At 36.7% G+C, this 72,089-nt stretch overlaps 2 pseudogenes; both read left to right on the top strand.

Annotated features, from left to right (window-relative positions):
* The first annotated feature begins 44,274 nt into the window (after positions 1 to 44,274).
* LOC149145800 (uncharacterized) lies at positions 44,275 to 44,839 on the top strand (annotated as a pseudogene).
* Positions 44,840 to 45,238: 399 nt separating this feature from the next.
* On the top strand, positions 45,239 to 45,817 carry LOC149145799 (uncharacterized; annotated as a pseudogene).
* The last annotated feature ends 26,272 nt before the right edge of the window (positions 45,818 to 72,089 follow it).

Raw genomic sequence — 72,089 nt, 5'->3', positions numbered from 1 at the left:
TGCTAAGGAAACGAACTGCACTAATACCAAAACTAGGATAAGTATCTTAATTATCTTATTATCTTTGCGTAAACAAATGTTCTTACTTGCATTCACTTAACCAATGCAGTTATACACATTCGCACATCATATAATATTTGGAAGTAAAATTCATACCCAATATAACATATGCATGAACAAGAAATGAAGATGCATAAATGATAGAAACTTCTCTTTATTAATACTTCCAGACGATTAGAGACTCAACTCGCCCTGCAGACTCAGTTGTATGGGTCTGCAAACTCAATTACATGCTACTAGTCCTATGCGCACTCAGTTGCAGAGCCTCTACCTATGTTATGATCCAAAACTTAGACTTACACTTCAAAACTACCTCGCATACATATGCAATATTTGATCTTAGATTCCTTTGACTACTTATAGCTTCACTCTATTTATACAATTCCATGGTCTGCGGACCATGGGTAGATCTTCTACATCCTACATTACATTTTCAAAATAGGGGCAGACAACCTTTTGAGTCTTTAACAACTACGTGCTCCATGCCCACAAAATACAGAGTCTTTACATTGGAATTACAACATTGGACCAAAATTTGGGCTCTAAGCCCCAAAACTGCCCTTAGGGGATCCCGCGACGAACATATTCATCTACTGATGCATCAATCAAGGCATATACCTTGTTGTTCTTTTTTTCCCATATGATGAGCCCTTTATCTGATGTGCGCCTTTCGGGAGGATTGTCAGCTTCTCCTTCAAATGCTCCTTTCACATTAAATTGGAAATGAGGGTATGATTTATATTTCTATACCATTCATGGTAGTTTTGCTTTCTTGTGAGAACTACTCCCAACTGTGGAGATGAGTAAATTTATTGTGAAATTCTGAATTGTCCTCTCAATAGTAAAAAATGTAGTATATGTTTCTTAAAAACAACAGACCACCACACAAATTTGTGTCCAAAAATAATTAAAATAAATAACAATATGCCAAAATCAATGATGGAATTAGGCTTCAACGCATAGCAATACATAAATGAAAAAGGAAGCTTCAATAAAATTTCAATGTTCAATACAACATAACTCACATATCTGGTTGGAAATAATATTTTAATCAACGCACCAAATATATATGAATGGCCAACATATATATGAATGGGTTAATCATATATCAATACAATATGATAACACCAACATATGAATATGAATCAATGCATATACTAGGATTTTAACGCATATTTCATACTTTGTTCAACACACACACCAGATATTCAAGGATCCTAATAAATGGAATGACCAACACAAACCATTATACCATCACATATGACCCACTACTTATACTAGTGCATATACAAATTTTGGATACACTATAAGGGATCAACAAGCTTCAAAGAGCATGTCATATGCATGAAGCTCAAAATGGAACATTAAATCCACAATGTAATTAACAAACCAACATGCTCTCCAACAAACACATTAACCATCATACAAACTTCAAAAAAATAAATTCTCATACATGTTCAATCTACACAGAGAGAGCTTGGGAGACTATGCAAATTTCTCAAACTTCCATTTCACAAGTCGGCTTTCTCAACACCTTTTATCTGGCATTGATTGTTTGAACTTGTATACTCCTTTGACCTTTAAATCAATGAACCAACATTTCCAGTAATGACCAACATAGAGATTCAACAACTTCAATATAGAGCATCCAATGCAACACACCATAATTGTATCCATGTGAACGTAGACAACAGTAACGAACCCTTTGATGCATAGTCTGAATTCTTAACACAATGAAGATATTGACATGCACAATGATGCTAGAGATTATTCAACTCAGAAATTGGATAATCAAGAATACTCTAACACACTAATATTCACAGAGGGAGAGAGGATAGAGCAGAGAGAGCTTTGATTGGGATCAGGAAACTAATAGGAGTTAATGAGCACAGAAATGTTAAAATGCGACATGGGCTTTGATACCATCTGACGGTAGGCTTTGGTAACTCCACAAATAATAATTTTCCATAAGGAAGAGTTATTAATATATAGATTGGTGAGGGATAATATTGGAATTCATATTCCAATGTCTCTTCACCTTCTCATTTTTGTAGGTTTTAACCCCGTACAGAAATTACCTGCATACGAATTCTAAAACTCAGAAAATAAACTATACAAGATCATAACACATAAAACACATATACAAAAATATTTTCCCCCGGATCCCAAAACAAGGACTACTAGCTTGATTTTTCATTATGTTCCTTTCAATGTTACAATACATATTTATACATGCTGAAGCATCCAATACCATGGAACAAAAACTATCACATCCAATACCATGGACCGAAAACCATCGCGTCCAATAACATGGACCGAAAAACCATAGTGTCCAAAAAACATCTGCGAAAATCATGCACAAAACCATAGGTGGGTCCGCCCAACCTAACATAGGGTCCAAAACCAAAATTTTCTAAGGTGTTTCCCCAGACCCTATAAAGTGGGGTTATGGGTGCCCTTCAAACCCCCTGTTAACTACGTGGAAAGAATATAACATAGCCCAACATTCTCCCACTTGTTGTTTTCTTTCCACAGGGGGCCACAAGAGAGGTTAGTCATTTTACCAGCCCTAAAATGCCCATTGTCTCTCTACACCACGAGAAATTCTCAGAGCTCACAAATTTTGTCAATGCATCTGCAGTATTCTTCAAAGTGTCCACCTTTACTAGGAACACATTTTTGGCTTCTATCATATCCCTCACAAAGTGATACTGAACATCAATGTGCTTTGTCTTTGAATGATATGCAGGGTTCTTTGCCAACAAAATGGCACTTTGGCTGTCACAGTCTATCCTTATAGCTTCCTATACTAACCCCATACTTGAACACAGTCTCTGCAACAAACTGCTTCCTTTCATGCATGAGAAGCTGACATGTATTCTGCCTCTATAGTTGATAGTGCCACTACAAATTGTTTCTTACTCATCCAACTGACTGCACTTCCAAATAGGTTAAACACATACCCACTTGTAGATCTTCTCTGATCCAGATCTCCAACCCAGTCTACATCAACAAAGTCATGAATATCCAACACTCTGTCCAATTATAGTCTTCCTTGGTAGCACAGACCATAATCACTAGTGCCACGCAAATACATGAAAATCCACTTCGCTACTATCCAATTATCCTTTCCTGGTTTTGACATAAACTTGCTCAATACTCCCACTGCATGTGTCGTGTCTGGTCTAGTACAGACCATTGCATACATGAGGTTACCGACTGTGGTTGCATATGGAACATGAGACATGTCCTCTACCTCTTCTAGTGTCTTGGGACATTGTTCAGCAGATAACCTCACACCTACAAGAATAGGAACCTTCACTTGTTTACTATCCTACATATTAAACCTCTGTAGTATTGTCTTGACATACTTCTTCCAGTTTAACCAGAGCTTCCTCTTTGCCCGATCTCTTTTAATTTCCATGCCCAAAATATAGTTTGTAGCACCAATATCTTTCATGTCGAATTTGGAGGACAATTGGGTCTGCAAATCCTGGATAATTTCTTTGTCATTTCCAACCAGTAACATATCATGCACATACAAGACTAGATAAATAACATGGTCACCAATTAATTTAAAATACACACAGTGATCTGCTTTGCTTCTGGTGAAGCCAAGTCCCCGTATAAATGTATCAAATTTCTGATACCACATCCTTGGTGACTATTTTAACCCATACAAAGACTTCTTTAACTTGCATACTAGTTCTTTATTACCCTTCGGTGCAAAGCCTTCAGGTTGCTTCATGTAGATTTCCTCTTCCAGATCCCCGTGAAGAAATGTTGTCTTCACATCCATTTGTTCTACCTCAAAATAAAAAGCAGCAGCATTAGATAAATGTAATCTAATAGAAGTTACCATGGCAAAAAGAGAAAAAATATCACCAAAATCAATTCCCGACACCTGGGAATAACCTTTTCCTACCAACCGAGCTTTATATTTCTCCACTTTTCCTTTTGCATTTGTCTTCTTTTTGAACACCCATTTGCTTTAATGGTTTCCTTCCAGCCGGAAACTCCACCAAATCCCAAGCCTCATTTTTGTGCAAAAATGACATTTCATCAACCATGGCCTCTTTCCAAAGTTTTCGATCCTCTGAATCTACTGCTTCTTTCACAGTTCTCGGATCATCTTCAGTAATAGATAAAGAAAAATTTGAACAGAAAGCAAATGGACTATACCTTTCAGGCTCCCTTCGTGCTTCAACTAATCTTCTCACAGCGAAAGTTTGTGGCTCTTCATCTTCTGATTCCTCCTCTGCTATAGAGTCTGATTCTTCCTCCTTTAGCTCAAACTCTATCTTCTCAGGTTCCTTTCATTGGATTTTATGTTTAATAACATCTTTCACTTCTCTGAACACCACATCTCGGCTATACACAACCTTTTGTGTGACTGGGTTCCGAAGCTTATAACCCTTTAAACCATCTTTACACCCAATAAAGATGCACTTTTCAGATTTACTATCAAACTTGATTCATTTCTCCTTTGGAACATGTACATATGAATCACATCGAAATACCCTTATATGTGAAAAAGAGGTTTTCTTACGAGTCCATACCTCCTGTGGAGTCTTATCGTCCAACGCTGATGAAGGTGACCTGTTGACCAGGTAACATACAGTATCCACCGCCTCTGCCCCGAATTCCTATCCTAACCCGGCACCACTGAGCATGTTCTTTCCCTTTCTATTAACATCTTATTCATTCTTTTCACAACTCCATTTTGTTGAGGTGTATATGGAGTAGTCTTCTGCCATGCTATACCACACTTCTTACAAAATTCTTCAAACTCTTTACTACAAAACTCTCCATCGTTATCTGTCCTCAACACCTTTATCTTCTTCTCTGTTTGGTTTTCCACCAAAGCCTTAAATTCTTTAAACCTGTCAAAGACTTCATATTTCTTCTTAAGGAAATATATCCATGTATTCCTTGAGAAGTCATATATAAATGATACATAGTACACAGACTTACCCAGTGATGGAATCTTCATGGGTCCAAACACGTCACTATTCACAAGTTACAATATCTGTTTCGCCTTTTTACTACCAGAGGGGAAACTCACCCGATTCTACTTCCCATATACACAATTTTCACAGAAATAAAAATCCAGAGAGCTATCACTCATACCTCCTATCATACCTTTACCATGAAGTATCCAAAGGCCCTTTTCTCTAATATGTCCAAGCCTTTGATGCCACAGCATGGTCTTCTCTCCAGAGACCAGTAGATTTTCTACTCCACTTTCAAGAACCACAGAACTACTGCACCCATCAATAACAATGCTACCTTGCAGCTTCTACAAAGTTCTAATCTGAACTCCCTACATCAATACCAGTGCTCCCCGAACCATCTTGTAGGTATCCTTCTTGAACACTATGTTTACACCTGCATTATCCAACTTGCTAACAGAAATCAGATTTTTGGCTAATGCAGGAATATGTAGAACACCTAGAAGTGTTCCAGCCCTTCCACCTTGCAACTTCAGCTTTACTTTTCCACGACCAACGATTCTAGCCTTCCTGTCATCCCCCAAGATACATCACCACCATCATATTTCTCACACTCGAAGAACCACTCTCTATGGGGATTGAAGTGAAAGGATGCACCTGATTCAATCAAACATGCCTCATGATCTACATGTGTACATGAAGAAGCCAAGTACACATCCCCACCTTCATCTAAGGTTGTTTTCGCCTCTGTAGAAGGAGCCTCATCAGATCCCTTTCCTTTGTCAGGAGCTTTAGATTTATAGTCCCTTTTGTAGTGCCCTTCCTTTCCACATTTCCAGAACACCAGCATTACAGGTTTTCCTGGAGATTTAGATTTCCCTTTAGATTTAGATCTCCGACTCAATGACTTATTTTTGTTTCTATTCTGGGTCCGCCCTCGCACAAACAAGGCATCACCATTTTGGCTCTCCATATTTTTCCGTCTCATCTCCTCTGTCATCAACGATGAGACTATTTCATCAAAATACAAGGCAGTTGTATTGCTACCTATTGCAATAACCAGACTATCCCACGAATCTGGTAGAGAACACAACAAACTGATGCACTTATTTTCCTCTGAAATTTTAATATCAACAGATGCTAACTGACTTACCACAGTATTAAATGCATTCAGATTCTCTGTCACCAAGTCTCCATCTTTCATCCTCGGGTTATACAACTTTTTCCATAGGAACAGTTTATTCGCAAGAGAATTAGATTGTTACAAAGTCCTTAAGTTGTCCCACAAAGCCTTCACCGTAGCTTCCCCTGATACATTTATCAATACTGAATCTAAGACACACAATCGTATTCTGCTCTTTCCCTTCTGATCCAACTTCTTCCATTCTTCATCGGACACTCCCATTGGTTTAGTACTCGGATCTACCGCGATGCACTGGTCTTTATCGACCAACAAATCCTCCATCTTGAGTTTCCACAACTCAAAACTCTGACCATTAAATTTCTCAATCTCTTTCTTTCCACTGTTCGCCATCTTCTTTCACCACCAAAAACGATCTCATGGATCTCCCACTAAACAGGATCTACCACAGGCCCGAGCGAAACACCTCAGCAAGAAAGGTGTCCCCTTGAAGCCAAAATAGCTCCAATAACAAATGTAGGTTTTAACCCCATACAGAAATTACCTGCATATGAATCGTAAAACACAAAAAATAAACAATGCGAGATCATAACACATAAAACACATATATACAAAGATTTTCCCCTAGATCCCAAAACGGGGACTACCAGCTTGATTTTTCATTATGTTCCTCTGAATGTTACAATACATATTTATACATGCCAAAGCATCCAATACCACAGATCGAAAACCATCACGTCCAATACAATGGACCAAAAACCATCGCGTCCAAAAAACATGTGTGAAAATCATGCACAAAACCATAGGTTGGTCTGCCCAACCTAACATATGGTCCAAAACCAAAATTTCTGTGGCACTACCCCAGACCCCATAAAGTGGGGTTACGGGTGCCCTTCAAACCCCCTGTTAACTATGTGGAAATAATATAACACAACCCAACAATTTTCATATTTTCAATATTTACAATATTTTCCTAAACCCTAAACATTAGGTGCCAACAATATAAAAATAATATACATACCATGAGCGTTGGGTTCGAACCCTGGGGGGTTTGTACATTTTTAATATTCGAAATGATTAAACCCTAAGATTCACACTACCCATTGATAGAACTATTAGCATAGTGTTTTGTGTTTTAGATAACCTCCTTGAAGACCTGCAATCATTCGATAACTTCTTGCATAGCAAGATGTTCAAAAAGAAAAAAGAAAATTTATTGTCAAAATCCTAAAAAGAGATGTTATTTTTTTTATAAAAAAAATCATACTTTAAACATGACTAAGTTCAGCACTTGTGATTTCACTCAATTAACCCATAGACCTAAACTAGTTTTTTTCTTTACATTATTTTTGAAAAGAATTTTTCAAAGAATACCTATAGAAAGGGGGGAATTTCTTTTAAGAAATATTTCTCATTAAAATATTTGTGGCACCTGGAAAACCATACGTATATTGTTGAATGACAACACCTGTTATGATATTCAAATAAAGGGGTTGTTAGAATAAGAAAATAAGTAATATGCCTTCAAAATCCCAGAGGAATGGTTAGTTTACGAACTTCCCTAAAACTGATAAAAATATGCAACCTAACAACACATAGACTAGGAGTAATAAGTGACATGCCACAAAAACCAAAGGCATAGTTACTGTGCTTAAGAGATTTCATCCTCCATTTCTATAGAACACTTGCACTTAATATAGAAACAATAAGTTTGCAGAGAAAGAACCTTAGTGGAAATATTGGTTGCATGGCTAAAAACTAAGTGAAATGGCAAGACAAGTAGGGTAGTTATTCTAGCTAGATTGTCCTACAAGCCATCACAACCATAACAAAGAGCATCAAGGTCTTCAATCCATGATATCATCACCTTAACTAAGAGATGTAGAGGGTTGCATGTTAAACACATTGATAAGATACCCTACCATATAAACTTCATGTGTGGCTAAATGTTGTAAGGGAGGGATAGGGCTGAAATGACAAAATAAATATTTGAAATAACATAAGTGTGGTATGGTGGAAAGACAATTATATCATATTTAATATGAACACTAATATCAAGGTTAAAAAAAAAAATGTAAATGTGATATTGTTTTCAATTAATCATATCGTAGTTATTCTTGTTGAGAAGTGTAGCAGGAAAGTCTCAATTGACTTTTCCTTGGTCAAATCGAGAAAATTCGAATTTACACATCAGTAGATAACTTGGAGGTATTTAAATAAGGTGACATGGCTCTTGTCACTCGCTTAGCTTAGTAAATTCAATTTAGAGGGATTGCACTTCTGTTATGCTCTCGTTTTTGCTAATTTGTAGAAATAGAGTTCAGTTATTTCTAGTTGTATTCAGTTAAAATACTTCTAATTATTGATATAACTAGTTGGAGGTCAGTTGTGCAATGGGACAAAAGTTTAATTCAATAATCATCTAGATAATTGATAAATCAACCAAAAATAGCTAGTGCATGTATAGAAATTGAGTTCCCTAGATGTGGTGGATATTCCAAGGGAGTCTAACATCATTCCTAGACTAGTATTGAGTGTATAGGTGTTACATGTAGTTAGAGATCCAACCTTAGAAGTTCTACAATAAATTGGAGGAAAAATCCTAAAAAATGTTGACACCTAATCCTTTTGATTGGGTAAATATATGTAAATAAATAAATGAGAAATATGAACAGTCATCGGGAGATGAACTGTACAGTCTCTCACTCATGTATATAATAGACCTACCTAATGGAATAAAATACACGAATCAATTTCTACTTTATGGGGTTACTGCCTAGCCTGACATGGTATCAGAGCCAGCTCCTTTTTTAGCTCTCATGCTCCTTGTAACTCCTCTTTCTGTCTGCCATATTCCATTACCTGCGCTCTCTGTCTGCAAGAAGACATTTGTCCATAAACGTTTTTTGTTCTACCATATTCCATTTATAAGACCTGCACCTGACATTCACCTGACATGGGAACGTTTGCTATTCTTCCATATTCCATTTATAAGACCTGTGCTTGTGCCTGACATTCATCTGAATACGTTGATTGAATCCATAAACATTTCATAATTTTTTAGCATTGCGTTGATAGAGCTCGAGTTACCTTTAACAAGTTCTAGTTCCAGTTCCAAATTTTTTTCCGTGCTCAGCTACATTGATAGAGCAAGAGTTACCTGTGCATAGTTATAACTCGATGGGTCTAAGGCAGAGAGCATGAAGAAATCAGAGTTCCCTTGCTTTTGATAAACATGTAATGGAGCAATTGTTCTCTTATCTGCATGGATAATAGATCTATAGAATGTGATTTGAAGTGATTCTGTGCATAGAGAAATGCAATATACCTATAGCAGAGTGTCAATCGGTATACACATTGTGTATGAACGGTTTAGTGCATACTTATAGCAGAGAAATGACAGAGCGTACGGAGAGAGATAATTGACTTGCATATGGATCAAAGGAGGACAGAGACATAACTGTATTTATTCGCTAACAAGTGTCCTGCAGGGGGTGCTATTGATTGTATTGTCTCAATAGCATATCAATACCATATGCTTGTAGCTTATATTATTTTAGTTTTGTTGTATGGACAGCATCTTGCAGATACCCATTGATGGCATATGCCATGTAATATTGAGGTGTTGGGTTATTTGAATTTCCACTTAACCTACTTTCTGTCTATTTCTGATAGCAAGAATAGAAGCATCTACGTTGAAGCGCGCAGAAGTGGAGAGAGCGCATGGCACACACAATGCTATATGTGGTGAAGTTTTTTATGACAGTGGTAGCATAGTTATGGTCAATGGTATATGAATGGCGTAGCGGAATTCTATTCCTACTCCAGTTTTGGATGGTTTTAATACATTGTTGCTTTCATACATACGCTGGTATATAATGTTTGATGTGACTAATATTTTCATATAGACTATATCCCATATATACCACACTTTTGGGCTACCATAATATTATTTTCATAAAGCCATTTTAAAAGTGGCTAACATAGTTAACGCTCCTGCATTTGACTGCGTTTAATATATTGTTTGGGGCCAGAATACATTTTGATATCAGAATCAATTTTCTTTTAGTAGCAGAAGTTTTTTCTCCATAAAAGCACATTTTTTTCCAACATAAGTATTTTTACAGCTCTCATATTTTACAATGCATTCAATCATATCTATGGTGGGAATAGTTCTCGTTGGCAAGGAGAACTATCCTGAATGGTCCTGATGATAAAACACACCCTCATTTTCAATGAGTTGTGGAAAGGAGTGTGTGTCAGAGAAGGAGACAATGACCCAGTACAACCTAACTCAGACAAAGAGCTCGTCATTTGGGAAAACAAGAACAACAAAGCTTATGCATTAACCGCAGCATCTGTAAATGAAGAGGTGAGTCACCATATTCATCATATTCAACAGCCTTTGAAGCCTTACAAAAGCTAAAAGAACTCTATGACTAAGACTGTGCACATGAAGTTGTCCAACTCATGATTAAACTCTTCACTCTTGAACTGCAAAGTAATGATCCTCTTGCTCTTACATCTGAAGTAATGTCTATAATTCATGATATCAAAACCATTAAAGTTGAATTGGATACTCCTCTTATTGCTTTTCTCAAGGAACTTTACCCTACTTACTCCAATTATCTTGAGTCATTGCAAGCAAATGGAAATCTCAAAGATATAACCTTTGACTCTCTTGTGAAAAAGTTTGCTAAAAGAGAGAAAGATTTTGGAAAAAAGATAACCCTTGAATCTTCTCAAGAGGCTATGTGCCTTGCTCATAAAGAAAAGCATCCTACTCAAGATTCTACAAGAGGAAGAGGTGGACGAACAGGAAGAGGAAGATATTTCAGAGGAAGGGGGAGCAGACATTCTCAATGAGAAAAGGCAGATTTGCACTGCATATGTTGCAAAAGAAATGGATCACATGATGCATCTACATGCAAGCTACCATGGGACAAAATTGAGCAGAAAAGAAACCAACAGAAAGGTAAAACTGATGATACAGACAAAGTTAAAGCACCTAAATCCGCTCACTATGTTGTGGCACAATGTAACATTGGAGTAAATGAAGATTTATTTAATGCTTCACTTGCTTCTTGGAAAAATGATTGGTTTCTTGATTCATGAGCAACCTGGCACATGACTCATAGAAAAGATTTTTTTGAAGATTTCACTAACAATGTTGATGGAGTAGTATACTTTGTAGATCAATCAAAAATCAAGCCATCGGGGCTTGGCACAATCAGGCTTAAACTGCCTGGTCTTCTAGACTTTCTTCTGCATCATGTTCTATATCTCCCACAGCTCAAGAGAAACTTGTTGTCCTTGGTCCACATCTGCCAGCAAGGTCACTCCATTTATATGTTTGATGGCAAGCTTGAGGTAAGAAAAGTATATGATCACTCACTTGTCATGAGGGGAATAGAAGAAGAAAAGCTTATCAAGCTGCAAGGAACCTCTGCTCATGCACAACATTTCTCATACAGTTCTCATCATGAAGAAGTTACACTTCCATCAAGTTTATTATGGCATGCTAGATTTCGATATTTGAACTATGACAGTCTCCGCTTGTTGAAGAAAAATGGTGTTGCTGGTTTGCCTACAATTCCAAGGAAACTTAAGCAATGTGATGCTTGCATTCTAGGAAAGCATAGCAAAGAGTCTTTTCATGATTCACATGCAAGAGCACATAGGAAACCTGAACTCATTCATTCAGATTTATGTGGTCCACTCCCTATTCCTTTTGCAAATGGAAATAAATATATCATGACATTTATTGATGACTACACTAGAATGTGTTGGGTTTATTTTTTGAAGAACAAATCTGATGCTTTTCAAACATTCAAGAATTTTCATAAATGGGTTGAAAATGATGCACAATCTCATATTGGGTCTATTCACACTAATAATGGAAAAGAACACACATCAAATGAACTTGAAAACTATCTTTGCCAACATGGGATCAAACATCAAGCAACTGTGCCTTATAATCCCCAACAGAATGGTGTAGCTGAAAGAATGAATAGGACAATCTTAAATATGGTACAATCCATGCTATTTTTCAAGAATGTAAAGATAATGTTTTCGGCTGATGTTGCTCTATGTGCTGCATATATAAAGAATAGATTTCCATCTAATGCTATTAGAAACAAGACTCCATATGAAATGTGGTATGTACATGTTCCTTCGGTAAATAATCTCAAGGTCTTTGGTTCCACCTGTTATGCCTTGACACCAAAGGTACATAAAAACAAACTTGGTGCTACAAGTCATAAGTGTATCTTTCTGGGATATTCAAACACCTCCAAAGCATAATGCCTCTATGATGAATTAAATAAGAAATTTGTTGTATCTAGAGATGTAATTTTCCTTGAATCATCCAAAACTAACAAGTTTGTTGAGCAGAAACTTGATCGCTTGGATAGATTCAAAAAAGAAAAATAATTTCAAGAATTTGATAATCAGATTCCACATCTTGAAGGGGGGATTCCTATACTAGATCAACATGTGGAATCTTCTTCTGAAGAACAATCTCCCCCACATGAAACTCCAACAACGGATGATTCTTTAAGTGATGTAATTGATAGAATTGGGACATTCAATCTTGATTCAGTCCCAAATCAATCAACGGAGAAGCCTGTACCATCTAAAAAAGGTCCCCCAAAGTGGGTGACAAAGACACTTGAAAGTGTTCATCCTGATGAAATTGGAAAGATAGGAACCAGAAATTCAAACTGGCAAAATGGAGGTGATGTAGATGACTCTAATTTACCTGTTGATATGGATGTTTCTTATGATTGTGAATTGAACTTGTCTACAAATTTTGAACCAACTTCCTTCAAAGAGGCTGCTTCTCATGATGAATGGAAAGAAGCGATGCAAAAGGAGTATGATGCCTCCATAAAGAACGACACTTGGAAGATGGTTGATCCTCCATTAGGAACCAAACTAATTGGCTGCAAGTGGGTCTACCAGAACAAGTATAAAGCTAATGGATCACTTGACAAGCATAAAGTTAGGCTTGTGGCAAAATATTTTTCACAGAAGGAAGGGGTCGATTATGAGGATACTTTTGGCCCCATAGCAAAATGGGCTACCATCCGAACACTCTTTGCACTAGTAGCTCAGAACGGTTGGAAAGTACATCAAATGGATGTAAAAACTTCTTTCTTGAATGGAGATCTAAAAGAGAATGTTTTTATGTCCCGGCCTGAACGATTTTCTATGAAAGGACATGAACATAAAGTATGCAAACTTGTGAAGTCCTTGTATGGCCTCAAACAAGCACCGTGAGCCTGGTATGAAAAACTAATTGAGCATCTTCTGAAACTAAATTTCAAACATTTTGATCTTGATGATGCAACTTTATTTGTCAAGAAAGTTGGCAAAAAAGTTGTATATCTTGTGGTATATGTAGATGATATTTTGATGTCAGGGAACAATGAAAGTTACATTGCATCCATAAAGAAGGAATTGGGCAAAACTGTTGGGATATGTTCATTACTATCTTGGCATTGAAGTAACCCAACATCCAAAGTCCATATTTATTTCTCAAAAGACATACATTGGAGATATGTTGAATAGGTTTGGCATGACTGAGTGCAATCCTCTTACTACTCCAATGGAACAAAACTTAAAGCTCACATCTATTGAAGGAAAAGAATTTGAGGATGCAACAAAGTATAGAAAGCTTGTAGGAAGTCTCAACTACCTAACTACTACCAGACCAGACATTCTGTTTGTTGTTGGAATCCTCTCCGGGTTTATGCAAAAGCCTTGTGAGGGACATTGGTCTGCTGCAAAAAAAGTTTTAAGGTACTTGAAGGGAACTCAAGACTTTGGAATCATGTACACACAGGTCGACGACTTTAGCTTCATTGGATACTCTGATTTAGACTTCAATGGAGACAAATAAACTGGGGTATCAACTTCAGGATATGCTATGAGTCTTGGATCAAGAGTTGTCTCCTGGAGATCACGTAAACTATCAGTTCTAGAAGATTCCACAACAGAAGCAGAATACGTGGCAGCAACTGAAGCAACAAAATAAATTGTGTGGCTCATGAAAATTCTTGAAGATTTGCAGGTAAAACAAGTACAATCAACTCCACTCATGTTTGACAATACCTCTGCAAAAGAGTTGGCCAAGAACCCAAGTTTCCATGATCGAACGAAGCACATCAATACTAAATATCATCTAATTCGACATCATGTTGAGGCCAAAACAATCCATCTCCGTCATTGTTCCACAAATGAGCAAATTGCAGACATCTTCACCAAAGCGCTTGGAAGAGAAAAGCTTGAACGATTCAAAATGATGCTTGGACTCACCAACATCCTTTCATATTAAGGGGGGGAATGTTGACACCTAATCCTTGTGATTCGGTAAATATATGTAAATAAATAAATGAGAAATATGAACAGTCATCAGGAGATGAACTGAATAGTCTCTCCCTCGTGTATATAATAGGCCTACCTAATGGAATAAAATACATGAATCAATTTCTGCTTTATGGAGTTACTGCATGGCCTGACAAAAAATAGGGGCCTAATTCCTCAATATTTTCACAAGGAAATAGGGACTCAATAAAAGGCAGAAATTGGCTAAATTTGACTTAGATCTTCCCATTAATAAGAGAGTAAGGTTATCCACTTACAAGTTGAGCTCAGAGCAAGAAATACATTGTAATACATTCTCTATTCATCTGATTAATGCAAGTAGGCGTAAGGGGTTTTTACCAGTTGTTTTCCCATAGATAAATTTGCGTACTTGTGTATTTGATTGATTCATTTGTTGTGAATGTTGTTCAAAATTTTGAATTAATTTCCGCAAATGTTGTTCTAAATTATGCATCATGACTCCTTAAAAATTATGCAGTAAATAAGAACTTTCCTTCCTAAAGGATAACTTGAACAATAAGATGTCTGTAAGGGTTATACCTTTAGGAGTATATGACATCAACATTTCATTATCGAGACAACAAAGCACATCTAATCTTTGAGACATTCCACTCTAATTTTTGTGGACCCTTCTCGACAACCTCCACTCCTAGATATAAGTAATATGTTATTTTTATTGATAATTTCTCAAGGAAGTGTTGGATCTTCTTCATGGGGAAGAAGGATGAGGCATTCTCAATGTTTGTAGAATTCAAGGAACTATTTGAGAAAGAGACCCGCAAGAACATGAAGGATATTAGTAGAAATAATGTAGGTAAGTATATCTTGAATGACTTCAAGAATTTATATGCGAAATGAGGGACTCGAAGAAATCTCACAACACCCCACAAGCCATAGTAGAATGGTGTGGCTAAGAGGAATAACCGAACCATTATGGGATTTGTCAGAGCTATGCTACATAACCAAGGCCTACCACTACATATGTGGGGAAAGACATTTAACACAATAGTATACTTGAAAAACTAGAGTCTTCCTCGTGTTAGCACCTATATTTGTCTTAGGCTGAAAAGACAAGGTTCTAAGTCCACATCAAACCATGCTCAGCCTCATAGATATCCCTACAAGGACAGGAGAGGGCTCTCTCCAGGTCAATCTTGGTAAAAGGTAATCGATGAGGCTCGATATGACTAAATTTTCAATTGATCTTAGGCTAGGTATGGAGTACAAGGAGTTTGAGGTTGATTTTTTAAGGTTTTTGTTGAATCAAAGGAAAAGGCAATTTTGGGTGTGGGGATGAGACACACTTTTTGCAGAGGTCTACTTGGGGAAAGGTAGGCGATTGTCTTGATGCTTTTAAAGAGAATGAATGGCTAGATCTTACTGATGAGAAGTTAAGGAGAGCAAGAAGCTTTCAAGTATTCTCCTTAAACAGACGAAAACATGGAAAATCAAACAAACTTATAGGCAGAGCATAACAATCTATGGATTCTACCTTAACACTTCATTTTTTCAATTGCAGAAGATGAGAGAAGGAAAATGATACACATAAAAACTTACAATTACTAAAAGAAGCACACCATCAACACATAAATCCACAAGGATCCTAAACAGTGCTGTAAAACCCTGGTCTTTCCTTTGCCAAAAATGCAGAAGTGAATGTACAATAGAGGGTCAAGCTTTTCCCAAGAGTCCAACCCTGAAAATGACTTAGAAATTACGTAATATAGGCAATCCAACCTCTTCCCTTGCCTCTATGTGTGTAGCTCATCATTCTAGGAGCTGTTTCAACCAATTCTAAACAAAGCACTACAATCTAGGCAGTCAAAACAAGTTGCCTCTATAAGGTAGGAAACTGATTCATTCATTAAATTTTCACTCTTTGGTGAATGAATCTTATGGAACAAGTAAATAAGTGTCAAAACTACATCATGTTGAATTAATTACATCAAGAGAAGTCAAAAATTACTTAACAAATCAAAACTAGTCAAACTGGCCAAATTTCTGAGCTGAAAGATGAAAAATTGGGCAAAACATCTATATGCACCGCGCTGATTTCTATATGAGCCGCACTACTTTGCTGCTGATTTTGAGGTACCTATAGGAGTCCAAATTGAGCTCAGGTTTCCTTGTTGGAAAGTCCTGCCTATCTACTTTCCAACCCAAGTGGAATTTTCCAAATTGGTGTCCATTTGCCCCTCCAAAAATGCATTCTCCTAAGGTTTCTTCCTGTGTGTCAAAATAGGGGCAGGGAGGTCATTTTTTGCATGTTTTTTCACCTTTTGGGGACCCATAACTCAACAAAATTTCTTGTCCAAGTACCAAAATTCATGATTTATCATGATAAATCCAAAACTGCAAGCGATTTGTAATTTGCAGCTCCCAATCCTATGCATTGCGCAAGGTGCACACGCATATAGGGAAAAAGCCTGTTTTTTAACACAAAAATTCCAAAATGACCAAAAATGCCCCAAATCTCTTGAAATTTGGGCTGTAGTTTCCTTATGAAGTGTGATGATGAGCTAAAGAGGCCCCAGATAAAATCTGAAGAAGATTGAGCTCCCTTTGCTTCTTTTGCTTGCTGATTGCCTTCTTCAATTTCGCCTTTAGATTTCTAATCTGAGCCTTGCAAACTTAGTTCTGTGCCCTGTAGTGAATAGCCTTGTGTCTCAACAATGCATTATCTCTATTGGCCTTGTTCAGCCGCTTCTCCAAGTAAATGTTGACCCTCTCGAGATTAGATTCTTGATCCTGATTTACCTGTCGCTCTAGAGAAGTGAACTCAATCCTCTTATGTCGGGCAGCTTGCCGATTTTCACGGATGGTCTGTAGCTCCATGATCGCGTGCTGGTCTTCAAGCTATTTATTTCTCTGCTCCAGATACCTAGTGTTCCATTTTGCCATCTCCAACTGGATTTCCAAGGCTTGAATGTTTGTTTCTTGCTCCTCAAAAATCATTCTATATTTGGCCTTCTCTGAATCTGTAGCTGTCTCATCATCATGAACGAAAATGAAACCTGATGGCTCACCTAAAGGCCCCTTCTTATGCTTGGCTTCTTGCCCTCGTCCTGTACCTGTGGTGCTGATGTCGGAAGTGAGGCCCCTTCTACGCTGGGTGGAGATAACACTCGATTTTCTGCTGCAAATAAAGGTCTTGTGCCTTTCGGATAGCCTCTATGATATGTAATGAAAATAGGCCTGGTCTCATGACGCTCATACTGTTGAGAAGGTTCACCCTCATGTTTCACCTCTGATACTCTTTGTGAAGCTCTAAAGAAATCACGTGAGATGAAGTCATCCCAAGTGATGCCCTGCAAACCAAGCTCACGAACCACCAAAATCATTATAAGAGCAAAATGATAGACACTGTTGATTTGTTGCTGAGGGGTTTTATGTTGTATAAAGGTAGTCATCCTCTCAATATTCCGGTAGATGAAATATGGAATTTTCATCAACCGCACCCTGGTGAAATGCATGAGTAACTTGATGTGATAAGCATAAAGACGAGATAATCGTCCCTCAGAGCTGAAATATTTCATGATCAATCTCATGAGTGGAGCATATTCATCTTTCAGGTACCTGAACGGGAACACTTTTTTGAGCTGCCTCAAGAAATTGGGTTTGATGTATGGCTCATAATGTTGCCTATCAATCTTTTGTTTTTTGTGCCATAGTTCACCAATATTTGGTATACCTGTTGCCAGCGAAACAGTTTCCGGTGTAAGTGTAAAGGTGACCCCCGCCAAGGTAGCTTGATCTCCGTAAAAAAATGCAAGACAAAGAGATGAGCCAACTCATAATGAAACTAGACCTCAACCACCTTTTGACAAAACCCATAGTATGACTGATGCTCGAAACACTGCATAGCAAGAGGACATGCATGCAATTCTCTAAGGTTGATTGGTTCTTCCCTAACATGTTTGCGACTTTTACGAGGCCTCCGGGGTTCCTATTCACCCAAGGGAGAATCACTTTGGTTTTCTGCCTCATATTCAGATGAGTGACCAGATGACATCACTGCTGATATACAAACTGCCTTGAATGAATGCTGATATGTGAAACTGCTATGTGCAACTGAATATGGACTGTTCTTTTGATCTAAACAATGATGTGACCAAGAGGAAACAAATGTACAAGGGAACGTTAGGAAGGGGAAATATCAGGGAATTAGGGAATTTTGAAATAAAATGTAATTAGGGAAGGGAGAGGAAATGTATATATGGGAATAGGGTTTTAGGGTTTGGGATATTGAATAGGGTTAAGGAGTTTTTTATAGGGTTGAGGGATTAGGATTTTAGGGATTCTAGTGTAGGATTAATGAGAAAGTTTGATGAGTGGATTTGGGAATGAGGAACAAAGGGAAATGGGGAAAAGAAAAAACCTTGGTGACAAAATTGTTTTCAAAACCTACAACGATTTCTCTTGTTGGCAAAGGGAGGCTTTCAAAGTCTTGTTTTGACAGGAATTATCTATGAACCCAGTGCATTCACCATAAAAAATAAAGCAAAAGCAATGGAGGTGAGCCTACCTCGCAAATTGATGTGAATATTAGGCGATTTGATGAGTTTTCAAACCATTTTCGGGCTCCAAACTGCAAGCGCTGCACTCATTGCCCTGTGCGCCACGCAAGGTATATGCGTTGCGTTGGTTCAACTTTGCACTGGCTAGAAATGTTGTGTGCGCCGTGCAAGTTATATGAGCCGCGCTGCCTATTATATGCGTCGCGTAGGTGAAATGGGGACCAATCTTCTCCAAAACGCACAAACTCAACTTGGAATGACTTTCTCCACCTTTGGCATGCAAAATGACTTGAAACTTCATTGAAAAACCTTTATAGAGACACCAATTTGATTTTTTCCTCTTCCATAACCCACTTTGTTATGTTTTGCAATTGACACTTTTTCAGGATTAATACAATTTTGACCTTTTTGTTTCCTCCTTAAATTTGGTTGAAATAATGATTTTCTTTGACAATTTTTTGCAGGGATAACTGTGATATGATCTGGCAAAGGAGACCAGGGCTGTGCCTGGACAATTCAAGAACTGAAATTTTTCAAAGTTTATTACAAAAACGAAATGTCGACTTATCTTCAAAACAGAGTTTTGAAGAGAAGTCATAATATATCATTATAACGATAAAAATATTTGAGATAACAACATATCAAGTTCCTCCCTCTGGCCTGCTTGTTTTATTAAATTTGCAAAAACCAAATTGACTTAACCCTAGACCTAATGACCGAAAACACTGTTATGACCTAGAAACTAAAACAGGACTGCAAATGACTTTTCAAGACTTGATTTTTATGAATAGACCTGAGCCAACAGTGCCAAGCACGAGGGGACTGAGTGACACAAACCTTTCCATCAGATTTATGGCATGCTCCTAACGAAATGCAACTGATCGAAACTGATGGCACACCTAAACATGAAATGCAAAAAAGAGCTTTGATCTCTGACGGAGGGATAACCAGACCGACTCTAACATTGGCTCCAATGGGGATGGTATCTCCTCGGAGGTGCCAAGAATAGTAGATCTCTATAAGAGATATACAGTGCCTTCATCCATTAGGCTATGGAGTCAATATTTCGACAGAAAATTCAAGATGTGAACAAAATTTATTTGACTGAAAATTAACTTGAAAACGACTCAATAATATGACTAACAAACTAACTCGACAAACTGAACTCAAACTGAAATCTTTCTTCAGAATTATAGCCTACACTTTGGGCCCCAGACTGAAGAAAAGATCACATCACACACTTGCAGCGAAACTGAAATGAAATGGTATTTACAATGTTAATAAAACATCAGAAAAACTCAAAAAACATACCGCTTGAGCAGCCGACCATTGACCGACCCTCCTGGGTAATCATCACCGTTCATCTCCTTAAGAAGAAAGGCATTCTGACCCCGAAATGTTGCAATATTAAAAGGACCTTTCCATAGATTTTCAAACTTGTCGTGCTTACCCTTTTCTTCATTTCTTGCATCCCACTTTAACATCACATCATCCAACTGAAATGTATTCGCCTTTGATTTTCTGTCAAAACCCCTTTTAATTCGCTCCTGCAACTTAAATGTGTTCCGAAGAACATCTTCCCGTGTATGCTGCAAGTGGATCATTAGATTTAGCCTTCGCTACATTGGATCCTCTTCACTACCAGCCTCTTGATTTAATTTGACTACCAGAGCTGCAAGAGAGGTGGGGAACACTGTATCAACTTCGTAAACTAGCTCAAAGGGGGACATGCCAATGGATTTCTTTTGACACACTTGATCTACCCAAAGTGCATGGACTAGCTTCTTATGCCAACCTTTCTTGTTCATTTCCAGCATTTTCTTAATGATATTAACCAAAGATTTATTGGAAGACTCCGCCAATCCATTGGCTTGTGGATAATAGGCATTTAAGTGTCCCATAGTAATATGATATTTAATACAAAACTCAATCATCCTTTTTGACTTGAAAGGTGCTGCATTATCAGTGATTAACTTATTCGGGCAACCAAAATGATACAAAATATTATTCTCAAGAAATGAAACTATTGCCGCATCCGTAGCTTACCTGGTGGGAATTGCTTCGATCCATTTTATGAAGTAATCCGTTCCCATGAGGATCCATCTATGCTGACCTGTAGAAGAAGGATGCATTTCACCAATAAAATCCAACCCCCACTGCTGAAAAGGGGCACTCACCTCAATGGGCTTAAGCGGAAAAGGTTGTAATCTTTGTTTCCCTTCAAAAATATGGCAATTATGACAGCTCTTGATAGCCTTAAACACATAAGCAAACAATGTCGACCAGTAGTATCCAGCCCTCAAAATTTTATTTGCCGTTGTTTTTCAAAAAAGGTGACCACCACAATCACCTTTATGGAAATCTTCTATGGCCTGTTTCGCTTCTTCTTCCACCAAAAAATTTAACAAAATGCCACCGACATCTTTCCAATAAAGTGCAGAATTGAAAACACAAAACTTAGCAGCCTTCATCTTAAGAGTTCTTGCTTGGTTTCTAGCCATACCAGGTGGTGCAGACAAATTTTGAAGAACATATATGATATCCGAATACCATGGAGAAAGAACAAACATTTCTGATACCTGAAACGAAGAGCTTTCATCATTTTCATCGAACAAGGCAACGATCAAATTGATGTCTAGGACACGCAGATTTGATTCAGCCATCAATTTCGCCAATCCATGACCTTTAAAAAGCTTTGTAGGCCTTATCTCCACATCATACTCCAGCAAGGCCGCAATCCATTTTCCACGTCTTCCTTCCGGGTTGGTCTGAACCAAAACATCTTTGACATCAACATTAGGAACATAAGCTAAAATATGAGAATGCAGAATGTACACACGGAAATCTTTCAGTGCTTTTACAAGTGCAAGGGATTGTTTCTCGATAATGTTGTATTTCAAAGCAGCATCACTTATGGTCCGGCTAAAGAAAGCAATGGGTCTTTCATATTTTCTTTTTTCTACATTAAAACAGCTGCCATAGTATGCTCCGAAGCAAAAGAAAACAATATAAAATCCTGAGTATAATCTGGGCTGATTAGAACCGGAGCTGAAGAAAGAATCAATTTAACTAAATTGAAAGATTTCACAACCTCTTCCATCCATGACACTTGGCTGTCATTCTTAAGCATGTTTGTAATCTCTCTAAGGTGCTCAGCAAGATTAGGAACAAAACGGCGCAAAAAAATCATCTTACCATTGAACAATTGAATCTCCTTCTTATTCCTGGGCAAGTCAATTTTTTGAATTGCTTCCACACGTGCTGGATTAGTACTAATGTGATACTTTGAGATAATGTGCCCAAGTAGTTTACCTTCATCCATGGCAAATAAACTCTTCTTAGGATTCAATGACACACCATATTTTCTGCATTTTTCAAAGACAATTTTCAAATGATGCAAGTGTTCATCATCTGATTTGGAAAACATGGTCATATCATCAAGGTACACCACCAAGAAGACATCCTTCTCAATTGTGAAAGCCAAGTCCATTGACCGCTGAAAATTAGCACCTGCATTCGTCAAACCAAAAGCCATTTTCGCATAATGAAAGGTTCACCATGGAGTGGTGAATGTTGTTTTGTCTCGGTCATCTTCATGGACCAAAATTTGGTTATGTTATAGACATTTTTGTGCCTTACAGAATAGAGCATGAAATGTCAATAATCTAACGGATCCAAAGTCCCTAAACATATTGTTCTTACCCTTAGAGGAACAAGGTCAGCAAACCACGGCACTACAAATCAGTTCTCCACTGAAAAACACTCAAAAACAGGTCAATTTTGGATCAAATCAGCTGCTCCAAAGGCTACCTGCGTTGCATAGCAGGTGCAACAAAGGATACCTGCGTTGCATAGCAGGTACAACAAAGGCTACCTGTGCTGGGCGTACCTTGACATGTGGAGGAATCTTTCTCTCAATGTGCCAGTGCCCAGGAAGCTTCCAGAAAGACACTTGATCATAAGATTCGCCTAATGATGAGTTAAGAGCTTCTAAAACTCCAAGTGGAAGACAGAAACTCCGAGTGAAGAACTGAAGAACAACTGGAGTTGAAGAGGACAACAGGTCACACATCAAGCTGGCTTATCTTCACTCCAAAACTCTATATAAGGATCTCATCCCATGGGATCTGGAGGGTGGAATTCAGTGCAAAGAATCGCTGTTGGTTTGCAGTTGAGAGTATTGGGTGATTGCTTGAGGGAGGTGAAGAAGAGATTTCTCTCCGTCAGGAAGGTGATGCTGGATTGGACCTCGCATGGTTGTATCACCGCCTGAACCTTACTTCCATATATTAATAAAGCATTTGAGGTTCTTCTATTCGCATGTGTTTCAATGATGTATTGTCTTACTTGCATCTTTGATTTATGCTAATCCTTGAATCATTTATGAATGCATGCTTCTTGTAGTTTCCTTTTCTTGTCTTATTTGCAGGATCTCGTGTAGCTGGGCCCATGAAAAGACTTGGAACTGGGAGCAAGTGGCAAACAAAAGAGATTGGATCGACCATTTGCGCAAGACATCGTAAGTGGATCTCTCCCTTTTATCTCTTGCATGTCATAAAGAAGAAACTTTAGATAGCTTTGCTTTCAGCTGTTGCTAAGGAACTGTCACCCTTAGAGTGGGTTAGGGTCATTCCGAGTTGGATAATTTCCCCCACAATAGACTGGCGACTCCGCTGGGGAACGTGTCTTGTTGGTAGCTTCTGTTTCTTGCTATTCATTTCTTGAACAAAAAGAGTACCGAATCAAACTGCATTCGAGTCCTTCGAATGCAAAGTAGAGGGAAGCTACTCTAGCCCAGTGCTGGGCATGTTTATGATTTGAAGAGCTGATCCACAAGGACTCTTTTTAGCTCTTTGTGATAGTGTTCATCTTCCTTTAATCACCCTCTAGTGTATGCTTGACTGACAGCCTCTGATTTGGCCAAAAGCCGTTCATTTTTGAGCAAACTGTGAGCCGGAATCTGAGAGAGATGAGAGTTGTCTCATCAGTGCAGCTGCAACAAAGGCTACATGCACTGACAACGCAGGTCCCGAAGGGGCTACCTGCGCTGCATCTCAGATTGACAGTGCAGCACCTGCGCTGATCTAGTCTTGCCTTGTGCAGCTGGGATTACCCACTGTCTGTTGCCCAGTTTTCAGTACTGTTTTTGCAGCCTGTTGTCAACCTGTATACGCAGCTGAAACCACTTCTCTTTGCCTTCATTCCCCCTCGGTTGTATGAAGAAACCATGATTGTTCTTATTTTATTTCTTGCTGTCATTCACAGTTTCCCATAGCGAAAGCGAACTAGTCTTGCTATGACCTCTTGGATCTAGACCTATGAGAAAGTGTCATTCTGATTCTAAGAGCTAGTTTATTGTTGTTCATAGCTGCTTGACCATTTTCTTTCGTTATATGGTTCGAATTTCATTATTTCTTGTGTTGAAACGAGTGAATCTTAAGGTGTTCTTTTGATTATTGGACAAAACTTGTTTGCTTATGCTTGAAATCGAATTCGAAATTGTACAATAACTTTCTTTTTGTCATTCACCAACATTAAGAAAGAAGAAAAGAAATACTTGCATTGTGCATGTGCATTTTGACAGTTTGCATGTTGGTTTAGGAAAAGTGCATCAGTGTGTGCTCTATGATCTGTTTGAAAAGATGATGTCTTTCTTTTCCTCCAGTAGTTAAGGTTTTCATAAGTTGAAAGAATTGAAAAACCTTGGTTATCATTCTTAGACTGCATTTAGGAGTTGTCTCATACATCACGTGGTGATCCATAAAGGCAAACTGCTAAGCAAGATCAACCTAAAAAGAACTGAATTTATCTAACAATGCTTTGAAACATAACGAAACACAGTAGAGGTCTAGGTAGAGACGTGAACCGGCGTCGTTAAACATAGTGACTGTCGATCTCTACGAAGGTGGGTGATTCCTCCTGAGGGACGATAGCACTAATACGGACTTGTGCCCCCGCGTACCGTCGCGTATATTGGGGGACCCCTATAGGAACAAAGCCTTTATCCATAGGAAGCCATGTCGGCCGCCCTACTGATCGCGATGCAGTGAACACAACATTCACGAAGATCGACCACTCGTACTGTAAAACGTATTCTGTGGTTTCGCGAAAGGTTTGGCACACCCTTGCCTAGAACTCTAGAGTAGTTTCTTTTGGCCTTTTTCAAACTATGTAACTGAAAAAGTCCATCCGAGCATTTGTCACTTCGGGCTCGTTAATACATCGAAGGAGACTAGAGTCATCTTTAGCTTTTTCTCGACTCTTAAAAAGTGAAAAAGCAAGTTGTGTCTAAAGCGTCTAAAATTAATTCAATTCGTTTTACATATAAAATTCATCTTAAACAGAACATAATTACCCTTGATTCCTACGTTGATCTTAAATTTGAGAACATGGAACCCACCAACAAAGGGATTCCACATGATGGGACCCCTAGCCCTTTCTCCTCTTGGGGAGAAGTTGGTGCGCCCCACATGGCCTGCCAGGGCTGACAATTGGCCTGCCAGTTTGGCTATTCTCAACCGCTGTAGGTCAGACCACCACGGTTCCTGAACAGTCGAGTCAACAGTTAGACCAGTCTAGAGCTACCCCCCAGCCTTCCAATTCTTATGAGCCTTCCTCCGATCCTTCTTCTTCGAAAGGTCAAGCCGCCAAAAGCGCGGCTCCCATAGAAAAGAAAAAGGAAAAGAAGAAGAAAGAAAAGAAGCAGAAGGAGCCAAAGGCGCCTGGGGGCAAGCAAAAGGTATCTAACGAAAACCCACACACAGCACGGACTGGGCCCAAATCGCCATGTGTCATATGTAAAGGGAACCACCTCCACCGTGATTGTCCCAGTATTCCCCGGATACTAAGGGGCTGGTCCCCTCGTTTGCACAATTCGGAAGCGTCAACCTCTGACAACCAGGTTGAATGCTTACCGTCGACCAGCGAAAGTGAAGGTTCTAGACGACGAAGGGGAATGAGATTCCCCTGCGAACTGTGTGAAGGAAATCACACCCTTCGCCGTTGTCCCTTTTTAGATGAAGAAAAGAGAGTTTTGGAAGATCAACCGGTTGCACCGTTGCTACTTCCTCCTGGATACCAAAAACTCGCGCCAAGTCCTTCGTTTGTCGAAAATACAGCTGCCCCGCTCATAGGGCCAGCTGAAGTGTCAGTCGCTGAAAGTGAACCTACTAAATCTGGACCAGACGAAAGTCCAAAGGTCGAAACGGTAGTTGACCCGGTTCTCCCTTCAGAAGTTTCATCTTCACACACCACAGTCACTGAGGAATCATCTTCAGTTGACACCCTCACCAAAGAGAGTAAGGATGACACCGTCCAGGTTCTCTTCATCAACACCGATTCTGATGAACATCAGGGCAATGTGCCCACTCCTTTATCGCAGGAAGGAGCGTCGTCAGGATCATATCCGGCCGTATATTCGGTCCCACCACCAAGCAACCTAGTTGTGTCCTTTGATTGGAACCAACTAGGCAGACCCCGGTTGCCAACCAGTATACCATTTAGAATTATAGTCCAAATATACAAAATGGTGATGGCTGGAACTATCATTGATGAAGGGGCATCTGTGAGTATCCTATCCTCTATTGCTTGGAAAGCACTGGGTTGCCCGACGCTTTTGCCCGAGACAAGGCATCTCTCAGGTTTTGACAAAGGAACCAGCCGACCATTAGGGATTCTACCTAATGTGCCTATTACACTGAAAGGGAAGGCTGTCAAGATGAATTTGATGGTCGTCCGAGGACCCTTGGATTATAACCTACTCCTTGGACGAGACTACATATATTGCATGGAAGCAATAGTCTCCTCACTCTTTCGAATAATGTGTTTTCCATACGAAGGAAGGATGGTCAAGCTCGTAGACCAACTTTCACTTCCGGGATCACGCATCGCAAGTAGTCACATACCTATCCTCAATGGTCTATTTGATCAAGAAAGGTCTCTACCTCCGGTTCTTCTTCCTGATGAGTGCGAGTAATTTGGGAAAGGAAGGCCGGAACCCAGGGGGCATGCATCCTGGTCTGCTCTGGAGGCAGAAAAAACCTTGGGTGTAAAGTAGAATTTCCGCGGGAGAATATGACTAGTCCGTACCCCGTCCCCTCCTTCTTCTTCGTAAAAAAGAAGAGTCGAGAAGAGCTCTCATGCGAAAGAAGGGGCTGTTAGGAGTGGGGTTGTTCTGGAAAAAGATTCTTTTGTTAAAGTTATGTGGGAGGACGGGGGCCCGTTACTCACCTTGGTCTAAATAAGTAGGCTCTACCAAAGAAGGGGATCCGTTTGCGGCAGCAAGTAGTAACCATCTTTGGATAAGAGGCAAGCCCCACCCATTAAAACAAATGTTTTAAAGGATAAGTAGGGGCAGCCTCCAAAGAAAGGGATTCAATTGCTGCAACAAATTGTAACCATCTTTGTGTAACCTAATGATAGACATCGCCGAAGAAAGTTTTTGTTTGAAAGAATTAGCAGAACGATCTTTGGGTAACCTGAAAGAGGTAAGCCTCACCTGTCGAAAACAAAGGTTTTTGACGGAAAAGTAGGGGCAGCCTTGAAATTAGACTTACACCTGGGGGCATGCAAACCTCTTGAAATGCAAGCTCGGGCGGCTTTTTAGTTTTAGGTAGGACTAACCCCGCTAACCCGTAGGATGGGCCGATACCCAGCTTTCATAAACAGAAGATATGGAGCAAAGCGTAGGGAGATGAAGCTCCTTAAAAAATAGGGATCTTCCATGAGACCTTACTACTTTATGACTGGTAAAAACGAGCAGTTTTGGCAAAGTTCATGCTGGTTAAAAAATAAACGCAAGATCCGAGCAGTTTTAACGCGGAAATTCATGCTCGTTAAAAAATAAATGTAAGCTTGTGAGCAGGCTTCCCCCAGTGTTCAAGCTCATTCAGAAAAAATGAACCGGTAAATAACCATTTGAGACCGTAAATTCATCAGCCATAAAAGCCTTGGTCGTGTTTGTGCACCGTCACCTCCACTTTTCATTTGGCCGATCGTTCGCATCCACTTGATTGTTTACCTATTTTGAGGAACAGCTGCGAAGAGTGATCCCACCTAGCCATCCTTGTAATACTGTCGTGATTAGAAAATTCCAACCTGTACCTAGAATCTGCTGCTATCCCTGTTTATCACTCGTTCCTCAAAATACGAGTCTTCTTTGAGCTCTTTTCACTGACTCGTAAAAAATGAAAAGTTTGCCGAGTTTTGGCCTTCCAGCTCGTTAAAAGGACCGGAAGAGCTATCCCTCCTCTAGATTTTAATCTTTTTGGACCTGAGGGATTATTGCACAAAAAGATCGAGCGCTTATCTAGTTCGGCTCAATAAAGATATCGAACATTCATCCCTTCTGTATTGTTTTATACTTTTTCGGACTTAAGGGATTAGATGACGAAAAAGGACCCCTGGAGTCTACTTTATGTACACTTTTCAGACTCTCTAAAAATGAAAAGGACCGAGTTGTCTTTGTCACTGGGCTCGTTAAAAATATTAGATAGCGACAAACTTGTCTTTAGACAAGAACGAGTTTCCCTATCGCTAGGCTCGTTAAAACATAGCGATGGGCTTGCCCGAAGGGCAGGTTATAGATCAAGCATATGTTATCCTCCTCAAGCTTGACAAAAATAAAGAGGTACTGGTCAGAAATGACTGGGGAAAAATTGGGAAGAACCTCAAAGCTTAATGGTAGCAAGTCGCTCTTGAACATGACACTTTTGCCTCCGTAAATATCGGGTTGGGTTATTATCATTCACCGGTCCCTTCACCATGGTCTCGCCATACCATCCATACATGGGGTAATGCTACCGATCCATCTCATCAGTGTCGTTATATGTTCAAGAGATGTCATTCAGAAAGTGTCAACCGGGTCCCACCCACTACCGTACATCATCTTTCATCCTTCCATGACCGCCACCCTGAATCATATTTCACAGATCGTTTTCACCAATCATCACTAGCTCCGTTCCGTGTCACTGATGTGGGATTCATTAAGGCCCTCCTTTGACGGATCACTTCTTGTCGACATCAGCTCATTATCCAAGAAGTTGATCTAGGAACACCCCCTCAGTACTTTGAAGCTTGCATGCCTCAATGGCAAGTTTCTCACTTCCGGCGATAGGTACACATTAATGACCTTCGACCGGGAGACTTTGCGTGGTGTTCGACGTCAGATCCTATATTCACACCATGTGAATTGTGCTGCAGTACCTTGAGGGTCATCATCATTATCGGTGATTCCTCTCGCGCTTGTTAACAGTTTACATTATTGACTGGTAATCAAGCGATGTCTTTCCGTGTTCAACTTCAGGAAATTCTCACATGGATCGACTTGTACTAATGTGATGATCAGACAAGTTTGAAGACCCCGGATCTAGTTTCATCCATCCGGGCTGCGATATATATTCAGGAGATAAAAACATAGACATGTGCAGCAGATGATTATCCTACTAAAAGGATGATAATTAAAAGCAGAGAATTATCCGTCTCTTATCAGACGATCATCTGTTTATGTACGGCAAATGTATTTATAAAGCTGATCATGGGAAATGCCCGCATCAGCTAGATCATGAAAAGAAAGTATGAAAAGATAATGTATTGTATTGTATTTTGTTACAGGTCACCTCCCGACGATTTGAATGAACTTCGGATCCTCCTAATAAAGCATTTCACCCGATGAACGACCTCATACTTTAGGGGGCAACTGTTATAGACATTTTTGTGCCTTACAGCATAGAGCATGAAATGTCAATAATCTAAGGGATCCAAAGTCCCTAAACATGTTGTTCTTACCCTTAGAGGAACAAGGTCAGCAAACCACGGCACTACAAATCAGTTCTCCACTGAAAAACACTCAAAAACAGGTCAATTTTGGATCAAAGCAGCTACTCCAAAGGCTAACTACGTTGCATATCAGGTGCAACAAAGGCTACCTGCGTTGCATAGCAGGTACAACAAAGGCTACCTGCGCTGGGCGTACCTTGACATGTGGAGGAATCTTTCTCTCAATGTGCCAGTGCCCAGGAAGCTTCCAGAAAGACACTTGATCATAAGATTCGCCTAATGATGAGTTAAGAGCTTCTAAAACTCCATGTGGAAGACAGAAACTCCGAGTGAAGAACTGAAGAACAACTGGAGTTGAAGAGGACAACAAGTCACACATCAAGCTGGCTTATCTTCACTCCAAAACTCTATATAAGGATCTCATCCCATGGGATCTGGAGGGTGGAATTCAGTGCAAAGAATCGCTGTTGGTTTGCAGTTGAGAGTATTGGGTGATTGCTTGAGGGAGGTGAAGAAGAGATTTCTCTCCGTCAGGAAGGTGATGCTGGATTGGACCTCGCATGGTTGTATCACCGCCTGAACCTTACTTCCATATATTAATAAAGCATTTGAGGTTCTTCTATTCGCATGTGTTTCAATGATGTATTGTCTTACTTGCGTCTTTGATTTATGTTAATCCTTGAATCATTTATGAATGCATGCTTCTTGTAGTTTCCTTTTCTTGTCTTATTTGCAGGATCTCGTGTAGCTGGGCCCGTGAAAAGACTTGGAACTGGGAGCAAGCGGCAAACAAAAGAGATTGGATCGACCATTTGCGCAAGACATCGGTAAGTGGATCTCTCCCTTTTATCTCTTGCATGTCATAAAGAAGAAACTTTAGATAGCTTTGCTTTCAGCTGTTGCTAAGGAACTGTCACCCTTAGAGTGGGTTAGGGTCATTCCGAGTTGGATACTTTCCCCCACAACAGGTTATATCTGGAATAACCATTGAGTAGTGACATGCGGGATGCTCCAACTACTCGTTGTAGTATGTGATCCATTTTGGGCAACGGATAATTATCCTTCAATGAAACTTTGTTGAGATTTCGGAAATCAATGCAAAAAAAATCTCACCGGTTTTCTTTTGCACAAGCACCAAATTAGATATCCAATCAGAAGATCGGATGGGAACAATGATTCCTGATTTGTACAACCTATTTATCTCTTTCTCAATTGATGGCATCAATTTTGAATTAAGCCTTCTTAATTTCTATCTGAAAGGTTTTTGATTAGGCTTAATAGGAATGGTATGCTGAATTATATTTGTATCATATGTCTTCAAATCGGAATAGTCCCAAGCAAACACATTGGCAAAAGATGAAAACAAATTGATATATTTGGCTTTTACCTCTGGTGGCAATGTTTTGGAGATCTTTACCATCTTCGAATGCTCAGCTGTTCCAAGATTCACGCCTTCAACTCCCTTTTCTGTTGGCTGCAATGTTGGTTTGCGGGCTACATCATCATGATCAAAGAGCTCCTCTAAAGGTATCAACCCTTTTGGAATCATATTATCCTTAAGCTGCAACACTTCCATTCGATTTATGTGCACATCATCGCTACCATCATCATGTTCTACATCCATTGAAGTATACTTGAACTTACCTTTTCTTTGCAGAAAATCATTAATCTCCTCATCATCTTGGAAAACTTGCCAATGTCTCTGATTGTCTGGATCAGTCGGACGATGCTTCACATGGATTTCAAACTTATTGCTTGAGTTCATAGGAATTTTCAAATTGCTGGCTGCCTTAGCAAGTGTATCTGCAATGCTATTTTGAATACGAGGCACACACATCAATGTATAATCTGAAAACACTTTCAAGATATCTAAAACAACATTCTGGTATGCCTGCATCCGAGGCTGTTCCGTTTGATATTCGCCTTTAACTTGCTTGATCACCAATTCAGAGTCACCATATATTACAATCCTCTTAGCGTTTAGCTTTCTTAGAATTTGCAGGCCAATGATCAAAGCTTCGTATTCGGCTTCATTGTTCGAACAATCAAAAGCAAGCTTATAAGAACATACCCACACATTACTAGGCACTTTTTCTGAAGTAGAAAAAGGACTACGTACCCAAATACCAATCCCAGCACATCATTGCCCACTGCTCCATCAAAATCCATGGTCCACAAACCATCTTCCTCTTCTACCAAGTGATGAAAAGTTGTTTGCTGTGATTTTTCTGCTTGCTGTCCATTACCTCGAGCTGATTGCTCAATGATGTTTTCCTATTCTTGTCGTTCTTTCTTCAAAACTTCTCTGAAATTCTCTACTATCTCTGGAATATCATCTACTACAACTAACTATCTATCAATATCATTGAAACTATCTGAATACAAAACAAAAGACTCTAGATCTGTATGTACATAACTGATCGGATGATTAATTGGTTTCTCCTTGCTGGTGATCATGTATTTCATTTTCTGTTCCTGATACAACTTTCTCATTTGGCCAAACACGGGAATTTTTGCATAGGAGAAATCAAGCTGTATTGTTCCTTGCAATTTTGCTCCCCAAGATCTGAAAAGGAGCATACCAAAGTGGGAGGAATGTCAGCCACGACAACATCCATCAAGACATTCTTTGTCGGGATCTGATCCAAATTTACAACCAAGTCTTTAATTAACCCTATACATCTCACCCTGTTGGAATCAAAGGAATAAAGATCATGATATTTCCTGGTGATGTCCAAAGCCAACTTCTCCATGATAGCTTTCATCATAAGATTGTGGGAGGCGCCGGTATCAAACATAGCATTATGAAACACAAACTCATGCACTCTCAAACTGATATAAAAAGGAGGTACTTCAGACTCACCACTCAATGTTGGTCCAAATATTAATTCCGGTTGATCATCCTCCACACTCACCATATCAGACATTGGGTTAAAATTCAGAATTTTGGAAACTTGACCTCTATAGCTGTTGTTCTTCATGAGCTCAGTCAAAGGAATAGATACCTTCAATTTAGAAATTCCATTCTCTAAACTAAAGGTAGAAGTCTTATCCACCTCTTTGGCTGGGACATCTTTCTTTTCAGGTTTATCGTTTGATACAATGATTTGATTTACCTTTTCATTTGCTGGTGGAGGCTTTCTATTCATAGGGTCAACACTCTCTTTTCCTTTCTTTGATGCAGCTGGTGTTTCAACTTTAGATGCTGGAACTTCTTTTCTATTCTGAACTGGATTGATGGGAACATTTCTACTTCTAAGTGAATACTGATGTTTTTGGGCGGACAAAGCATGCATGTAACCTCTCTGATACTCATCTGGCTCTTCCTCCAGAGCTATATCGTTTGCCAAGATAAAATCTGCATCATGTTTTACTACTGTACTTGTTGTATTTTCATCATCTTCAGTGATAAATGTGGGCATATCATTGGGAGTAAAGAAGTGATTTTCTTCTCCAACTACATTATCTTCATCATCTGACTCGGGACCAACAAAAGTTTGCTGAAGAAGTGTCTTTACTTGCTATTGTTGTGATTCCGTGTCTTGTGCTTGCTGCTCACGCTGTTTGATCCTAAATTGTGGCTGTTGCTGACCATAAAAGCTAGGATTTCGAATCTGCGGTTTAGGCTTATCAAGAGCTAACCTTTCAATCACCTTTTCTACCTTGCAGAGAACTTGGTCTGATGTAGAGGCTTCTTCCTTTATTGAGATTTTCTTCTCGGCTTTCATTCTAGCTCTCTTATCATTCAAATTTGCCTCCACACTAACAACAATTTTCTGCATTTCTTCTAAGGTAGCCGGATCTCTCTCCCTTAATTGATAAGCCATGTCTAGATCAAAACCATCCAGGAACTTAAGCAAAAACCATCTGGGAACTTAAGCAATGCTGATTTTCTATTTGGGTTTAAATCATCTGGAATATTATATACTGCATTGAATCTAATGCAATAGTCTTGAATGGACTCTCCAGCATTTCGTTTGATCTTAGTATATTCAGATTTGATTTGCAGCGGATCTTTCTTTACTTCCCAGCATTCTAAAAACTGTCTCTTAAGATCCTCTAATGTATGAACACTTCTAACCAGAAAAGCTCTAAACCATTTTCTTACCTCTCCACCAAAAGTCTGCATGAATAGCCTCATAGTCACATTCTCTTCATCAATCTCATGGAGATCAAAGAAATCCGCCATTTTGTCGACATGTTTTTGAGCTGTGATACTCTGGGGTGTGCCATTGAACAAAGGACTTTTACTTTGATAATCTGCGGGAATGTCATTCAAAAATTGAGGCAAAGCGAGAGGTGCAAACTGGGCAGCCATTGCTCTTGGAGGATTTGGTCTGGGGGTTGTTGGAGGAGTGGGTGTAGCTGAAGTATGAGGAGTATGAGGAGGTGTATGTGGAGGAGAAGCCACGTGGGATGGAGAAGGGGAATTTGTTGTATACTTTTGATAAGTGATTATAGGTTGAAGGGGAATAGTGGGAATGAAAGGGGGTTCAGTGGGAACTTTTGAGGCGGAAGTTGTGATAGAAGATCCAATGTTTGCTGATGGAGCTTCTAGGAAATCATCAAGACTTGAAAACTGAATGTCTCTCTGAAGGTGCCACAAGATAAAATTTTCAATCAACTTATTGTTTCTTTCAACTTCAAGGGCTGCAACAAAGTCAGGATTTCGAACTAGGAAATCAAGTGCACTTTTAGATTTGGTTTTAAACGGTGACAATTCAAACGTCTCGTCAAAATCAAGTTCATCAAGATACTTAAAAATTGCAAGACATGAATGAGATTTAAACACGGGAGTCACAGAGCTCTCTTGACGCAGGAGTCTTGGTATCAAATTGGGATTTTCATAAACAGGAGGAGGATTAGGATCTGGATTACCTCTGGTATATCTCTTTGAAGCCAGCATGTTATCTTCAAGAAATCAAAGGAACATAAAAAAAAAATTCAGCTTGTCAAACCCTAAACTTATCGTCCGGAGGCTTAGAATTTGCAGATGTACTGGGTGTTTCAAGTGTCATAATTACAAGCTAGACCGGAGATTGACTGAAGTAACGTTTATCTACTTGCGCTAATGCAAAGCAAAATCATTTTGAAGGCTACCTGGCTAATCTTCAGGCTCCATCTATAGCTTATATAACAAATGAAATTAGCAAACAAACCATTTTATTCCCCAGTATGGTCACCACTATGTTAGCGCCTAGATTTGTCTCAGACTGAAAAGACAAGGTCATAGGTCCACATCAAACCACGCTAAACCTCGTAGCTAGCCCTACGAGGACAAGAGAGGGCTCTCTCAAGGTCAATCTCAGCAAAAGGTAATCGATGAGGCTCAAGATGACTAGATTTTCAATTGATCTTAGGCTAGGTATGGAGTACAAGCAGTTTGAGGTTGATTTTTTAAGGTTTTTGTTGAATCAAAGGAAAAGGAAATTTTGGGTGTGGGGATGAGACACAATTTTTGCAGAGGTCTACTTGGGGCAAGGTAGGTCATTGTCTTGATACTTTTAAAGAGAATGAATGGCTAGATCTCACTGATGAGAAGCTAAGGAGAGCAAGAAGCTTTCAAGAATTCTCCTTAAACAGACGAAAACATGGAAAATCAAACAAACTTAAAGGCAGAGCATAACAATATATGGATTATACCTTAACACTTCATTTGTTCAATTGCAGAAGATGAGAGAAGGAAAATGATACACATAACAACTTACAATTACTGAAAGAAGCACACCATCAACACATAGAGCCACAAAGATCCCAAACAGTGCTGCAAAACCCTGGTCTTTCCTTTGCCAAAAATGCAGAAGTGAATGTACAATAGAGTGTCAAGCTTTTCCCAAGAGTCCAACCCTAAAAATGACTTATAAATGACATAATATAGGCAAGCCAACCTCTTCCCTTGCCTCTAGGGGTCGAGCTCATCATTCTAGGAGCTGTTTCAACCAATTCTAAATAAAGCACTACAATCTAGGCAGTTAAAACAACTTGCCTCTATAAGGTAGGAAACTGATTCATTCATTAAATTTTCACTCTTTGGTGAATGAATCTTCTAGAACAAGTAACTAAGTGTCAAAATTACATCATGTTCAATTAATTACATCAAGACAAGTAAAAATTACATCACAAATCAAATCTAGTCAAATTGGCTGAATTTCTGAGCTGAAAGATGAAAAATTGGGCAAAAAATCTATATGCGTCGCAATGATTTCTATATGTGCCACGCTACTTTGATACTGATTTTGAGGTACCTTTAGGAGTCCAAATAGAGCTCAGGTTGGCTTGTTGGAAAGCCCTGCCTATCTAATTTCCAACCCAAGTGGATTTTTCCAAATTGGTGTCCATTTACCCCTCCAAAAATGCATTCTCCCAAGGCTGCTTCCTGTGTGTCAAAATAGGCGCATTGAGGTCATTTTTGCATTTTTTTGACCTTTTGGGGACCCATAACTCACCCAAATATCTTTTCCAAGTACCAAAATTCATGATCTCTCATGGAAAATCCAAAACTGCAAGCCATTTGTAATTTAGAGCTCCCAATCCTATGCGTCGCGCAAGGTGCGCGGTGCATATAGGGAAAAAACCTGTTTTTTAACACAAAAATTTCAAAATGACCAAAAATGCTCCAAATCTCTTGAAATTTGGGCTGGAGTTTCCTTATCAAGTGTGATGATGAGCTAAAGAGGCCTCAGCCAAAATTTGAGGACGATCAAGCTCCCTTTGCTTCTTCTGCTTGCTGATTGCCTTCTTCAATTTCGCCTTTAGATTTCTAATCCGAGCCTTACAAACTTGGTTCTGTGCCCTGTGGTGAACAACGATGTGTCTCAACAATGCATTATCTCTATTGGCCTTGTTCAGCCACTTCTCCAAGTAAATGTTGACCCTCTCGAGATTAGATTCTCGATCCTCACTGACCTGTCGCTCTAGAGAAGTGAACTCAATCCTCCTATGTCAGGCAGCTTGGAGATTCTCACGGATGGTCTGTAGCTCCATGATCACGTGCTGGTCTTCAAGCTGTTTATTTCTCTGCTCCAGATACCTGATGTTCCATTTGGCCATCTCCAACTGGATTTCCAAGGCTTGAATGTCCATTTCTTGCTCCTCAATAATCCTTCTATATTTGGCCTTCTCTGAATCTGTAGCTGTCTCATCATCATGAACGAAAACGAAACCTGATGGCTCCCCTAAGGGCCCCTTCTTATGCTTGGGCTTCTTTCCCTTGTCCTGTACCTCTGGTGCTGATGTCGGAAGCGAGGCCCCTTCCATGCCGGTGGAGATAACACTCGCTTTGCTTCTGTAAATAAAGGTCTGGTGCCTTTCGGATAGCCTCTCTGATATGTAATGAAAATAGGCCTCCTCTCATGACGCTCATACTGCTTAGAAGGTTCACCCTCATGTTTGACATCTGATACTCTTTGTGAAGCTCTGAAGAAATCACGTGAGATGAAGTCATCCCAAGTGATGCCCTGCAAACCAAGCTGATGAGCCACCAAAATCTTTATAAGAGCAAAATGATAGACACTGTTGAGTTGTTGCTGAGGGGTTTTATGTTGTATAAAGGTAGTCATCCTCTCAATATTATGGGAGATGAAATATGGAATTTTCATCATCCGCACCCTGGTGAAATGCATGAGTAACCTGATGTGACAAGCATAAAGACGAGAGAATCGTCCCTCACAGCTGAAATATTTCATGATCAATCTCATGAGTGGAGCATATTCATCTTTCAGGTACCTGAATGGGAACACTCTTTTGAGTTGCCTCAAGAAATTGGGTTTGATGTATGGCTCATAATGCTGCCTATCAATCTGTTGTTTTTTGTGCCATAGTTCACCAATATTTGGTATACGTGTTGCCAGCGAAACAATTTCTGGTGTAAGTGTAAAGGTGACCCCAGCCAAGGTAGCTTGATCTCTATGCAAATGCAAGACAAAGAGACGAGCCAACTCATAATGAAACTGGACCTTAGCCACCTTTTGACAAAACTCATAGCATGACTGATGCTCGAAACACTGCATAGCAAGAGGACAAGCATGCAATTCTCTAAGGTTGATTGGTTCTTCCCTAACATGTTTGCCACTTTTACGAGGCCTCTGGGGTTCCTGTTCACCCAAGGGAGAATCACTTCGGGTTTTTGCTTCATATTCAGATGAGTGACGAGATGACATCACTGCTAATATACAAACTGCCTTGAATGAATGCTGATATGTGAAATTGTTGTGTGCAACTAAATATGGATTGTTCTTTTGATCTAAACAATGTTGTGACCAAGGGGAAACAAATGTACAAGGGAATGTTAGGAAGGGGAAAATATCAGGGAATTAGGGAGTTTTGAAATAAAATTTAATTAGGGAAGGGAGAGGAAATGTATATATGGGAATAGGGTTTTAGGGTTTGGGATATTGAATAGGGTTAGGGAGTTTTTTATAGGGGTGAGGGATTAGGATTTTAGGGATTGTAGTGTAGGATTAATGAGGGGATTAATGAGAAAGTTTGATGAATGGATTTGGGAATGGGGAACAAAGGGGAATGGGGAAAAGAAAAAACCTTGGTGACAAAATTGTTTTCAAAACCTACATCAATTTCTCTTGTTGGCAAAGGGAGGCTTTCAAAGTCTTGTTTCGACAACCATTATCCATGAACCCACCACATTCACCATAAAAAACAAAGCAAAATCAATGGATGCGAGCCTACCTGGAAAGTTGATGTGAAGATTGGGCGATTTGATGAGTTTTCAAACCATTTTTGGGCTCCAAACTGTAACCGCCACGCTCATTACCCAGTGCACCACGCAAGGTATATGCACCGCGTTGGTTCAACTTTGCACTGGTTGGAAATTTTGTGTGTGCCGCACAAGTTATATGAGCCGTGCTACCTGTTATATGCGTCCTGCAGGTGAAATGGGGACCAATCTTCTCCAAAACACACAAAATCGACTTGGAATGACTTTCTCCACCTTTGGCATGCAGAATGACTTGAAACTTCATTGAAAAACCTTTATATAGACACCAATTTGATTTTTGCCTCTTCCATAACCCACTTTGTTATGTTTTGCAATTGACACTTTTTCAGGATTAATACAATTTTGACCTTTTTGTTTCCTCCTTAAATTTGGTTGAAATAATGATTTTATTTGAAAATTTTTTGCAGGGATAGGTGTGATATGATCTAGCAAAGGAGACCAGGGCTGCCCCTGGACAATTCAAGAACTGAAATTTTTGAAAATTTATTACAAAAATGAAATGTCGACTTATTTTCAAAACAGAGTTTTGAATAGATGTCATAATCTATCCGTATAACGATAAAATATTTTAGATAAAAACATATCAAGGACCTCCCTCTGGCCTGTTGGCTTTACTAAACTTTGAAAAAACCAAATTGACTTAACCCTAGACCTAATGACCGAAAACACTGTTATGACCTAGAAACTGAAATAGGACTGCAAATGACCTTTCAAGACTTGATTTTTATGAATAGACCTGAGCCAGCGGTGCCAAGCATGAGGGGAATGAGTGACACAAACCTTTCCGTCAGATTTATGGCATGCTCCTAACGAAATGCAACTGATCGAAACTGATGGGACACCTAAACATGAAATGCAAAAAAGAGCTTTGATCTCTGACGGAGGGATAACCCAGACCGACTCTAACACCTCAGATTCTTGGTATGATAAAACCAGAGGAGGATTTCTCGGCGAGAAAGTTTGATGTGTCTCAATTCATAATTTTTGGAGCCTCTGTTTACTGCCATGTCTCCAAAGATTCGAGGAAGAAACTTGAGCTGACAATAGAGTTGGGAGTTTCGTGGGCTACATCGAAAATCCACAAAATTACTCATTATACTTAGCTTCCTCGAAATGGAAGTCGGCTAAAGGATGGAAAGTTTGATGAGGAGAAAGAAATGAGATTCTCTCTTGAGAGGGAGCTTCAGATCCAACCAAAACAGGATCTTTTAGCTCCAAAGGAGGAGCCTCTATAGGAGCCTTAGGAAGTTGTGGAGTAGCCATGAATGGAGGATTAGAGAGGAGGTAGAGAGGAGACATCCAATCAAGCTAAACCATTAAGAGAATGTAGAAAATGAACTGAGGAAGCTAATAGATTAGTGCAATATGTGAGGGAGAATTTGGGAGCTCCTTTAGATTTTTGAAGGCAAAGGAGGTCACTTGAAAGGTACAATGGGTACATGACTATAATGACTAAGCTTGTAAATATTGATACATCCTCTTTTGACGAAGTAGTTTAGCAACGATTTTAGGTTGATGCAATGGTGTAAGAATACAAATCCACCATGAAGAATAATGTTTTGGAAGTAGTCCAAAGACTGGTAGATGAATTAGTTCTAAGTTCGAGATGGATCTTCAAGGTTAATCATGCAACATACAGAAGCATAGAGAAGTATAAGGCTACATGTGTGGCCAAATTATTCTCTCAAGTTGAGGTAAATGACTATAAGGAAACATTTTCTCCCATAGCAAGGCATTAATCCATTAGCTCAATTATTTCACTAGTTATGCGGATGCAGTTGAAGATCCACCAGATGGATGTAAAAAAATCATTTCTCAATGGTGTTATTAATGAGGAAGTGTACATACAACAACCATAAGGTTCTAAGACATTTGATCAGGAGTTTCATATGTGCAGACTTAGGTGAGCATTGTACAGTCTTAAACATGAACCTTAAGCTTGGTACACTGGGATCGATGGTTATCTCGCTAGATTGGGCTTCACCGAAAGTGAGGCTTATGCAAACCTCTATCATACTTTGGTAGAAGGTAAGTTTCTTATCGTATTTTATATGTTGATGATTTAATATTAATAGGTGATGATAAGTTGATCACCTCTTGCAAGGATGACCTTGTAAGGGAATTTGAGATGAAATACATTGGTCTCATGCACTACTTCCTTGGGCTGGAAGTATGACAAGGTGATGGGTAATTGTTTCTATCTAAAGGAAAGTATGCCACTAAGGTATTGCAAATATTTCACATGGAGAGTTGTAAGCCCATGGAGACACGTCTAGCAACCAACCAGAGGAAGTAGAATACCACTTCAGGTGAAGAGGTTGATGCTACCATTTACCAATAGCTAGTGGGTTCACTGATGTATCTTGTGAACGCACTACTAGATACGTGCTATGGAGTCAACTGGTTGAGCCAAGGTATTGTTAGGGTGACCAAATTGTATTGGAAGGTAGCTAAGCATGTCTTACTATACCTTAGAGGAACTACGCAGTATGGGTTATGGTACATATGGATAGATGGAGTGAAGCTATGTAGCTTCACATATTCAGATTGGGCAGTGATTCCATTCACCGAAAGAGTACATCAGCTGGAATTTTTGATGTTTGGTATACAACAATTTTCTGATACAACAGGAAGTAGAGGTTTGTGGCACTCAACTCAGAAGTAGCTAAATAAATTGGTTGCAATTCAAGCAGCATGTGAGGTGATATAGATGAGAAATATAAATATGGGATTATTTTGTGAGGAGATGGATCCAACTATGATCTATCGTGATAATTAGAGTTTCATTAAGCTATCTATGGATTTGGTATTTGACGATCGATCTAAGCATATAGATATCTAGTATCATCATATACGAGACCATGTGCAGAGGATGATCATGTTGCTACAATACATTCTGACAAAGTAACAAAATGTTGACATCTTGATAAAGGCTTTGTCAAGAGGGAAGTTTGAATTCCATAAGTGCAAGATAGGGTTGGATGAAAATCCCTATCTTGCTAAGAGTGAGTGTTGAGAAGTGTAGTTCAATTTGACTTTGCCTTGGAAAATTTGAGAAAATTTGAATTTCCACATCTATAGACAACTTAGAGGTAGCTAACTAAGGTGACATGGCTCTTATCACTGAGTTAGCTCAGTAAATTTGATTTAGAGGGATTGGAGTTCAGTTATGCATGTGTGATTGCTAATTTGTAAAAATCGAGTTCAGTTATTTCCAGTTGTATTCAGTTCAACTAGTTGTAACCATTGATATAAATAGTTGGAGGTTAGTTGTGAATGAGGACAACAATCTAACTAAGTGATCATCTAGTTAACTAATCAATCAACCAAAAATAGCTAGTGCATGTAGAGAATTTGAGTTCCCCAACTATGCTAGACATTCCAAGGCAGTGTAACATCCGTTGTAGACTAGTCATAGGTGTGCATGTGTTTCATGCAGTTAGAGATCCATCCTTGGGAATTTCATAATAAATTGGAGGAAAAATCCTTTAAAATATGGGATTAATTCCTTAGGATTTTTGCAAGGAAATAGGAGCTTAAGCAAAGGAAGGAATTGACTAAGTCTAGATCAGATCTTCTCATGAGCAGGGAGAAATGTTATTCACTTGCAGGTTGAGCTTAGAGTGAGCAAGAAATTATAATACATTCTCTATTCATCTAATTAATACAAGAGGGGTTTTTACCAATTGGTTTCCCCTAGATAAATCAATGTACTTGTGTATGTGATTGAAGCACATTTGTGGATGTTGTTCTAAATTGTGAATTAATTTCCGTAGAGAAATAGAGTAGAGTTGTGTCTCTTGATTTAGAAATTAAATTTCTTGAGTAATTAAAATTTTATCACCCTAATTCTATAATTATGGACCCAAAAGTTCAAAACCCATACCTTTTTACCACCTCCTTTATATATCAAAATTCCTTTTTACCACCTCCTTTATATATCAAAATTCTTTTTAACCAAAATTGAGAAAGAGCCATGATGACAAATCACTTCTATATAATAATGTGGTCAAACAAAATTATATAAAATCATGTTACATAACAATTTTCAATTCATGGATTTGTTTAACAATAAGACAAAACAAATAATCATTTTTATAGAAGTAATAAGAGAATATTTGTGGCCATGTTATATAACATTTTTTAGTGTGTGGATTTGTTTAACAATAAGTCCCAAGATAATTCTCCGTGTAATACTAAAGTCTCTATAATTATCTCGAGGTAATACTAATTAGGTAGAACAGATAAGCATTAAATCTATAAAAGTAATAAATAGGTCTATGTAATCTAGAAATCTAGAGAATATTTGTGAAAGAATATCTTTGTTATACTACACTTACAATAATATGTTAATATTTTTTTATGAGTATTAAAAGATAATAAAAAATTAGTGTGTGAATTGGCGGTTCGTTACAGAATGTATATTTATTACTTTGTTGTTTTTTTTTTTTTTTTTTTCTCTTATTTATTATCTTGTAAATTATTTTTCACCTTCTTCATTTATTTTTTGGTCGGTTTATATATATGTATATTTTGTTTTTTTGGAAGAAAAAAAAAAAACAATAACAAACAAGATATTAATTAAAAAACATAGTTTCCAAATTAGTTAGTAAGTTAAATATAACTAATCATATACTTCATGTTTTTATAGATATGGTTGATTTGTATATATCCTATATATGCAAAGTTCATCATGTTTTTCCTCATAGGTAGTATGCAATAGGGATTAAGAAAATATAATGTAAGAAAAGAAAAGTATACTTTACTAAGGTGATATGTAGTATTGAACCTTTTATTTCATATTAAATTGGTTATGTAATTTTTTGAAATTACTAATTTCATTATGGTTATACAATGTGGCTCACATTCTTTATCAAAATTGTGTATGCTGGTATTACATAAGTATAATGATATTGAGCTATCATTATTTAATGGTTTTTTAGACTTTATTAATTATGTTTAGTACTCCAAGCTTTTGAACCATATGCTATGTTTCTTTTTCCAATAATTAGTTGCAGCTATTACCTTTATTAATAGAATAAGAAAAAATAATTATTTCTTTATAAAAAATTGAAATTTATTCATAATCTTTACACCTACCATATCAAAATGTACATATAAATATATGTGACAACCAAATAAATATATAAATAATTATATATATACATACTAACATTTAGAAAACAAATTATCATAAATTTATTTTCAATCTAGATTTCGGATCAAATTTCTTAAAGTCTAACTCCCTTATTATTTAATATAAATTAATTAAAGTAAACATGTAATTGATGATAAAAAATATATTTTAAGAAACATAATAATTGTAAATTTAAAATAGATGTTTTTTTTCCATTAATTTAACTTTAGACACGGAGTATACACTATCATTGATTATGGTTGTCTAAGAGACAAGTTATTGCCCCAAGACCAAAAAAGCTTGTGAGACTAAAAATTACACCCGCTTTAACTTACATTTTCCAATAATAACCAATAATAGTTATTTTCATTAATAATTTTACAATAAAATAATTATGTTGTAAAGTGGTCTTCTCTGGAAAAAAAACACACTCTTCGTGTGCATTCGTGTTTGATTTAGATGTTATACGATTAAAATAGTTTGAGTCATATTATTCAGTCAACCGGTATATTAAATTAGTTACAAATTTAGTTATAAGACTCATGACACACGAAAAAGGTAGGAGGTATATGTCCAATCACCTTCATCCCAGGTTCTGCCAACAAGCAAACAAAAATGGCGTCAAATTTTCTAATCTCATTTATTTTGGCTTCACAGTGTTCCTAGAGCAGAGGAGGAGCACTGTAGTTGTGACTCCCCACGAGTACGGCGAGGCAACTTTCTGCGTGTACCATTCGGACATCTCTACTTAGTATGGAGTCAGGGCATTTTTGTTTCTTCTGGTGAGCAAGACTCTTGTCCTAGCCTTCAACAGGTACCTGTACTGTGGAAGCATTCTCAAACATGGCGAATCTCATGCATGGGTGATCATGTTATTCTTTATTTCATATTATTCTTTATTTGCTAGATAACGTTCTTGATTTCGGAGGCGTGGTTCGAGTAGGGCAACGACGAAATCCTACCATAAAAAATATAGGGGTAGATTTGGTACGGTTACCTATCTTCTGAGACGTTGCTAAAGGGGTATTTGCTGCCGGAACCGCTTTCACTGTATTTACTTTAATTCTGACCTCGTTTTACTACACCTGCTATAGCAAGGCAAAACAATATCGCGGAAACCCTTTACTGAGGTAAACCCTCGTCGATTATTTGTACAATGCCGATTTCTTTGCTTTGTATTACGTCTTTGTGTAGAATTTTGCAGCCATTGAAATGAATGTTGTATTCTTTACCTTTTTCTTCAATTTCTCCCAAGATCTATTGATTCTCAAAATGGATTGATGGCTTTCTACAGGGAAATTCTCATGAGGTTGTTAGACGAGAAGGTCGATCGTCAACTCCAAAACCATGTCTGCATTTCATAACCAGTAAAATATACTTTCAAAAAGGATGGCAACAACATTGAATCCCTTGCCCGCCAACCTTTGCAACCTATGCAAGAAGCCAAGGCTCCCCAAGATCATGGGGCATCAAGTAATTTTCCTATCATTCACAAAACACCTGATGATCAAAATGTCATGAGTTTTTATCAGCATGAAGCCTATTACAGTATCAACTCCTCAGGAAATAATTACTCGTATTCCAGTGACTTGTCCCGAGTACTCTCAACGAAACCAATGGAACTTGTTTCTGTATCCCCATTTGGAGTCCGCAGTGCCATGGATGAAGAGAAGAACAATAGTGAAAACATAGCTGCTATAATACAAAACAGGTGAGAAGAAAATGTTTGCGGTGGATTATACGAGTTTTCTTCAGTCTCGCTACACTGATTATTTCAATTTTATACTTGATGACGATGGAGCAGATTTGAATTCCAGCGAGTTTCATGTTAACTGGAAGCCTTTGGCAGGAAATCAGCAGAATTTCGTTAGCTTGGGAAGCGGGGAATTTCAAGAAGATGACAAAACATTCGTGCAACAGGCAGATCCAGAGGGCGGTCTAGAGTACAATTCTTCGATGGTAAATAGTAACGTCGAGCTCTGGAGACATGATCTCTCTCTACCAACAGAAAATAACGTAGAAAATAACACAATGGGAGAACCAACTATTGTTAAAATAAGGGAATTACTCTGGCATGAGGAGTCCGTTAAAATTAGGGAGCCAATTAACTGAGTATTGTGTGATCTAAATTATAGTGTGTGTTTGCATGTTAAGTTGTTTGGTTTCATGTTAAGATATTTTAGGCATGGTTCTAATTGGAAAAGGTTAAATACCTTTCATCAGATTCATTGTAAGAATCAAATTATTTGTGTGATCAATAGAAGATCCATAACTCATTCTCATTTGTATTGTGTGAATTTGTGTTTAAGCTTTTCTACCTTTCTAACAAATTGGTATCAGAGCTAAAAAGAAAATAACAAAATTCATCGTGCCTGGAGAACTAGTGAGAAGAGGGCAAAATAAGAAAGCCGACATCTTTTCTAAAAATTGCATTGCAAATTTGTCAAACTGTTAAAAAATGCACAAATTTCGCACTTAATTAGTTAAAAAACCACGCAGCTTTCATTTAACTATGATTCTATGAAATATCGGGTTAATTGCATAGTTTATTGCATGTTGGGGGATTGCAAGTCCTGTGACGTATGCAAAAAAAGGCAGACTTAGTAAGAATATGAAGTCAATGGTTTTTTTAATGTTTGAAAGTCAAAAGCCATAGTCACGTAGGTTTTAAAAGTCACGTGATGTTTTCTAAACTAAAAGTGAAGTAGGTACGATTTTAATTATCTTCTCATGTGGATTTTTCAATGCATATGTTTTATCATATGATTTTTCAAGGAGCGATTATAAAGAGTTTTTTTTTTTTAATAAAGATTTTTTTAATATATAAATATTTTTTTTATATAAAATAAAATTTATATTAAAAAAAAATAAAGGGATTTTTTATAAAGAATTTTTTATAAAATTTTTTATGCTTTGCAAAGTTTTTAAGAGAAATTTTGGCTTTTTAAAGAGAAGTTTTTAAGAAAAATGGCTTTCTCAAATTTCCAATCTCAGTTCTCACCATTCGAAAGATTATGATGTGTGGGTCATTAAGATGGTGGTCATGTTGCACGCTCATGATGTTTGGGATTATGTCGAGATTAGGTTTTCAAGAACCTAAGGATGAACCAAAAGAATGAGCTCTCACTAATGCAGAGAGGAAACAATGCAAAAAATACAACAAGAAGAATGCACAAGCGTTGCAGCTTATACAACATGGAGTGGACTCATTAGTGTTCCATAAAATTATGATCATGAATTCAACAAAGGAAGCATCAGATACTTTGGTGACAAGCTATAAAGATATGGCTAAAGTCAATATTGTTAAGTTGTAGAACACTAGGAAGGATTTTGAAAGTCTTCAGATGAAGGAGATAGAGGACATCAATTATTTCATTAATCGAGTCATGACTATCGTAAATCAGTTAAAAATTTATGATGAGGAAATTAAAGATCAAACAACGGTTGAGAAGGTCCTCATATGTTTGTCTACCAAATTTGATGTTGTGGTAGTAGCCATAGAAGAATCCAAATATTTGGCATCATTGACAGTTTATGAGTGGATGGGATCACTTTTATCACATGAGGAAATGATAGGTAAAAATAAGGATTCCACTTTAGAAACCACTTTCCAAAGTCAAGTTTCTATTTCAACAGACAGAGGCCGAGGAAGAAGTAGATCAAGAGGTAGAGGACAAAGTTGAAGATATGGTGGTGAGAGAGATGTTAGAGAAGACCATGAACATGAAAGTGGAAGCAACTGCAGAAACTTCAACAATAATCAAAGATTCAACAAATCAAAGGTGGGATCTTATTATTGCAATAAATGTGGTCAATATGCTCGTGACTGCAGGAAGAAGATAGTTGATCAAGCGAAACAGAGAGCTAATGTCACTACATAGAGTACTAACTCGATGTTCCTATATTTCCATACCATGCATGAACCTTATGATAATGTGTGGCTGTTGGACAATGGTTGCAGTAACCACATGATAGACAACAAGAATTTTATTGCAAATTTGGATCAATTTGTGAAAAGAGAGGTAAAGTTAGGGACTGACAAGACTGTCGATGCAGATAGAAAAGGAGTGGTCAACATTTTGACCAAGATGGGGGAGTCGAAGGCAATCTCAAAGGTATATTATGTTCCTAGTCTCAAACATAATTTGACAAGTGTTGGTCAATTGATATAGAAAGGATATAGATTTATTTTTGAAGGTCAAGAATGTGTTATATATGACAAGCCCCTAAGAAATCCATTGATAGCGAAGGTGCAGATGATGAGGAACAAACTATTTCCTCTAATTATGAATTACAGTGACGATGTTAGTTCTTTTAAGTTCCATGTTCTAATGATTATTGGTTATCATGGCATTTTCAATTTGGACACTTGCATTTTTCTGGTTTAATATTGCTGCAACCAAAACATATGGTCAGAGGATTACCTCCCATCACACAACCTTCTAGTACTAGTGAGTGTTGCATCCTAGGAAAGAAACACGTGAAAGTTTTCCAAAGGCAGTCACATATCGAGCAAATCAACCTCTTGAGCTAGTGCATACAGAAATGTGTGGACCTATAAGGACACAGTTGATTGGTGGAAGTAGTTACTTCCTCACTTTCATTGATGACTATAGCCGAAAGACTTGGTTACTTCTTGGAGAATAAGTCTAAAAATTTTGTAAGGTTTAAAGAATTCAATGCGTTAGGAGAGAACCAAAGTGATCGATAGATCAAGGTATTGAGGTTAGAATGTGGTGGAGAATATGAATCAAAGGCATTCCATGATTACTACAAACAACATGGAATAAGAAGACAATTTACAACCAGGTACACAACACAGTAGAATGATGTAGTAGAGAGAAAGAACAAGACAATTATTAACATGGTAAGAAGCATGATGAAAGATAGAAACCTATCTAATGAGTATTGGGCAGAAGAAGTTCGATGTGTTATTTATGTGATCAATAGATCTCCTACAAACAGTGTGATGAATAGAGTAACAAAATAAGTCTAGTCAAGTATGTCTTTGTATCTCATCTCAGAGTATTTGGATGTGTAGCTTATGTACATGTTCCTAAACAGCTAAGAGGAAACTTGGATGATAAAAGTGAAAAATGCATATTTACTTGTTATAATCAGCAATCAAAAGATTACAAATTTTATAACCCTATCACCAACAAGACCATAATTAATAAAGATGATGTGCTCAATGAAAATTAGTCGTGGAATGGTAGTATAGACAAAATAGTTGATGCACAAGTGCCATTCATGGAAGAAGATGATGTAGCAGAAAAGGAGCAGCAAGAATCACAAGTGAAGACACCAAACATAGACACACAAACAAGGACTCCATGATTTTCTGAGCAACATGGATCTTCAAGCAAATCAATAGATCAAGCTTCTCCTAACAATAAATCAAGTGATGAGTCAAATGATGGTAAGAGAAAGATGATAAGTCTAAAAGATATTTATGATGATTTTGATGTTAATTCAAATTTTGCATTGTTTTCATTCCAACCTTAACCTTCTTCATTTGAAGAAGAAATTAGAGATGAAAATTGGGTACAATCCATGGATGAAGAAATTGAAGCTATTGAAAAGAATGATACAGTGGATTTGATTATTTACCAAAGGACAAAAATCTCATTGGTGTGAAGTGGGTGTACAAGACAAAGTTGAATGAGAAAGGTGAAATTCATAGATTTAAAGAAATACTTGTTGTAAAAGGATTCTCGCAACAACCATGAATAGACTTTGGAGAAACATCTTCTCTGGAAGCAATATTGGATACTGTAAGAGCAGTTATAGCCATAGTAGCTTAGAACAAGTGGAAAGTATATCAGATGGATGTGAAATCATCCTTCTTGAATGGAATTATAGAAGAAGACATTTGTGTGTAGTAGCCTCGAGGATATGAAGTTGGAGGTGACAAAGATAAAGTATACATGTTGGAGAAAGCACTCTGTGGACTAAAGAAAGCACCTAGAGCTTGGTATAGCATAATTGATAGCAACATGATCAAGAATGGATTTTATAGAAGCAATATTGAGCCTATCTTGTACACAAAGGTAAATGAGAATGGACAGATTTTGATTATTTCCATATCTGTTGATTACCTGATTTTTATGAGTGGTTTTGAGTTAGATGAATTTATAGCATCCATGGTTAAATAATTTGAGATCACAAATCTTGGTCTCGTGAAATATTTTCTTAGCAGACAAGTTGAGAAATCTCTCAAAAGGAATTCTTATTTGTCAAAATAAGTATGCCAAATATTTGTTGAAAATATTCATGATGGAAAATTTTCAAACCTCTCCCTACACCAGTTGCAATAGGTACAAAGTTAAGCAAGGATGATGAAGGATCAGATGTCAATCCAACTCTTTTCCAAATATTGGTTGCCATTCTCTTGTATCTTACAGCTACAAGACCAGATATTATCCAAGGAGTGAGTTTGATTTCCATATTTATGGAGACTACAAAAGACACACATTGAAGTGCAGGAAAAAGAATTCTAAGATACATAGGAGGAACTAGAGATTGTGGCATAATGTATGCAAGCGCAGAAAAGAAGGATTTTATTCAATACACATATAGCGATTTTGCAGGTTGTTTGGATGATAGGAAGAGAACTTATGGTTTTGTGTTCCATCTTGGTTCAGGTGTGATTTCATGGGAATCTAAGAAGCATCCCATTGTGGCACTTTCATCAGAAAAGGCAGAATATGTAGCCGCAACATCAGCAACATGTCAAGAAGTATTGTTAAAAACAATATTTTATGGACACAAGTAGAAACAACAAGGATCAACAACAATATATTGTGACAACACCTCAATGATTGCACTATCCAAGAATTATGTGTTTCATGAAAAGAGAAATCATATTGATACTAGATATCACTTTATTAAATAACTTGTGAGAAATGGAGAAGTTCACTTGAAGCCTTATAAATCTAGTTATCAATTGTCTAACATATTTACTAAGTCATTAGAAAAAAATGTATTTGAGTTTCATAGAAGAAACTTGGGTGTTGTAAGCCTAGCTGAAACATATACCAATAGACATGTTTGAGTTTTTATGAGTCGGTCTTAGTTTAGTGGTTGTAATTAAGGGGGAGTGTTAAAATAAGCTAATTACTCTGGCATGAGGAGTTGGCTAAAATTAGAGAGTCAGTTAACTGAGTCTTGATTGTTGACTATTGGAGCATTGAGTCAAGTCGAGATAATTCATAGTCGAAATTATAGTGTGTGATTTCATGTCAAGTTGTTTGGTTGCATGTCAAGATATTTTAGGTGAGTGGCTACTTGGAAAAAGTTAAATACCCTTCATCAGGTTCAATGTAAGAATAAAGTTATTTGTGTCATCAATAGAAGAGTCACAACTCATGTGTATTGTGTGAATTTGTGTTTAATATTTTCTTCCTTTCTAACAGTTGTGGTGTATTCATCATTTAATGGCACTGCAGTGCCTGTGACTTGGTAGAACAAAAAATAAAAGTGGAACCATCAGATACCAATTTCTCCGTGGAGTAATTTCTTGAGTTTGTAGATCATACCATGGGTATAAACATGGAATGCAAAAGAAAAATTTATGATCGTTGGCTAGACATGAACTTAGCATATTAGGATCAGGGGATGGAGTAATGGGTTAACCTTCTTAGGAAAGTTGGTCCATTAACATTCCTCGAGACTATAGCTCCACCTGAACTTTAGTCCTTCATTTCTGCCCACTCTACCCTAAGAGTTAAGGGCTCTCTCTTTCATTTCTTCCCCACTCTACCCTAGGAGTTAAGGGGTACCTCTTTCATTTCTACCCCACTCTACCCTAAGAGTCAAGGGCTCTCTCTTTCATTTCTTCCCCACTCTACCCTAGGACTTAAGGGGTACCTCTTTCATTTCTACCCCACTCTAGCCTAGGAGTTAAGGGCTTTCTCTTATGTTACATTTATTTCCCTCTCTCAAGTGATCCTCTTTTCTCTTTTAATCCTGAATTATCAGGTAGCATGCAGTACATATCTAGAATGTCCTCTCAATTTCATTTTAAATGGCAAGGGTTGCTTTAAATTATTTGTGAACTAGGTAGTATTCAAATCTCCCTTTGTATATTTACATGGACTACTGGAGTTTTTGTATTTTGTATGAAGCATTTTTGTGTGACTCGTAGCTAAATTTATCCAACACCACTGATTTTAAGAAAGTTTCATGATATTTTAACATCTCTTGCATTTTAAACATGCATGTGACTCTGGGCATAACAGTATTAACTGCATTGTTTTTAAGAAACACATGTTTTAAGAATGTTTCCATTTAAAACACTAACTTTGGGCATAATAGTATTAATTGTTTGAATTCTTTACTATCTATGCATGTATCTAGGGTTGCTTTTGGAAATGGCTTGGAAAGTGGTGGATATTGTATTCAAGCTGATGGTTGGCGTAGTTAATTTCGTGATCATCGATGATGATCTAGGTTGCAATACTTGTTCTTTTATATTGGTCTTCAAGTTGTATATAGTTAGTATATACCTAAAGAATATATGTGAATTTGTTTGGTAAGAGGGAGTGTTTTAAAATTATTTCAATTACTATAATTATTTTTAACATTTTATTAATTAAATTATTTGATTTGGATTGGTTGATTAAACAGTATTGTTAAACTATATTTTTAGATCATCATTATGTAAAATATTTTAATGAATTTGTCATAGTTTTGTTTAAAGAAGTTATCATTCTTGTTGTTTATACACTTGACAGAGAGGAAATCTTTTAAAATAGTTTCATTGTTATATATATATATATATATATATATATATATATATATATATATATATATATATATAAGTATAAATTGATGTATAATTTTGTGTTACAGATATATACAATTTTAGATAGATTTTTGTATTTCCTTTAGAGTAAATATATAACAAATTTGCATATAGTTGTTGGTGTATTAGGGAAACCATACCAGTAGCACAATAATATGACTTTTTTCCATTATATATATTGTTGTACCTCTGAGATAGTAGCAGGTTAGCTACCAATGCTAGAGCATCTAAAATATTTTTTTGGGGGTTTTTGGTTTTATTTTTGGAAGACCAATGAGTGAAGACAGATTTAGAATTGAAATACTTAATCCTTTGGATAATATTAATATCTCAGCACAGGGATTCTATAAAGCTTTACACAGTCATATAGATCAAATAGTGGTGAGAAGAAGACAAAAAATAATATGATTATCATAGTTTCCAGATTGTTAAATAAAACAATCATAAGTATGAAAACCTTCTAAACTACGTTCCAAATGTTCAAGGTAGTATACTTACGCTTACAAAAGATGTTGATGATTTATTGATTAGAGGAGATTAGCTAAACAGACAGTTCATTAATCCATTCTCTTAATAGATGATCACTTCAGGAGCTTATAGGAATAAATTGAGACACAATTATTCCTACCTAGATATCTCTATAAGTCATAATAATATGAAGAAAAACATAACGACTAATAACTGGAAAAACTTATAGGATAACAAAAATTGTGTAAAACCAAATTCAGAATCCTCTACTTTGTATTAAGGTTCTAGAAAGACTGAGTACATCAAGTGCCTAGAAAAGCTTCCTTCAAAGGTGGCTTCCAGGTTCAAAGTAGAATAAACAATCACAACTTAACAAGCAATGAACTATGAACCTTTAACTTTGAATGGTTAACAACTCGAGAAGAGAGTTATTTATACAATAATGAAACTAAGAGAATATCCTAAAACTGTTTAAGATTTATTCTAGGAAAGGAATGATCTTCATGCAAGAAGATAGGGGCAACTATTGAATTACTTCTTGTTGTCCCTTTTATTCAGGTTGTGTTGGCTTTGTTGTTTAATATTTTACCCTTTAAGCTGCTTAATTTTTTGTATCCTTCACGCTTAGTTGATTCCTTGATTTGATCTTTCATCTAATACTGTTTAAACTCTGTGAATATCCTTTGACACTGCTGAGTAACCTTTACTGTGCATTTCAGGTTTTTACTTTGTTTTTCAACAGTAAATCCTTTTAGATTTTATGTTACAAGGTAAATTGATTTAATATGATCTTCATATTTGTCTTCAAACTGTATATAGGCTTTTTCTTTGTAAGCCTGGAACATGAGTCTTTACATGCAAAACACAGAAACTGTTAAGAAAAACATAGGTGACATCAGGTCTTCAATGGCTTTATAGAGGTTGAAGGGATATTGTAAGGATTCTAGAGCGTATCGAAAGGTAAAACAATGGTTTTATTGATCACAAAGGCTTATGGAGGCTTCACTATGAAAAGAGGCAAAAATAGAGCAAAATGGTGATTTTTTCGTTTAAACGGAAAAATAGTTTTCTTTTTTAATTATGGGGCAAAGTGAACAGTGACTATTTTGTTGTTATGCAGGAGGCGGTTTTGGTTTTCATCGCACCACTTTTCAAGCATGGGCGGTTTTGGGAGAGTTCACCCGATATGGTCTAGAGCCTGACACATAGCAAGGGAGGTTAGTGGAATACTGCTTTTCGGGTGGGTAATTCCCATACAGAGAGCCAATTTGAAATTTCCGAGAGCTGTTGGATTTGAATGCATTAGATCGGATGGTGATGGAGTGAAGGAGCAGTATGGATCTATTATGGTGGTATCGCACTTTATTATGGGTTAAATACTGAGATTAGCAGGGTTTTATGGTTAAACAAAATTTTAGGTTGATTCTTCGTTTAAAACATAAAGATAGTTTAACAAAGAAAACCTTTGCAAAACATGGTATGGCAGACTTGAAAAAATAGGAATTCGGCCAGATAAATGATATCGCGTGTGGGTTCATCATATATCGCAATCAGAGTTTAGCAGATGAAAGGCTGATCGCAAAGGAATACGATAGGGGCGGGACGTGATGCGGAAATAAACAATGGATAGTATGTGATCGGGTATAGGTTCCCATCGCATATCAAATATCACAATGGCGGAGGGTAATGCTATAGCCGAGAATTGCGATGAGGGGTGGATGTGATATGGAAATGGATTATAATATATATTGCATCGGGTCCGGGTCCATCACGTATCGCATATCGCAATCGGAGGAGAGTGCATTCATATGAAAGGCTTGTGATGTGATATTTTATGAAATACATGGTTTTATTATAAAACTTAAGGTTTCGAGTTATTTAATAAAGGGAGTTAATATATATGGGAAAAGGGAATTTTAGGGGTTTAATACTATAGGTTAGTGTTAATATGAAAATATGAGCGGAAAAGGGGAAATATATGAAATATAAGAGGAAAGGGGAAATATATGAAATATAATGCAAAAAGGGGAAATACACTAAGTATAATGCTTTTCATGGGTTATTTTCTTTTCGCATATATGCATTAATACTTAGGGTAAACATATTTTTGTGGATTTTTTGGGTAGAAAGGGATTTTACATGGGATTTTCATTTTTCCTAGGTAAAAAGGATTTTAACCTTAGGAAAAGGGGTTTTTATGGAAAGTGAATGAATATGAATTGTATGAAGGTGGGAAGGGAAAATTAGTAAATATAGGGATGAAATTAGTAAAGTAGACCTTCATTTTATTTGTGTAATTTCCCCATGGACACAAAAACATATGGTAAAACATGATAAATTTACATTTTGTCCAATCAATAATCCAACTTCTGCAACCTTTCTTCTACTTATCCTTTGCTTATCATATCATTTTTTCTTCACTTAATGGGTACATTTAAGCTAGAAAACCCTTTTCCTTTCTTTTTATTTTATAAAATCAACTATCTAATTCTAACCTTATAACATCCAAGGGCTCAGATTAAACTGATGAGCACCTTCTTATTCTCTACCTAGCTATTGATCTGCAAAGATTAAATAGCTTGGCCAAATATTTATTCTCTAACTATAACATCAAATTTAAAGCATGAAGTAGTCAAGATTAAACCATTTGACTGTCATGGTTTGTGGAATTTAAGACAAGCTAAACACAACCATTATTTTGCAGAAACAATAGTAGTGGCACTTAGACTTTCTCACTTTCAGAGTTTATTTGTTTTCTTTGCTCTCTAACCTAACATTTTCTTTTTTCCTTTCTTTTTTATGGCATCTAACCTAACATTTTGTTTGATATGGACATCATCATCAAGATATTTTCAAAAACATTTTATTCACTATTGTTATGTCCATATCCTAGCTTAAATTTTTTTCAAATATTCTATCTTATCAAAACCAAAAAATTCTACAACATTAGCTCCATCTGGGGACTGTTTTCTCCTATAGAATGCAAAGAACCTACAGATCCATGTGCCTTCTCCTCGGGCTATGGAGTCCTTGTTGTAAAGAAAATCACACTGACATCTGGAAAGGTAAAAGAAAACCAAAGTATTTATAATGAAAGCTATTTCAACTTCTTAGTACTGAATGTAATCTTTGAGAAACCTTCCATTTACAAGATAAGTGGAATATAGCCCTTCAATATTCTGCAACACAAAAGTGCTGTTACCCTTCACTTCTACAATTACTAAAGGTCCAAACCATAGATTGTCAAATTTTCCATGCTTCCCTTTATCTTCTCTCCTGGCATCCCATCTTAGAACTAGAGCACCTTCCTTCAAGTCCCTTTCCCTAGCTCTTCTGTCAAACAGGGTCTTCATCTTATTCTGATATTTATTCCATTTGTATTGAACTTCATCTCTGTTTTCATTAAGTTCAATAATCTAGTTTATTCTTCTTGAAAAATCATCAGGTTCATTTGTTGAATCCTGCAGGAATTTTAAAACAGGGAAGGCCAAATTTATAGGGAAGATTGCATCTTTCCCATATACTAATTGAAATGGAGTTTTTCCAGTTGATCTCTTTAGAGTAATTCTACTTTCCCATACTACATAAATCAAATGTGAATCCCAACTCTTCTTATGATCGACTAGAGTCTTTTTTATTACCTTTACCAGGATTTGTTGGATGACTCTACAAGGCCATTACCTTGAGGGTAGTATGGAGTTGAATGATGTAACAGAATCTGATATTTCTGGCAAAATTCAATCATTTTAACACTAGAAAATGTTGTTGCATTATGAGTGATAATTTGAGTTGTGCAACCAAATCTAGATAAGATATTCTCCTCAATAAACTTAATTACTATTGAATCAGTAGCATTTCTGACTGGAATTGCTTCCACCCATTTAGTAAAGTAGTGTGTTTTAGTGAGGATAAATCTATGTTGATTACTTGAAGTGGGGTGAATCTCTCCAACAAAATCTAATCCCCATTGAGAAAAAGGTGTTGAAACTATTAATGGAACGAGTGGAAGAACTGCTAATTTTTGTTTACCAACAAACATTTGACATTGAACACAACCTCTGACCTTTTCCCCTACTTGTAAGAGAAATGTGGGCCAACAAAATCCTCCCCTCGGAATCTTGTATGTTGTTTCTATCCAAGCATAATGTTCCTCACAAAATCATGTATGAAACTGATCAATGAATCCTTAAGTTCCTAATTCTATTAAACATAATAACAAAATATTTAGTGGATCTTTCTAGTATAAATTTGCATTAATAATGCATTACTTGATTGATTTGAACTTAAGGGTTTTACATTGGGTTTTGGAGAATGATGTTGGACACTCAAAATGGATCAAGAAATTTAGAATATCTTGATACCAGTTTAACAACAAGAAATTTTCATCAATGTGTATAGGACTAATTTTCTCTAAAGTTAGAGGTTCTTGTGGATCCTCCCCTTCTGCAAGGACAAAAGGTTCTTGTGTATTCTTCCCTTGTATTTCTAAAATAGAATAGATTGCAAGAAATTTGAAGTTGGATTCAGCTAGAAGCTTGGCTAATCCTTGACCTTTCACTAACTTGGTAGTCTTGATAGTTAGATAAAACCCCAGAATTTGAGTGATCCATCTACCTCTTTTCCCATCAGTGTCTGGTTAGGCTAGGACAATTTTCGGAGCACTACTAAGAACATAAGAAGTAATAGGTGAATGTAAAACATACATCCTCAATGGCTTCAGGGGTTGAATGAGGGCATAGGGTTACTTCTCAATGTTGTCATACTTAAGTTCAGGATCTCTCATAACCTTGCTGAAAAAGGCTATGGGCTGGTCATGGGAATCTTCATTTTTCTGTAATAGAATAGTAGGCAGGGTTGTTTCAAAGGCAAAAGAGAAAATACTAAATGGCTTAGTATAATCAAGGCTGGCTAAGGTGGGAGGTTCAGAGATAGCCCTTTTTATTTGTTCAAATGCATCCCTAGAAGAGGTAGTCCATTTGATTTCATGGTCCTTTTGTAGCATGTCAGTTATATCTTTTACAATCTCTGTATAATTTGGAATAAACCTCCTTAGAAAATTAATCTTGCCTAGAAAAGCTTGAATCTCCTTCTTGTTTCTAGGTAAGGTCAATGTTTCAATGGCAGGTACTTGTTTTGGATCAATTACCGCTCCCTCCTTTGAAATTATGTGGCCCAATAGTTTTCCTTCTTTGACAACAAACAAGCTCTTCTTAGGGTTCAGTGATATTCCAAATTTTCTACACTTGTCAAAAACCTTCATCAAGTGCTTTAGATGTTTCTGATTGGATTTAGAAAAAACAGTTATGTCATCAAGATAAATAACCATAAATTTATTTACCTGACCCATAAAATATATGTCCATAGATATCTAAAATGTTGCTCCAGCATTGGTTAAGCCAAATGGCATCCTAGCATACATAAATGTACTGCAGGGTGTAGTAAATGTTGTCTTGTCTTTGTCTGCTGTATCAAAATTCACCTGATTGTAACCTGAAAAACCATCAAGCATAGAAAGTCTTTGTGCTCCTGAAACCATTTGAAGTAACTGATCCATTTTGGGCAAATGATAATTATCTTTTAATGATTCTTTTTTCAAATTTCTAAAAGCCACACAGTATTATTTCTCCATTTTTCTTTCTAGCAGGAACTAGATTTTCAACCCAATTAGAATAACTAAGAGGGAGGATGATCTGAGCATATAGAATTTTGTTAATCTCCCTTTCTACAGTTGGTAGAATGGCTGGATTTATCCTTCTAAGTTTCTATTGATAAAGTTTTTCTTATGGCTTCAAAGGAATCCTATGATGTATTAATGAAGTATCATAGGTCTTTAGATCAACATAAGTCCAAGAAAAAACATCCTTATAATTTTGCAGTAACTTAAGATTTTGAGCTTTGATATCAATGTCTAGAGATCTACATATTTTGATTTTTTTGATATCTTCCACAGTTCCAATATTAATCTCTTCTATGTCATCTTCTGAAGAAATGGACTGAGGATTTCGGAGGACATTATTTTGATCAAACATTTTTTCTAAAGGAATGAGTCCTTTTGGAATAAAATTATTAGATAATTGAATAACGTCATGATAAGAAAATTGGGTTTTAAAATATGAAGTATCCTTTCCATTTGCATTTTCATTTATTTCAGTTCTATCTTCATCAATTTGTAGAAATGAAAAATCATCTATTACCTGCAGAAATGATTTCAAATATTCATCATCTTCGAATATTTGCTAATGTTTCAGATTATCTAGGATAGATGGCCTATATTTGACTTGTATCTAATAGAGTACATCAATATGATCAGGAATTTTAAAAGAGCTAGCAGAGACAACTAAGGCATCTGGATGAATATCCTGATATCTGGGAATATGAGTCAAATTAAAAGCATCAAAGAAGTTTTCAACTGAATACCATACTTCATTTCGGTAGGACCTAAGTCTAGAGTGCTTGGTCTAGCTAGCATTTCTTACTTGCTTTATAATAAGTTCTGAATCAATAAAAACACTTAAGTTTTGAAATTTTAAGCTTTTGGCTACTTGCAATCCTAAAAGGAAAGCTTCATATTCAGCCACATTATTTGTAACTTCAAAGTATAATTTACATGATTGGGTTATATTTTCTTTTTTCAGGTGAAATTAAAATTACTCTAGCTCATGACCCATCTTTCATACAAGAGCCATCAAAGAATAGTTTCCAAATATCAGTTTGGTTTTGTTAAGGACTTTCAACTACCTCTTCAATTTTGAATCGAGTTTTATGTTGGTTTGAAGTGAGTTGAAAACAACCAAAGTCTTGATCTATTGCATAAATTGGATGGTTCCTTGGTTGGTCAGTCGTACAAACAATATGTATGAATATTACCTCTCTATACAATCTTAATTGCTTTCCTCCATAAACAGGAATAGTAGCATATGACATATCCATCTGTAGAGTTCCCCCTAATTTGCCATAGCAAGACCTAGAAAGGAGCATTCCAAACATGGGACGGATATATGTGACAAAAATATCAAGTACTACACTTTTCACTAGAATTTGGGCAGGGGTAACCACTAGATCCTTGACCAATCCTAAACAGGGCACCTTTTTAGAATCAAAGGTGTACAAGTCATGGTAGGATCTAGTTATGTTGAGTTTCAAATGATCCATGATAGATTTTGGCATAAGGTTGTGTGATGCTCTTGAATTAAGTGTACAATTATACAACATGGAGTCATTTGTTTTAAGAGTTACATAGAAAGGGGGCACTATCTCATCTATCATGTCTGAACTAGGGCCAAAAACTACTGCTAGATTTTCATCTTGTAGACTTATGACATCACCTTCAGCATCAACTGATCTATTTTGTATCCATTTTGTGACTTGGCTTTTGTAACCAGGGTTTTTAGAAAGTTATGATAGTGGAATTGGGATCTTAACCCTCTCTAATTCTTTTTCAACGTTAAATGTAGTCAAAATGTTTTACCAGTTTGGGTAGTATCAATTGACTAATCTAAGGGCTGAATAAGAGTTGTTTGAGCTTCAACAATTTTGGTATGTGGTTCAATTATGGGAGTTTTCATTGGAGGACTCCAAGGACCCGGCCTAGGCCTAAGATCATACGTCTTGTTTAACTCTGCAATTAAAAATTTAGAGAAAGCATGATATTTAGAGACCTGTGAAGCTTCATGATCTTCTTGAACATGATTCTGTTTTGAGAGAGGAGTGATGGCTGTTTGATTGGAAGAAGAATCCATACTATTAATATCTTTAGTAATTGTCATATTATTATCATCAAGTTGTTGGTGATCTATCAATAGAGGAGTAGGAACCTCTTGATCATTGCTAGGTCTTTGAAGAATTTGTAGTGGTGGATTTCTTTTATACTGACCTTGATTTTGGTTTTGAGGTCTAGTAACTGTTGGTTGTATTGTCCTATGTTGGGTCTCAATCTTTGAAATCCTATTTGATAGGTTTCTAAGAAGAGATGTTATTTCATCTATTTTTGAGTCTTCTAATTTAGTCTTAGAGGAACTAGAGGCTTCTTGAACATATTTGAGTTTTCTTTGGGACTTTTCTTACTTAAGTTTTAAAGAAGTGGAGGCTACCCTATTTTCTTCTACTTCTACAACGTTTGTTTGCATATCTTCAAGATTTCTTGAATTTCTCTCTCATAGCATAACAGCAAAGTCATCATCAAAAGCTTTAGGAAATCTAGACTTAGCTACTACTACAGGGGGCTTATAATTAGCAGGCATTTTGTGATAGATTTTATTGAATCTTTTGATAAAATATGATACTGGTTCACCAAAGTTCCTTTTAATCTCTTCAAATTCTATGAGGAAATAAAGAGGATCCTTTTTCACACCCCATTGATTTTTAAATATGGTTGTAAGCTCTTATCAATTTCTAATGGAATCTACTCGTAACTACCTAAAACAAATCTTCACATTTCCTTCAACCGACTGCACAAACAATCTCATATAAATGTTTTCTTGTTCAATATTCATGTTGTCTGCAAAGTCTAGGAAAGCTTGAAGATGGTCCTCAGTTGAGGGACCAATTTCTCCATTGTACTTGGGAATGTATTTTAAGTATTCAGCTGGGAATGCATCAAGGTTATTAGGTAAGACTAAGGCAGCATATCTAACCTGTACAATACGTCGAAAAGCCATGAAGCAGGTGTTGTTTGACGTGCTTCAGATATAGGAGGTTTTCCTGGTGGAGTATGAGGTGTTTGTGTGGATGTAGAGGATGAAGAAGAATTAGAGGAAGAATATGGTGATTGAGGGGTAGATAAACTAGTTGGAGATGAAGGAGGAGATCTCTTGAAAGACTTCAAAGGAGTCTTAAGAACTAGCTTTGGGACTTGTAAAGGAATACCTTCTTTTGTTTCAAAGAGAGGATTGGTATATATAGAGAAGGTCTCCTCGGATTGTTTAGTAGAAGAAGCTTTAGGTTCGTCAAAAATGCAAGGAAATAGATATGTGGTAGGGGATACGAAATCTATGGGTTTATATTCTTGTAGATCAACACCCTAATCAGATTTAGTTTTAGGTCATCCTGGTGGTAGTGTGGGTATTGGATGAGATTATAATGAATGAATAAGGTAGGCTGACCTAAAATCAACTCCTTTATTTAGAAGTTTAGCAAACCTAGGTGATAAATCTGAGTAATCAGGATCAGATGGGATATTACAATAGGGGTCAAATGATTCTAATTCTTCAGATTGTAGGACTGAAGAGGAAGAAGAAAATGGTTGGTGTCCCCTTTTAGAACTGGCTTTTCTCAGAAGCCTTTTAGGATTTGACATAGGACTAACTATGTCAGCTTCTAAACGAGATATGGTATGTTTAAAAGGTTCCAGCTTGGATGTGTAGAGTCGCCTAGGTGAATGATTTTAACCTTTCTAAACCTTTAATCAACTTTAAATTAAAAGATAAATGAATACTGTTGTCCCAAGGGAAACTTAAATGAAATTCAAATCCCCAGCAACGACGCTAGTCAAATGTTGTACCTCTGAGATAGTAGTAGTTCAGCTACCAATTACAGAGCATCTAGAATAATTGTTTTGGGATTTTTGGTTTTAGTTTTGGAAGACCAATGAATGAAGATAGATTTACAATTGAAATACTTAATTCTTTGGATAATATAAATATCTCAACATGGGGCTGTTATAAACCTTTACACAGTGATATAGATCAAATAGTGGTGAGAAGAAGACATAAAATAATATGATTATCATAGTTTCCACACTGTAAAACAGAACAATCATAAGTATGAAAACCTTCTAAACTACGTTCCAAAGGTTCAAGGCTGTATACTTAAGGTTACAAAAGATGTTTATGATGTATTGATTAGAGGGGATTAGGTAAACAGACAGTTCATTAATCCATTCTCTTAATAGATGATCACTTCAGGAGCTTATAGGAATAAATTGACACAATTATTCTGACCTAGATATCTCTATAAGTCATAAGCATCTGAAGAAAATCATAAGGATTGATAACTAGAAAAACTTACAAGATAACACAAACTGTGTAAAACCAAATTCAGAATCCTCTGCTTTGTATTAAGGCTCTAGAAACATTGAGTACATCAAGTGTCTACAAAAGCTTCCTTCAAAGGTGGCTTCCAGGTTCAAAGTAGGATAAAGAGTCACAACTTAACAAGCAAGGAACTATGAACCTTAAACTTCAAATGGTTAAAAACTCAAGAAGAGCATTATTTATACAATAATGAAACTAAGAAAATATCCTAAAACTGTTTAAGATTTATTCTAGGAAAGGAAATATCTTCATACAAGAAGATAGGGGCAGCTATTGAACTTCTTATTTATGTCCCTCTTATTCATGTTTTGCTGGCTTTGTTAAGCTACTTGATTGTTTGTATCCTTCACGCTTGGCTGATTCCTTCATTTGATACTCTTTAAACTCTGTGAATATCCTTTCACCCTGCTGAGTAACCTTTACTGTGCATTTCAGGTTTTTACTGTGTTCTTCAACAATAAATTCTTGTAGATTTTATGTTACAAGGTAAAGTAATTTAATATGGTCTTTATATTTTTCTTCAAATTGTATACGACCTTTTTCTTTGTAAGCCTAAACATGAGTCTTTACTTGCAAAACGCAGAAACTGTTAAGAAAAACATAGGTGACAGAAGGTCTTCAATGGCTTTATAGAGGTTGAATGGATATTGGAAGGATTCCAGAGCATATCGGAAGGTAAAATAATGGTTTTATTGGTCGCGGAGGCTTATGGAGGCTTCAATGTGAAAACAGGCAAAAACAGAGTAAAATGGTGATTTTTTCGTTTAAATGGAAAAATAGTTTTCTTTTTGAATTATGGCGCAAAGTGAATAGTCGCTATTTTGTCGTTATGCGAGAGGTGGTTTTGGTTTTCATTGCATTGCTTATAAGGCATGGGTGGTTTTGGGAGAGGTCACTAGATATGGTCTAGAGCCTAATACGTAGCAAGCGAGGTCAGTGGAATACTACTTTTCGGGTGGGTAATGCTCATATAGAGAGCGAACCCAAAATTTCCGAGGGTCATTGGATTTGAATGCATTAGATTAGATGGTGGTGGAGCGAAGGAGCAATGAGGAGCTATTATGGTGGTATGGCACTTTATTATGGGTTAAAGACTGAGATTAGTGGGGTTTTATGGTTAAACAAAGGTTCAGGTTGCTTCTTCTTTTAAAACATAAAAATAGTTTAACAAAGAAAACCTTTGCAAAACACAAAATGGCGGACTTGAAAAAATATGAATTCGGGTTGATAAATGATATCGGGTGCAAGTTCATTACATATCGCAATCCGAGTTTACCGGAGGAAAGGCCCATCGTAAAGGAATGCGATAGTTGTCAGAAGCAATGCAGAAATAAACCATGGATAATATGTTATCGGGTCCCTGTTCCCATCGCATATCAGAGATTGCAATGGTGGAGGGTAATGTTATAGTCGGGACTTGCGCTGAGGGGCGGATGCGATATGGAAATGGATTATAATATATATTGTGTTGGGTCCGGTTCCATCACGTATCACATATCGCAATTAGAGAGTGCACTCATATGAAAGGCTTGCGATGCAATATTTTATGAAAGACATAGTTTTATTATAAAACTTAAGGTTTCGGGTTATTTAATAAAGGGAGTTAATATATACGGGAAAAGGGAATTTTAGGGGTTTAATACTATAGGTTAGTGTTAATATGAAAATATGAGCGGAAAGGGGGAAATCTATGAAATATAAGTGGAAAGGGGAAATATATGAAATATAATGCAAAAAGGGCAAATGCACTAAGTATAATGCTTTTCATGGGTTATTTGCTTTTCTCATATATGCATTAATACTGAGGGTAAACATCTTTTTGTGATTTTTTTGGGTAAAAAGGGATTTTACATGGGATTTTCACTTTCCCTAGGTAAAAGGGATTTTAACCTTAGGAAAAGGGGTTTTTATGGAAATTGAATGAATATGAAATGTATGAAGGTGGGAAGGGAAAATTAGTAAATATAGGGATGAAATTAGTAAAGTAGACCTTCATTTTCCTTTTGTAATTACCTCATGGACATAGAAACATATGGTAAAACATGATAAATTTATATTTTGTCTAATCAATGATCCAACTTCTGCAACCTTCTACTTACCCTCTGCTTATCCTATCATTTTTTCTTCACTTAATTGGTGCATTTAAGCTAGAAAACCCTTTCCATTTTCTTTTATTTTATAAAATCAGTTGTCTAATTCTAACCTTATAACATCCAAGGGCTCAAATTAAACTAATGGGCACCTTATTATTCTCTACCTAACTATTGATCTGCCAAGATTAAATCGTTTGGCCAGATATTTATTCTCTAACTATAACATCAAATTTAGATCATGAAACAGTCAAGATTAAACTATTTGACTGCCATGGGTTGTGGCATTTAAGACAAGCAACACACAACCATTATTTTGTAGAAGCAATAGTAGTGGCATTTACACTTGCTCACTTTCAGAGTTTATTTGTTTTCTTTTCTTTCTAACCTAGCATTTTCTTTTTGCCTTTATTTTTTAGGGCATCTAACCTAACATTTTCTTCGATATGGACATCATCTTCAAGATATTTTCAAATACATTTTATTCACTATTGTTATGTCCATATCCTATCTTAACATTTTTTCAAATATTCTATCTTATCAAAAGAAAAAAATGCTACAACATATACCGTGTGCATATTCATAAACACTAAAATTCTCGATAATAGTTGAAAATAATGTATGAGTACACTTCTCCTCATTACCTTGAATACTAGCCTTGTCGCTTCTAATTAAGACTAAAAAAAAAGTTAAAAGATACGATTTAACTAAATGGTGAGCCCAATGGTGTCAAGTGTAATAGTGTCCTCATTTCAGCTGGATAGTTCCAAGTCTACCATCTTCTTTTCTAGCTTGGACTTTTAAACTTAGCAAAAAATCTTATTTTTCTAGCTTGGTGACTTTTAAATCTAGGAAAAATTCCTATTGTGCTAATTTTGACAGTTCTATAAGCACCTTTCCAATGATGGTCTTTATTTTCGTGTATATTTATATTGTTTCCATGTACATTTTTTTCTTTGTGTGGGTGTTCATTTTGATAGGGATCCAAATGCTTACATTTTCCTATACTTCATTGTTCGAAATAAATCTCCTTTCTATTAATTCTTCTCTTTTTTCATATTGGATTCCACTTCCGATCCTAGGTGGAGTATTTCCCTACAAAGTTGATGGATATTGTGTACAATTTACTTTGGACTAGAATATAAAGGTGGCATGATATCGACTACTCCCCCACAACATTCGGTGTGAATCAGATTCATATTTTCTACACTTTATTGAGGACTATAATATGGAGGTGGTCTGACATCAACTACAACCCTATAACATTGGGTGTGAATTCCTCATGACATGATGGAGAAAGAAAAGGGAAATAATACTAACAAGTCATGAGTAGTTTCACATAGTTGAGTTATGGATGTTGTTCACATAATTGAGATATGGATGGTGTCCACACCTTTTCAAACTAATTTTATATAAAATAGTCTCAAAGATTTCTTATAGTTTTGTTTAAAGCAATGATCAACCTTGTAGCTTCACTTGGTATGGAGGAAAATTTTAAAACAATTCTATTGTTATAATATGGTTAAATAACACAACCTACATACATTTGGGAGAAAATTTAGGTTCCAATAGATTGACCATGGGTAGCTTTTGGGGTCTCTATTTGATCACTGGATCAGTGTCATTTGTAGCTTTCACTATATTATTTTCCATGCTTCTCTATAATTATATGATGGAGCCTAATGTTAAATATAACAATAATAGTGAGGTGGGTGATCCATCAACATGGAAGTCATTGAAGAGGGAAATGAAATCATTCATGGTGTATGTTGACTAGAAAGAGAGTTCAACCTCATCTCCCCAGACAAGAATATCATAAATTAGGCACATCAACAGTCCATTCTCTCTGACAAATTTCACAAGTAGCCCGCTAATGATATGAATGGGTCCTTTCAATGCTGGCACACTTTCCAGGAGAAGATTATTCATTCTGGATAATGAACATGTGGTGGATGTAAATGAAAATTCACTTACACTCGCTTCATCTATTTCTGCACCTGATCATCTAATAGACGTCGACTGAGCTGACACTACAAATAACCATGTTAATGTTGGTCATTATCATTAAAGAGTCAAAGATGTAAGATTAACACTATTTCATCTCATCTTTTGAGATTAATTGGGACATACAAACACTAGCGTAGTCAATCCAATGAGTTCAAAGACAGATAGGGTTTTTTTGTTACATTGCATTCATCTTTAATCAAAATGCTTGTTTTCATACTTTTTGGGATTCATGGATTATTTTCTATGATTTTCGAGGTGGATGCAAAGGGGAAATTAATTGTTTTTCTATATTTTCATTAAAATAATTAATGATCATTTTTAATAATGTATTAGTGGTAATATAAATATGATAAATATCACTCAATTATTTTAAAAAATTAATTGAAATATTTATGTAAATAAATAAATTGATTTTAAGAAAGTACAATTTTTATTTATAAAATTTATGTATATGCATAGGAAATCTGAGGGTTTATGTCATTTATCACTTTTTTTTATTGTGCAAAATACTTTTTTAATATTAAATTCAAATATTTTGCAAAATATGAAACTTTACTAGTATTATTTTAATATTAAATTTAAAATTGTAAAGGATACAATGTTGTAATGGAAAACTATTTATTTTATTTATTTATTTTTGGACTATAGATTATGAATGTTCTAATCTTATGTTTGGTTAGTTTTAAAATATCAATGTTGAAATGCTTTATTTAAGTCTCTCGTTGAAATATTTTTGAAAAGTATAAGATTTAAACATCTTACTCATATATTTTTTTACTTCTTTTTTTGTATTATAATCGACATTACTTTTCTATGTAGAACATAATTTTTAGTTTAATTTTTATTTTAAAAGGTGATGTATGAACTACACGTCACCTTCATACTAGGTTGTAGAATGAGCCTCTCATCTCTATAAACCATATAGCAAAGGGAAACAAAAACCTCATCAAGATGGCATCTCAGTCAAGCAAGTTGTGAGTTGGTCATTCCCATATGTCATGGTGAGTTGGCAATTTCCTGAATGGATGAAAAGGGCTCAACCTTTCAAAGGTGCTACAGCCAGGGGGAGTGCACCGTAGTGTCGTAGGTCATTCTATGATGATAGGCGGCTCCTCTTCTGCCATCTCATAAATATTTAAGTTAAAAAGATTTGAGTCTAATTCATAAATTGTGAAGGGGTAAAGAATTATAAAATCAAGTTGTGCATGCACTATGAGAAAAATGGAACCTTTCCAAATGGCTTGAAGTGAAAATTTTCCCATGGAAATAATGACCTTAGGCCTTTATTAGCTTCATCAAGTCTTTTATCAGGTGCAAGAGTTGGAACTCGGACTTCAACTAAGCCTTCTCTAGGATCTTATTCCAGTAGGGAATTTGATGTTGTAAATCTACTCAAATATGAGAGTTTTTAATTTCCTTTTTTTATTTAGACGTATGTACAATCATAATTACATGGTTTCTTGGTTGAAACCCTGAGAGCTAGGTTGATTCCCTTACCGTTTCTCATAAGACTAGATGTATTTATCACTTGCACATTCATATGTAGTTTTTTTTTATGCGAATATACCTAGCCATAGCTCTTGTTACCATTTTACATATTACTTTTGGCTACCAAATTGACCAATTTTTAAATTACTTCATTTTATAATTATTCATTCTATTGTGAAATTCTCTATAGCTAGTTTCTTGATGTCTATTTCACTCTGTGTTCTATAAGCTCGAACTCAGTCAATGTATGGTTCTAGTTATTTGCTTATATTTCTAGATTGGAGGCTTATTATATAAGGTAATTAAACCCCATATTGGAATAAGAACCAAGAGAATATCGTATTCCCTCTTCGTGTAAGTCTACTCAAATTATCATTTTATTTTCTTTTGGAAGCATGAAATTCAAAGGAGTTTGAGGGTATAGATGTGTGACATAGTGTGCTCGATCACAAGAAATAAATGAATTTCTTGTAAATGAATTAAAGGACGAAAGAATATATGGACAAAATGAACTGCCCTACACTACACATAGACAAGGTGAAATAACAATATGTTACGGGAAACAATGATAACAAATAATAGTTATGTTTTTGTTGAGAAAGATAATAATTAATTATGACTTACAGAGTTTCCTTTGCAACATCTAGTGTAATTACTAATATATATAACTATTTTTAAAAACTACACCAACTATTTACCAAAATATATCTATTTTGAAGTAACCTTACGTTTAAGCCTCGTCTGACAAATTTCTAAGTGTTAAATATCTGATTTTGGCTTAATTATATTTTTGAATCATCTAACAACCAATTAAAAAAGGACACTACGATAAACTTTGATCCATAATCAGATTAAAGTTGAAGCATAATCATCGGCATGAAATATGATGGAATTATTCGCACGCTACCTAAGAGTCAAACTTCGAGAAGTTATTTGTAAGTCAAAATATAACTATACTTCAAGAGTCTATTCCACTTCCATTATGATTAAAGTGAAAATAGAAAATCCTATCAATTTAAATATAATAGCTTTTCCATAATTCACCATTAACGTGCGATGTCTGAATACTAAAGTTCACAGTGGAAGCCTGGTGCTGAAATTTTGAATCATCAGGATTTCTTAAAAAAATTATATTCCTTTTAGCATTATCCTTTTTCTATATATTGATTACAATAGAAATTAATCAACAAAATAGAATAACATGAAAGTAACGTACATATTTTATGATCAGTATAATATAGTTACATGACCACACATCATTTAGTACACCTCACCACCTCCTCCAGATATGACATGGACATCTCAATCAACCAAGGTGAGCTTTGTATGAAACATCGAGGTTTATTTAGTCAAATCAGAAACCTAAATTAATTTGGAGCTAGTTGTAGATGTGACGTGTTGTTACACAGGCACAAGTTCAAGTACGATTATCATCACCAAATTCCTTTTTTCAATGGTGGCATCACTGTAAACATCTCTGTATTTGTAACCATGATGGAAAGATATGAAACTTTCAAAAGAAACTTTCTTGCAAGAAATAGAAACATTTCTCTTGGGTTTGAGTAACTCACAATTGAGTTCTTTGAGTAAGTTGTTGACCATAGCATTGATATGATTGATAGTATCTTCCTCTGTTAATCTAGTATGGTATTTCATATAACATGATATGGACGAAGCTTCCTGTACACATGCCCTGTCAGCCACATTATGGAGAAATCAAATGCAAAGTACAAGCAACGACATGATCGACATCAAGTGCCACACAAGTTTCACGTGAGCAATAAGGGTTGGTTGCATTTGCATAAGAAATGCCTTGTTGGATCCTATCAGAAACTCATACCACTCCAATGTGGTCCTTATACAATTACCAAGATTGTGGGAGATAATACATTTAAGCTCAACATTCCCCCATTCCTTGGCCTTCACTCACTGTTCAATGTGGACTGCCTTCGACCGTACTTCCGACCATTGTTAGACACATAAGACATTACAGAACAACTCACACCTATAGAGTTAAATCCAGATTGCATGGAGCAAGTCACATCTGGTTCGATCATGGAAAACTAGATCAAGAGCACCCAACAAAAAAGGATCAAACTATATCGAGTTTTCCAAGTAGGCCAACTCCTTGACCATGGCAAGTGGCTCACTAGGGACAAAGTTCACCTGAAGTTTCCTCATCTCATGGAGGAACTCAACGCAACGCGCACCATTTCTTCCTAAGGGGAGGAATGATCTAGGTGGATAATGGCGGCCAACTACCTATTCCACTTGGACCCCCACCATTTCTTTTTTTAGTTTTTTCAGTTTCCTTATTTGTAGCACAATTTACTACTTTTTGTATTTTTTCGAGTCCTAAACTTCCAGAGCCATTTTGAGGCCCTAAATGACGTTTTTTTGGGGAAACTAGGACCAACATGGGTTTTTCTCCAATGTTGATCACTGAAACATTGTATTCATTAGATAGATATTTCTAATGAGGTATTGTGCACATCAAATGGAGATCGTACGCCAAATTTAGGACCCTAGGAAGTTGATGTACCAATTTACCCAAACGGGGCCCATAGTTTGGCGCTTCATCTCCAAGGGTTAGGTTTTTGGATGTTTAGGGTTTTCCACTGTTTCTGAATAATAAATAGGCCTTTGAGCCTCATTGTAACACATTTCAGAGGCATGTAGCTACCACATCTCTTCTCAAATATTAGCTACCATCTCCCGAGCTAGTCTTATTTCCATTGTGTTTGTAAGCATACTTAAATGTTTGAGATTAATGAAATGAAGTGTTATTTCTATTACATCTTTGTATTTATGGTTGTATTTATAATTTGTTGTGTTCCTATTTAAATATGGATCAATGATATCAGAGCGGTCCGCTCTTTCTCTATTTTTATTTGCATGTCCCCAACGAGGTTGGGATATAAGGAGTTAGGGATTGATCTGGTTGAATCTTTGAAAGATTAGCCTCACAAACCCAGACGACCGCCCATGGGGGAAGAAAAAAAGGATGGAGGGGCAAGAGATCTTATCAAAATATTGTTGAAGGAGGTCCTCAAAAAACAAACGAATGCGATGATGGATAACTTTTCCTAGATCCTTCAACAGTTTCCCACCAATGGTGCATCTACATCCAACAGCCACTCTGGAGTCTCCGTTCCTTTTAAGGTATAAGTAAACTTTGGTGTTCCCATATTTGAGGGCCAAATAGATGTATACATCGTATATAAATGGTATAATCTTCTAGAAGGATATTTTTCTATTCATAATTTTTCCAATCAGGTAAAGATTACTTTTTCTCTTCTTAATATCACCCGCCACATCAAAGACTTGTGGGAAACCTACTGTGAGCAGAAGAATGAAAGTACGACATCACTTTTTTCAATTTCACCCACATGGAATTTGTTCTGGGATGCCATCAAGGAGTAGTATTACCCTTTTGGGAGATATGAGGATAAATACATAAAGTGGACAACGTTTCAGTAGGGAAGGGACCAAGA

This window comes from Pinus tabuliformis, chromosome X (assembly GCF_031772625.1).
Source record: "Pinus tabuliformis cultivar Carrire ecotype Pingquan chromosome X, CPIR1, whole genome shotgun sequence".
NCBI classification, from domain to species: Eukaryota; Viridiplantae; Streptophyta; class Pinopsida; order Pinales; family Pinaceae; genus Pinus; species Pinus tabuliformis.
This window is presented reverse-complemented; position numbering and strand designations above follow the sequence as displayed.